This window comes from Phalacrocorax carbo, chromosome Z (assembly GCF_963921805.1).
Source record: "Phalacrocorax carbo chromosome Z, bPhaCar2.1, whole genome shotgun sequence".
Lineage (NCBI taxonomy): Eukaryota > Metazoa > Chordata > Aves > Suliformes > Phalacrocoracidae > Phalacrocorax > Phalacrocorax carbo.
This window is the reverse complement of record NC_087548.1, coordinates 75,376,201-75,437,148: the sequence shown is the minus strand read 5'-3', so window position 1 is coordinate 75,437,148 and position 60,948 is coordinate 75,376,201. Positions and strand designations below refer to the sequence as shown.

The following is a 60,948-nucleotide window of genomic DNA, read 5'->3' as shown; positions in this document are numbered from 1 at the left end:
CATCTACGTATTTGATAGCATATCTATCCTAGAATTCTTTAGAATTTGTTTAGGACTCAAAACTGAACAATGTATTGGGCCAAATTCTACCTTAGTTACACTCAAAGCCAAATTACCATCAGACTCAGTACCAGCTAAGCTTTGCATTCTTTTCCACCTTAAGGGTTTGCAGCAAGAGACATGTAAATACATTTGTCCTATGAATAAATATTGTGTTAAACATATCCCTTTTTTTTGCATTATGCAGGTTTCTATTGCATTAAGTCATGAATCTGCCACCTTGTGGGCACATTCACAGCGGTGGTGGCATAACTTATTCTACCCTGCAAGGAACCCAAGTTCCCATTGCACTGCAACTGATACTGACCATTTTAACACCTACTACGATCCTTTCTGTCAGCAACACGGAACTGAATGCTTTTTAAAGAGTCAGTCTTGTAGGTTTTGTGCATGCACTGAACTGTGCCTCCCCCCCTCCAGAAGACAGAAACAAAACACGGACTTGCCTGTAGCAAATACCTCCTCCAGCTTAGTATTTTAAAAAATAAAGTGTGCGAACCTTTAAAGCCAGTATCTCTTGATTTCTGAACCCACGCTGTAAATCCCAGGAGTTCATTTAGCCAAGGTAGCATAAACCAAATTGTGGGCCATGTGGTATGAACAGACGGGCACTGAGGCAATGCCAGGAGGACCTGCAGGAGCTCAGCATCACTTCAGCTCCCATCCTCAGTATGAAATACAGCTTCCTTCAAGCTAAGAAAGAACCTTCACTGCCAGATCTTAAGTCAGATCAGACCTGTAAACAAAGAATAATCTTAAAAAGAGAGTTTTCTCTAGTAGAGAAAACTGCAAAACTTTGAAGAAAGTGAAACTGGAACCTACTAGTCTTTCACTTTCTCACATTTTCTTTATCATTATTTTTATATTGTTATATTGTTATATGCTCTAAGGAGAAGTTTTTACACACAGAAATGTCGGACTCTTTACACTCAGTGGACTTAAAACGTCTCTGATTTGCTCACACAGAGCCACTCACCCCTCCCCAAGCTTTCCTTGATGAATTACCAACAGTGAAGACTTTTAGCAGGAATAAAAGGATAAGCTAACTGAGACAAAGTTACTTGAGGTCAGTAATATTTGCTCAGTCTCAGGAGTAATTGAAATGGCAAAAAAAGCAATGAGCAACAAAGGAATTAGAATTATAAGGTGCATAGAGCAGATTTCAGCAAGTCAGTACAGGGGCTTACTTGTTTAATGAACTATATAACATCAGATACTACTGAGCAATGGAAATCAGACTAAAGAAACTGTTAGAAGACTCATAAGGCTTCAGTTTTGCTTTCAAGAACTGCTGCATATAGACAATCTCCCATACGCTTATTTGGATAACTTCAACGGTCTCTACTTCTGCTCTCTTTTTCTCCATGTCTCTATACACAACTTCTGAATTGAGAAGTCCTTCAAACACAACAAAGTCCTGATTATAAAAAGGCAGGGTGCTTTTTTAAAGTGTTTATCATCACAATGAAGAATTAAAGTATAGTAATCCAGGATTCTGCTGGAGTGTCATTTCCAAATGTTCATTTGCCTGTCACCAGCAACTGCATTTTTTTCCCTACAATTTCTCTTCATTACCACACAACCATTTTTCAAACTTCACACTGTCAGTACTAATGATTTCTGAATCTAGTGTATTCAGACAGTGCAGAAGTTTTTGCCTGAAGAAGGCAGAAAGCCTGTGAGCTAGTATCAAATGCAGAGGCTGCGTTCCAGAAGTCTCTGCAGCCCTCGCTGCTTTAGAGGCAAAGTGTCACAATCCTACAAAGTATAAAACTTGCCCTCAATTTGTATTATCACTTTTATCCATTGCGTTGTTCACTGAGGCCAAAAGTACAAGTTGATCTTTCTGTGTGAACTGCATTATCGCTGCAGCCTCTGTCCTGCAGACGGACTCAATCCAGACCTGCATTACACAACTGTAAAGTAAGTCAGGTGGCATCTGCAGGTGTTCGATGTTCACACCAATGCACTGAGGGAAGAGGATGTGATATTTTATGAGCAACTGCACCTGTAATGCCAAAAATGGTACAAAGAGATTACACGCTATCTGGGGTAAAGCAGGCCTTTATACACCCTGTAGTACATTAATGAAAGCAACATGAGCTTTCTTTGACCAAGAGCTGCCATCCCAACTTTCACAGCATGCTATAGGAATCTAATAATACAAAGTCATTCCAAGTGTCACTGAGCAAGTTTTGGCTGCCTTTCCCTTGCTTTTTGCTAGGAGTGTGCTAAATCCTGCCTGCTGCATTGCTGGTCCCTGACACTCAAGAGAATATAGCAAAGGCTCCAGCCAATTTCAGATTTCAGGTCAATCTTTAAACAGCAAAAGATTTCCATATATGAGAGATGTTCTTATAGATCTTTAAAACAGAGGCTTTGTCACTCTGGAAGTTTTCAGAATAAAATCCAGCATAGGAGTTATGTATGTTCATGGGAGTAATTTAAATGTTCAATAAGATGAGCTGTTACCCATACGCTCCAAGCATTTAGCCTACAATGAAACTATAAAAAAAAAACAAAACAAAAAAACCCAAACCTGAAACCAACCCAAAGCTTCTTCAAGTCAGTAGTAAGACTTTATTTTGAAAAAGCATTCAATTTATGAGGGAAATGAGAAAAAAAATTCCATAAAGTCTTGTTTCTAAAACGGAAAAAAATCCCCTGAAACAAAGGAAGACCCAAAGCAGAAATAAAGTACATCTCCAGGAAGGTCAACCTGCAGAACTGCTCTGCCTCACCATATGATTAGAAACTTGCAAGGACCATAATGAAAAAGAAGCCACTTCATAATTAGAAAGAAAACAAGAAAGTGGTAGGGTAGATGAAGTGTTTCAGGCAAAGTGTTTCTCTAGGATTTTACAGACTCACAGACCCTTGAGAAACATACCAAATCACAACAGTAATAACTACAATTCTTAATTTTTGAACAACAGTTTCCATTAAGAGATGAGCAGCATGGGGAGTAGCATGGAGAACACGTGGGGCCATGTCTCCCACATCCCAGTCCAGTACTCCACCACTATGCTACCAAGAAAATCAGATAAGAAAAAAATAAAAAAAGCTTATTTCTAAATGTTTTTGCCTTTTTTTGTGTTCTGCTGACATAGCTGAAAATGCAGTACATACGCCTGTAAATTAAGATGTGGATACTTCACAAGTCAGAGCTGTTAAATGCTTTCAGAGCTCCAGACACAGCACTCTCTTAAATTACAACGTTCTGGAAAAGGATTATACCATGAGAAAGAAGTGGGAAGGAGGAAGGGAACAATCTATTTAATGCTCTGATTTAGAAAAGTTTGGGAAGCAGTGCAGTAACTGGTGTACCAACAGAGCTGTGAGGCAGCCAGCTAGACTGAGTGTTATCTGGATGCGTAACAGAAGCATTAAGGTTAGCATATATGACATAAGAATATAAATGTGTGTGCCTGGATAGACAGGAATAAGCAAAAGGAAAACCTGTACTGGCAAGAGTGGACATGAATTCCAGAAGCAAAAGTGGGGAACACATTCCTTCTACCCAGCCCAGAAGGTCACACCCTGGCAAACCACAGCACCAATGACCTCCACATCAGGAAGATGGCAACAGGACTGAGCAATATTGCCTATGTCATTTCTCCAATAATTGAAGAATTTCTTTCCAACACCCTACCACAGAAACCGGCAAATATTCTAAAACAAAAAAGGTAAAACAAACAATGAGCAGCAACCTTCTTTGAGATTAATAAAACCACAGGAAGTAACATCCTAATGCATAGGATATTTCCATAGTAAGCGCAGCCTCCTACAGGCTATGAAAGACCTGTCCCAAACCCACTGTGTTGTCTCCAGTCCAGAAGGATCCCGGGGACATAAAGCAATGTCAGACACTGGCTGCCCTTGTCCTGTGTATTGCACGCAAGTGGTGCTGGACAGACTACTCGGAACGCAGGTCTTGGTGCCTGCAAATAAATGGGTGTGAGAATGTGAGTAAATGAAAACTATGAGAGAATGAATGCAAGTAAAATCAACTTACTCAGAGGTTTTGTAAATAAATACAGCCTTTCTCTTCTGTGAGATCTCCCACACAGTTTTGTCACACTTATTTCCAACAAATATGATATTCACATGTTCATATGTTGAGTTGCCAGCCTGGGGATGGCAACTGGATGAACTCAATGCTGCTCTTTACCTATATCTTTACTTTCAGACTACCAGTTTGTACAGCTCAAGTATTGTCCAGAAAGTTTTCCAAACAAAGAAAAAGGTGGGGAAGAAAATTTCGAACAGGCTTTCATCAAATTTTCCTCAATTTTTCCTCAGAAATTTGAAGGCCTGCCATTTCTTGCTGGTGTGGAAAAAAATATTTATATTTTGGGAAATTTTTACCAAACAATTTTGTGAAAAATGTCTTTCACTTGCTGACTTTTTGTTTAATCTTTTTCACCTTTATTGTGCATTCTTCCTTAAATCACAGCTCTCTAGTAAAGTGAAAAAGGTAACAGTGGAAAAAATACAATAAATACAGTGACTGGAAAAAAAATCCCCAAAGATCACAACGGATTGAATGGCATTCCAACTTTGTTCTTATTTCAGGAAAAATTACAAAAGTTTCAAAAAAAATTTAGATTTTTGGTATACATTCCTGTAAAAATGAACATGCTAGCTGCCATTCCATCCTCTGCGTTCTTATCCCTGAATTGCCTCTGACAGTTTTAACTAAGCAGACGTTAGTAAATAATAAACATTTTGCACATATCTCTTTAGAAAAATGAAGATGGAAGATTTTTCACCCTAAAGACTCACTTATCATCTTAAGTTGCTGTCTGTAAATTCTAAGACTCAGTTTCAAATGTGGTTGGTAGGCAACCAAATGACAATCAGTATCACAAATCTTTCAAATAATAATCTTCATTTATAGCCACATAAGCCTATTGACCTCCCCGACTAAATAGGATATAGAAGGTGTAAAAAGCAAGTTTATATTAGTCAGGTAAAAGGAGAACTTAAGAGTGGAAAACAAAAAAAGAACTTTTGACTTCTGGCAGCTATGCTTGCAGTCAGCTCACCATCTTAAGAACCACTAGACACAGTAATTAGATGCACTGGAGTCTATCTTTATTAAGATTCTCTATAAAAGTCAGAGCAATTGTGTAAGTACATTTGCGTACCTGGTAAATCACTTCTGGATACAGCAACATGCAATCCCCTTTTACTTTTTAAAGCCAATTCATTTTGAAAAGTCGTATCGTTGTTTCCAAGTGGAATTTCTGAACAACAAATCGATTCATTTCTGTTAGTTATGCAATTGCAATTAGAACACAAAGGTTTTTTTCAGGTCTGAAACAGATGCTGACATTTTGAAAAGGATGCCATTGATTGCACAGGTCACCACACAACAGACATTTCCTGAGCCTGCTGAAATCCGTTGGAAAAACAGCTATCACAACAGGACTATATTCAGCACAACAGTGCTGCTTCCTCTGTAGAAAATACCTGTCAGCTGATGAGGCTACACTTGATCAAGGTATCAACCACATCCAGTGAAATCCTAAATACAGTGCTTCCAGAAACAACTGCTTCTGGCAGTGTGGAGCTTCCCAGAAATGCCTCTTGCTAACAATGCAAGAAACTCAGCAGTAAACATGGAAATGCTGTAGTTAACAATTTTAGAACACAAAGAATTAATCTTTCTAGGTATTTATTCTACAGCTAGACCCCATAATTCCCAGCTTCACTACAGGGCTCAAACCTTATGTGTAGAACAGCATTAAAGGCACATTACTCAGAATTAAAAGCAACCCCTTACCACTCCTCATCTGTATAATATGAGACTGAACTCAAAAGATGGGATCCCATATGAAAATGCGAACACCAAGCAAATTTTGCTATTAATTCTTATGAGTCACTGCAGGATTTTCACATCTTTAGAGAGGTTAAGAAGGATGATGTTTTTGAAATTTTAAGCTGCACTGAAAATCTAAGGGCCTGAAAATTTTATCTGACTTAGCATTTTACTTTATACATTAATAATTCAAAAAGCTGTCTTTCTGAGATCTCTACGTGTTTTTTTTTGTTCTGTTTATATTCACTTCTGACTTACTCAAGGAACTTTTTTCACACTGTGGTATTTGCATACAATGTTTGTGTTATAGCATTGCTCCATATTGTGATCTCCCATTCCTTCTGTACTGGAGGATTCTCTATCTCATATCAGATTCCACAGCACAACAAGAGGTAAAACGGCTAGGATTCTCCAATATCCATCAAGAAACAGAACTGCCAAAGGTATCCTGGCAAAACAGTAAACTTGTGTTTTCATTTTGTATTGGAAATTGCACGTCTTCAAGATGCAATTTTCTTAAAATAGCCCATTTTCAGGTCCAGAAGTTCAGCATCATATATTCACTCACAGAGAATTTCTTCTCCCTTGATCCCTAGTCAGAAGAGACCAATTGTAAAGTATATTACAATAAAGCTCATCTGATGCCAAAGTATCTCATTAAATGTTTTGGATTTAAGGGAGCAGGGTTCTTAACAGCTCCACTGGAAGCACTTTGTTTCCACAAGTGGAGAGACAGCATGCCTCACCCTTCTAGAGAGGAGAGACGTCTTCTCCAGAAAGCCAGTGAAAGAAAAGCCAGTGGAATTTGCTAAATACCACAGTGTTCAGATTTGCATGGCCCTTACAATACAAAGAAGTGGCTATTTATTTAGAAAAACAGCTCTACATTTGACAAAGGAAAATGAATAATCCATCAGCTCTGCGTATTTGACCCTTGATGACGAAGCTCTTGAACACATTTATTTACCGATCCCTCTGCTAAGCCTCTGTTTTCCAACTTGTTTGGCATTCCATGGAAACGGTTGGGCTGGCACATTTTCTATAATGCATTTGAATAAAAAACAACCCAGCTGGTGAAAAACACAACCAAGTATCTTCAGGCTCACACCTGTTTAGGCTGCTAATCCAGCAACAGCAGCCTCTGGGAGTTCCTGCCTGCCTTGAATCCTCTTGTCTGTGCAACTGCTGGACACCTGCTGCTGCTGGGGAAGCAAACCAATGCACAAGTCTTTCACCTCTCCAGGTAGAGGTCAATGCTCTCAAAATCAATGCTATGCACTTCTAGAAGGTCTGTTCTTTCCATGCATCTGAGACACAAGACCGGAAAGTCCATATCTGTTCCCACCCCCAGCACTACACAGACAGACCTACTTAATGACATATTATTTTCCATAATTCAGCATTTTTAATTTGAAAGAAACTCATCCAAAGAATTATGCAAGCTAGACACCTCACTGTTATCCCTCAGACAAAAAGAAAAACCGCATTACGACTCTAGGCTACAGCTACTCAACTCCCATAAGGCCGAGTGAAGCACATCCAAGTGGTTGTGTGCGCTTTGGCATACTAAAAAATACCAAACTCTTTTTCTTCACTACAGATCTCTTAAAGGATGGTAAGATGCTTTTTTTCCAAGCTCTTTTATTAGAAAATTCAGAGTAGTCAACAACATCACTGCAGAACAAGGCTTCTTGTGACCCATTACAGGGGCTACATTGCTGCAAAAAAAGGAACAGAGGAAGCAAGTCCTTTGTAGCCCTGCTTATGTGACTGCTGCTATCTCGTCTGACACCAGAGACAACCACCAAAGTTAAAAGGGTAAGTTGTGACAGCATGAAGAGAAGCTCTTGCTCAAGCTGAAAAAAATTCATACCATACTGAGAAGAAACATGGATACGCAGTATATGTTCTGTATTGTACCAGCCTTTAAATTGCAGTCAGATTTAAAAAAAAATAAAATACACAGGCTCCCTTCTTTCCAAAATGCCTCACAAAACCTTGTGGGGTAGGGGGAAAAAACAACCCCAAAGAAAACACCACCTTATACAGCTATTCCCTCTTTCTTTGGTCCAGTTAAGACTACCTCTGTACTTGGATCAGTAACTTGTCTGTCCAGCTCATGGAACAGCACAATTTTCTGATGTTTCTCTTCAGTTATATGACCCAAACTCATCTTGCTCCCTGTTCAGACACTGAATTAAAGGCAAGTGACAGTGCAGGACAGGTTACACTGGCCTCAAGGTGTGAAACGCTAATTTTACTGTATTCCTAAATTATTGTAAATACTCAAGTCTAAGCGGGTAATGGCCAGACTGTGACATCCTGAGTAAAACCGGACTCAGTGGGAATTCTTGATGGAACAACCTACTGAGTAAGGTACTGCCAAAAGTGACTAAGAGACATAATATCAACTCATTCACTTAAGTGACTTGGGATTAATTTTCTCACAGATGCCTTCCCATGTATTTGAACAAAACTCAGTTCCTTCATGCTATGTTAAAGTTATTTTGCTGTATTCTCCATCAAACAAAGGAAAATAAATCTTTGCAAAGCGTGCACTAGATAAAGTGCCTATTCACACTAACAGTCATTTTGCAATCAGACAAAAGAGTTCAGATTAACTGTGACCAAAAATTGCTGTACCAAAACTAGCGAAGGCAGCTTCTCACAAAGTGCATCCAGATCATGCTCCATGCTGTTTCGTTTTCAAGTGTCAGCAACTTTCTACATTCTGAAAAAGTAATTCTGTAATCGGTAAAGAATGTAAAGCCCCATTCTAGTTAAAACAAACCATGTTGTTCCTAAGCTATTGTATTTACTGAGTGAAACTGCTGATTTTAATCAATGTATTCTCCTCATCTGTCCTGTTTCAGATCATGGCCCTATTAAGCCACCTGTTAGTTCACTGGTGTGAGACATGGTTTTTTTCTTTCTACATGGACCCATTAGTAACAACAGACCTCCTTTTTTTCTTTTTTCACTGAGGCATTTCAAAGACAGTGTGCAATGAGCTTATAATCTGCAAACATTTTTGTATAATTTAATACCATGAACTGTAGTATTATATTCAAATACCAACACATATTAAATTTCATTTGGCATGTGGGAAAATAAAATGAAAGGATGAGTTTTGAAGCATAAACAGGATAAATAGATAGGATTCTACTTCATCATATTGAATAATTACATCCTGGCACAGTGCCCAAAGCATATTCATCATGAAGAGACTACAGCATACAGCATACTGCCAAAGTCTAACTTCCTCAGACAAAGGCTAGACAACTCTCACAAACCAGAAGTCATACAGATTTGTTTGCTATTGCTGCATTATAGGCTACTGGAAATTTGTTGAACTGCAGTTCATCATTACAGTTCATTAACAAGGTCCATAAATATCAAAGCTGTTAATTACACCTGCTTTGTGAAAGCATTCACACTGCACTGACTGCATTCCTTACCCTCCCAGCCTGCAATGGGTACCCCTTCAGGGCTGCTCCTCAGCCTGGTTTAAGGACTGAAGAAGGCTGTCATCATTGTTTGCACCCTAAGGAAACACAGTATTGTTCCCATCCTGCTGCTGCTGAGAGGCTGGGCCATCTGTGCAGCTTACAAAGAATTTACACTTTGCAGACCTCTGTCTTCTGCTGGTTTTTTGCTTTGGTAATGTGCTTTACTTCCAGCATTGCCTCAACTGCTTTACCTTGTCTACAAGAACCATTCCCAATACGCTACACTTTACCATATTAATAGAAAATTAAAAAGTACGAGGTACCTACTCGACACATTGTAAAAGAAAGGATTTTGTTCCTGGTTGCGAGAGTCGCATTGTGAGTCTAGCAGCAGATGCCATTGTTGGCTTCATTTGCTTGTCCTGCAGTGGCCAAAGAGGATATGTAGTAAAAATTGTCATTTTCAAAATAAATTTTTTTTTTTGTTTTCTCAGAACAGCCATTCTACTGTATTTTATCTTCCTGCTATAATATAATTTATCCACCCCATCAAAGGTATTTTACCCAACTGTCAGGTAATACCCATGGAAGCACCATTCACAAGATCCAGTGTACTATGCCCAAATGAAACCAAGAATGTATAACCTGCCCAGAAATATTATATAAACTATATAGATTTTTTTCCCTTATTGAAGTGAAATATGAAAGACTAAGTTAACTATACATAAATACACAAAATCCTCTTTTCTCCCCCTTTCTATTTCAACAGCCCTGGCTCAAAATTATATTGCTTAAACCTGAGCATAAGAACCAACCCCAAGTTAAAAATTCCTTCCTCCTACGACACAGAGGCAGGACTGAAGCATATGCATGGTATTACCCCAGTGAGTCACCAAGGTATTGCACTGGCCTGCATGAACCCACACCTGAAGCAACAAGGAGTGGGTATGAGGACAAGGGGATTGCACTACATTTCCTGGGGGACAGGATGAGCACAGAGGAGTGTATTTTGAGATGTACTTTCCCCCTGTGGTACTTGAGGCAAAGCAGTGCCATCAAGCTGCAAGTGACACAACAGGGCAGCTGGGGCTGAAATCAAGAGCTGGAGAAAGCAACGAAATGGAAGAGGTGAGGACAAATCTCCTGCCTATGAATGATTCATTTCTTAGTAGACCTTGGAGAGGTTTCTTGTATGAGGCCTGTCCTTAGAGGGAGCAGGCAGAGATGATTTGTTCCCCAGGTGTTTAATTTCCAAAGGGAAGATGAAAAACCGTATTTCAGTCTAGAACCATAAACACAGCCTGCCTCTTCCTTGATCACAAGCAATTTCTCCTTTAGGGAGGTCGACAAAGCATGTAGCTTTTCCCTTGCTTCTTACTGGTGCTCAAGGACTTTTTACTGTGGTTGCTCTTTCTGAAGTTTAGCAACATATGCATTCCTGAAAATTAGATGATCAGCTTGGACAAAATAAGGGTCTCAAAGTCAATACAGACACAAACACAAAAGCTCAGAATTATTAATTCATATTACAGAAACAGCAAACACAAAAGAGTAAGGCCATTGTCAGACAAAAATCCCACTCTTTTTGGCTAATCTGGTCATTTGCCTGGAAAAATATTTAAACTACAAATGCAACCTTAAGCTAGTTGTACTGCATCTCTTCCATGATACAGAGTAAGATGATTTTCTTTCTAAGAAAACTAGGAAGAGACACAAAAGAGGCATGGCTTTCTGAAGAACTAGAAGACACAGCTGTGGATCCATTTTCCAATAAGAAAGATTTTTAAGTTAAAAAGTTTGTCCCCCTTAACTAATTCTTCATGTGACAAACCTGAACAAGAAGAAAATATTCCTCCTGTTTTAAGGCAAAATGAAGAAAAAGTCAAGATTTCACCTATCCATAACTCAGAAATTAAATGGACATTTGCACTACTTTGCTTTTCTTTTGATGGGACCTGAACTCACAACTGAACCCATCACAGTCAGTTACTGTTCTGACATGAGATGAGATTAGCAGGTCTAGTACTGGGCTTTTTGCAGCAGCCTAAGATCAGGCAGCTGCCTACATCTAGCAATAGCAAGGCTGTAACTCACTCCTTCCAGGTCATGATATACCTTTCAGTTACTGTACAAAACACCCACTAAAATCAATGATAGCGTCACAAAAATAACCGGAGTTATACCTGGATCTCTTAGCACTTTTACCGAAGGCTGACGCTCTGTTTGGTTCAGTTTAGAACAATCTCCAATACGTTTTAGTGTTCACTGAAAGGAAAAAAAAAAAAAAAAAACCAGAATTTATTAAAGGTAAAACAGATTTTCAAAACTCTTTTTGGCAAGGGCAGACTAATCTTAAAACTGTTTTTATATAATGCCTTTTTATGCAGGATTTGAAAGTACTCTGTGGTTTCTTTTCTGTTGAAGTCTGAACAAAAGCAATGCAATGGGAGTACTATGCTTTACATGCTATGTATATGGACTTGCAAATTTCTCAAAGCCAGATATGTCTCTTCTGCATGGAAACAAAGCTAAAAAGAAGAAAGGATTATACTCTAAGAACAAGCTGAATCACTACCAATGATCAGATTAAAAACAGCCAGTTCACTACCGCCTTGAAAACACAATAATGCTTGTTCCTAACCTGGCGTTATGCATTACCCCTTCCCAACAGAAAAAAAAAACAACAATGCAAGATTGAATATAATGACAGTTGACTGTATTTCCTGTTGTCATTCAACAATCATGCCCATTTCAAAAGGCGTCTTATCATACTTTCATAGAACTTCTCAACTCCATTACAGTGTTGTTGAAAGGACTGAAATATGAACACCAAGAGACCTTTTAATGTGCTGTGCTGGCCTTCAAATATAACTAAAAATAAAAAAAAGTCTTGACATCCCAGTCTGATTTCACCTTCTCAGACAGATGCAAAAGCTTCTCCACATGGAGTCTTTTAACAACAGAGGGGTAGGGGCAGGTGCCCAACTTGGCATTTGAAGGCAAGCAAAGTCTGAAGATAAAGTGTGACCCACTTAAAGCATGTTCCACTTTAGATTTGAGAAGGCATTACCCCTGTCTGACAGCAGGGGATCTGTTTTGAAATTTGAAATTGCTTTATCTTTTGCTCAGCAAGGATAATGAAATGAAAAGGATTAGAGACCTGAGCTGTGTTTGAGACCAGAATAAGTTACTATTTTCTAGTAGCTTAAGAAGACAGCAATGTCCTATTGCTATTCCTTTACAACATCACTGCAATTTACAGCCGTTCTGCTCTTTTTTGTCTCTCAGTGAAAAAGTTTCTATTATCATTGTATCTAAAGAGGGGTTGCTGAGATATTTAGCAGTCCCCTTTGAACTCTCTCTTGATTGAAATAGTATATTATCATCATCAACTATCAAGAAACTTTGTACCTCTTCTGGAAATTTGCACTTTGATAGAGGCCGTTAGCGGATTTGTGTGTATGTGTGCAAGCTGAAACCAGGTATTTCAAAGGGTTATGTACTAGCAATATAGAGTACGACAGCAGGCTTGTAGGTGACTATACAGACAGGCACCTGGCAGAAAACCCACATCTCTCACTAGGATTACATACTTCTTCTGCTTCCACGTGCGAGCTCTGAGAGACTGTCTGTAATTGACATTGCAAAAGGACACGCTGCAACATAGCCAAAGGGTAAATGGGAGAGACCGCAGAGCCTGCATTTAGACATGCATCACTGCCTGAATCAAGATCTATTTACAGGCCTCCTCTGGGTGCAGAGTAACACAATAATTACAGTGTCTATATGTTGTTCTCTAGCACAGATGAGAGTACAGAGCTTCTCTTAACCAGGACGTAGCCTGGCAGATGCAGGGGGGAAAAATTAATCGCTCTGAGCAAGTACGCCTTTAAAAAGTTACTGCTTGCTTTGTGTCTAACCCTGCATTATAAAAAGGCACAATCTGTTTTTAAGCCTCTTCTGATTTCAGGGTATTTTTCTTGTGAGTCAGATTCTTACAAGAATACCTAAAAGAAGGGTTCTTTTTCTTTACAAAAAAAAAAAGGGGGGGGGGGGGGGGGAGGGAACCCCAGTGACCCCTATACCAGGAATCAGCAAGGGTCGTTTCTCAGATGTTAGGAAGGTGCTGAAGAAGATTTCTCTTAGGGAGATACATCTGGTCAACATGGCCAGCCTGTTCCCAAGAGTGACCTCATGACCAGAATAATTGGGGAAATGCTACCTGTGACCACAAACTGTTTGGGAAAAGGGGCTGAATTTTACCTCTGTGGTCCCCGTGTTCACAGAATCCTTAAGCACTTTTGACAAAGAGCTTCACATAAATAAGTAATAAGCCTTTTCCCCCTGAAGGCCTGGACAGCCTTTACTACCGTTTTTCAGGGCAGCCACTGGTCAGAAGTTTTGATTTCAAGAGCCAGGGCAGATGATTGAGATCAACTACTCTGGCTTTCCTCACACAGCTGAGGACAGAACCATATCCTCTGGGATTTGCATAGCAGTTCACCATGTTTTTGCGTGGTTAAGATTATTTTTTCCTACTTCTAAAGAAAATTTGAAATAACATTTTTATAGTGTCCTACCAGAGCCCCAAAGAATGAAAGAAATATTTATTTAGAATTAAAGCTGCTTCCTTGGCAGAGTATTGTGGTGGGTTAACCTTGGCCAAGGGCCAAATTCCCATCCAGCCTCTCAATTGCTCCCCCTCTTCAGCAGGATGGGGGAGAAAATAGGATGAGAAACCTCATGGGTCAAGGCAAAGACAAGGAGATTGTTTACCAGTTATTGTGGCTGGCAAAACAGACTTGCCTTGGGGGGAAATTAATTTGATTTATTGCCAGGTAAAATAGACTCAGGTAGTGAGACACAAACACCTTCTCTGCACGCCCCCCACAGGAGCAGCACAGGGTCATCAGAACATGGCGGTTTCTCTCTGCCGCTCCTTCCCACTTACACTTTCCCCCTGCTCTGGGCTCTCCCCTCAGGCTGCAGTACCCGTCAGGAAAACTGCCCCGACGGGGGTCTCCACAGGCGGCCGGGCAGGTCTGCTCCTGCTCCAGGTGCTGCTCAGCACCACCTGCCCCTCCTTGCTCTTCCCCCTCCTGTCTTCACTCTTGTCTCCTCACTTCTCCACTCCTCTAGAATTTTTGCCTTTCTTCCATGTTTTGGCAGCTGCACCAGTGGCTGAAGGGCTGGAGCTGCCTGGAACCGGCCATGACCGGCCCTGAGCATCCCCCAGCAGAGACACTGATATTGATCTCCCTTCAGCAGAGATCCTGAAACTGAGCTGAAACTGACACAGATTTATCTAGATATTACAAAGGATGCAATTGAGGGGGAGAGCAGAAGGAAAAAATCAAGCCGACTGTTGCAAGACTTGTTTGCAAGGGATGTTAGCGCATTTTTGTCAGCTAAACCACACAGCTCTTTGCACCTAGGTCAGATCCCAGTAGGAATGGAGGAATTGACAGCTCCTGACCTACTAACTCCCTGGCCTTAGGTTTTGAGGACATTGATTCATGCCCCTTCTCTCTGCCAGGGCTTGCAGGGAGAGGAGGGCAGGCAACCCGCCCCACTGCCGACCCAGCCCTCTCACCCATCTCCCATTCCCCATCCACTCGTCCCAGGCAAACTTTCTCAAAGCTGGAGATGGGATGGCTCAAAAACCTCATTTCTCTCTCTCAGCTCAGCACGACGGAGGAGATTGCACTACCCTTGAATAAGGAGAAACAGGTGACTTGTCTTCAAGGCAGAGACGATAATTTCCTTTCTGTTGACGCCGAAGACATAATATGCTGAGTTTCAGCTATATTCAACAAGAAGAAAAAAGGCAACTAAAAAGTTATGTCTCTGTTGTTAAGGAAGAGACATTTCCTCAGGTCACTGTGCGGCTGCTGGATTTGACAAAAAAATTGCTGCCATGAGCAAGTAGGTAAACAGGTTTGTATGAGAAGGCAGAACTGGACAAAATAAGGGCTGCAACTGCTGAGGCAGCTGCTCTGCCTGGCCTGTACCCATGGAGGCTTGCGAAGCCTGTACGGCCCTAATGAGGACTGCACAGGAGCCTGGAAGTTTTGCTTTTGACCTCATTCATTGACTTCAAGGCAACTGGCGTCTTCTATTCAGGATTCACATTGCAACAGGCTGCCTTCTTCACCTCCTAACAAGCACTTACTTGAAAAGCCAAGGAATGGATTAACACTGCAGCTTTATGCACAAAAGACTCTTGTGTGGTATTAAAGGCAAGATCATTTGCAATACAAGTGCATGGAGTGCCTGGACTGATCCCAACAGTAAGAGTAAGACTGCATGACGAGTGAGTTTGGGCTGACCTGAAGAACTCTTCATTCAAACCAAATCCAATTTTCAGCCACAGCTAGGGATGACTAATAAAATGTCTCTCAGTGTTAACTCTCAAAGAAAAGGCAGTTAAAACTAACAGAAGACGATAGCACTCTCCTTGGTTTTGCTAGCTCTGCCATTTACAAAGTTTGCAATTCAAGAAACAAACATGGTTTTGATGCACCCATTCAAGTCTGGTGCAACCATCACAAAGTTTAAAGTTATGATGTGTTCAAGTAGTCTGTTAAACTTAACTTATTTTTAGCATCTCAGTATGCCATACTCCAAGCACCACAGTATTTTATGCTATTACTTGACCATGAATACTTTTTGTCAGAGGTCTTTCTTTTGACAATACTGTGCTGGCTATTGCACTTACCCTGCAGGGATTTCAGATTTCTCTCTCTCTCCACTCATTGGTCTGATGTCTGAGTGCTTGGTTGAGTCTTCCCTTATGAATAGTTAAGAATCCAAGAGTCTACTCTGACAGTGGCAATGCCTCGCTGTTGTGGCAATACTTCCCTACATAAGATTTTCTACAGCACTAGGCTTAAACTCTTTATTTACTGGCATCCATACAAATTGTACCATCAGTTGCTATGTGAAGAAGCTTAGGCCAAGGCTGGATGCTTCAGAGAACCTGCGGACAAAGCTCTAGCACATGCGCAAGTGAGAGCGCAGTAAGTAGCAACACAAACCCCAAAGCACTGTTTGCCACTGTTCGCCACTGTTCAGATGAAATAATGCCTCCAAGACTATAGGCAGGCTTCTGCACACTCACATGACTGAGTCTGCAACAAACAGCATTTCTAAACAGATTTCAGTTCCCATTGTTTAATCTGAAAGGCCTGACTTTAAACACACTTTTACAGAGTTTTTCAGACATACTGATATTTGAATAAGAGACAAGAAAATCTTTTTTGTCACCCTGTTACTACTGCAAATGCAAACCAGAAACTGGGTGGAGATAAAAACAGAGTAAACAGTGCTCCAGTCTGGGGATTTGATCTTTGGCTGTAAATCAGGCTGGCCTCAAATCATTTGGGATTTGTTTATGAGGAGGTCACACCAGAGGTGACTACGTACTCCCAGCTGTGGATTGTAAGTACAGGCCTTCTGTGATCTGAAGAACAAGGTGAGGATGGCAATTAGATCTGCATTGTACACAAGCTCCAGTCATAAGCACACAAAACACCAGAAAACAAAACCACTTTCATATGTGCAAACACATTAAACTTGTTTCTCCACAGAGTCCTAGGGATCACTGCACTCAAGAGGAGTTCACACAGGTAGGCAGCCTGAGAACCCTATAAAGGACATTTTGGTCTCCCTGCACTCCCTGCACAGAGCTGACCTCCTTCATCCCTTGCCCAGGACAGGGAAAACAGCATGCCCTCTGACAGAAGACCAAAGATATCCAATTACTGCTAGTCCTGCTGTGCCACCACACAACCGCCACATGAAACCACAGTTCCCTCTTATGGTTGAATTTGCACACAAGGCTGCTCTTCTTAACCTAGATCCTGGCTAAAAGCATAGACAGGTCCTTTGGCTGCATGTCAGGCCATTTACAAGCTGCCTGCTTCTTCTGCCACTGGAAATGTTAGTGGCTGCTGATCTCATGCTTATGGCCCCTTAACAGCAAGATAATATAAACATCTCATGAGCAGGACGTACTTCCTTCATTTCAAGGATTAAAACCATCTGTTGACAGCCTTCTTCCCGTGTTCAGCAAGCAAACCCTCTGAAGAGCGACAAAACATTAAGTCCATATCCTCATTAGCATTTCTTAACATAGAGCGAAGGTCTCCCGCAGAACGTTTTAGTTGTGATTAATGCTGTGAAGACATTGGTAGGCAAAGCTTGCCCATGCAAAAAAAGCACAAAATATTTTTCATGGATGTCACCTCCAATTCAAAGATGAATTTGCTTCAGCTATTTCCCTGTCTCTCCCTAGTGAATTAAAGCCTAGTAAAAATATGCTTGCTTTTCTCCTCTGTACACAGAAATCACATCCAACTTGGGAAGTCCTTGGACATTTCAGTTCAGAGGCGAAAGAATGTTACAAAGAAGTACTGTGTATGTGCTGTTCCAAGGAAGTGCGGTACCCTTTCCTGGATGCCTTACTACGTTATATACATGTAGTCTGGCTAAGAAGTCTGGACCACCACAGAAAATGAGTGCAGCTGCAGATGGAAACTGTTTTTCAGACGGTCAGTTTTTAAAGAGAATGCTTTCTAAAGAAAACAAAACATTTATCTTCTAAAAAGCCATTACACAAAACATCATTTTTACATCAGAAAGGCTGACTTTTTAGTTTTGAACAGTGTAGAACACTTGTCAGCATTCATTAAAAAACCTTGCATATAGCATTCTCACTTCAACAACAGAGGAAGTGAGTTTTGCATATGTGGTTTCTGTGAGCAAGAAGCAGAGGGACAAGAAGGAAGAATATGACAGAGCAGTAGCATCAACTAAAGCAAAGTCATTGTGAGATCAGGCAGCAGAAGCAGTTAGCTTTTATCTGCATCTTGTCAGGGATATGAACATCTATTTGCTAGGACAGAAGAAAATTATCAGGCAGGAAAAAAATCCAGCTTCCAATATAGGCTTTCAGTCTGTGCATGCATCCACGAGTGGCACTCTGGATGATGAGAACAAAGGATGTGGACAGGCTGGAAGGGGTCCAGAGAAGGGCCACCAAGATGATCAAAGGACTGGGAAGCTGCCATACGAGGATAGGCTGGTAGAGCTGGGTTTGTTCAGCCTTGAGAAAAGGAGGCTCAGAGGGGATCTCATCACCATGTACCAGTACTTAAGGGGCAGCTACAAAGAAGCTGGAGACTCCCTTTTTACACGGCGTCACAAGGAGAGGACAAGGGGGAATGGACAGAAATTAGTCTTGGTGAGATTCTGACTGGACACCAGAGGGAAATTTTTCACAGTGAGGACAGTCAACCATTGGAATAATCTCCCCAGGGACGTGGTTGACTCGGCCACGTTGGACACCTTCAAGAGTCGTCTGGAGAGGGTGCTGGGCCACCTTGTCTAGACTCTGCTCTTCCTAGAAAGGTTGGACTAGATGATCCCTGAGGTCCCTTCCAACCTGTGATTCTGCTGCTTGTGTTGCAAATACTTTGCAATTCCACATGCCCTACACTACCTAACAGTCTGGCTTCTTTCTAAAGCTACAGGTGTTGGATTCATCGGTTACCATAAGGAAAGTGAAATTTATCATGCAAGTTCTCTAACTCACAGTTGCAGGGACAATGCTTGATAACAGACGGCCTAGAGAATGTGCAACAGCGAGACAAAGAAAATCCAGCTGAGAAAAAAAGAACTCTGTCCTAACTCTTTAAGTTCTCAGTGCAAAATCTAGCAGCTATAAGCTGCAAAATCTTGCTGCTAACAGGTTTACCAAGATAGAATAAAAAATGACATCTTCCTTATCGTCTGTAGAGCATGAAGATGTTCTCTCTTCTGTGTGTCCTCATGAATGCCTGCAAGCTAAGGTAGTGGTAGCAATTCCTTTTTTCAGCTGCCGAAACCTATGAAGATAGCTTTCAACTACCATCAGAAGACTAGGACACCCACAACTTTGCAAGGTCAGAGGTAGAGTTAGGAGCTGAGCCTGTATTCCTGAAGTTGCAAGGCGTTATTCTGAAATCTATTCTTCCTTCCCCCAGACAGATACAGATTACCATTCCCTGAGAGCTCCTTTCTTCTCAGCTAAGCCAAGTATGAATGAGGGAATGGAGAGGCACAACAAGGTGCAGTTTTCTACTTAACTAGTTTCTGTAGAGTATCACAGGTCTATCTGAGCATAACTAGAACAGGAAACACAGCCTAGGCTACCTCTACACTATGCAAGTCACCAGAGCTTATAGCCTTCTCTTTTCACATCTCATTTTCACATGTCTCTCACAACCTTGGACTTCAAGAGGGCCAACTTTGGCCTCTTCAAACACCTGCTAGGAGGAATCCCATGGGCTAGGGCTCTGGAAGGCAGCAGGGTCCGGCAGAGCTGGACAGTTTTCAAGGACCAATTCCTCCGACCTCAAGATTGGTGCATCCCCTGGAGGAAGAAGTCAGGCAGAGAAGCCAGGAGACCCGCATGGATGAGCAAAGAGCTTCTAGAGAAACTCAAATGGAAGAGAGAGGTTCACAGTATGTGGAAAAAGGCACTGGGCACTTGGGAGGAATAGAGGAATCTCGTCGGGGTATGCAGAAACGAAGAAGGCCAAGGCCCACTTGAATTAAATCTGGCAAGGCACATAACAGATAACAAGAAAGGCTTCTGTAAACACATCAGCAGTAAAAGGAAGACTGGGGACACAGTGGGCCCACTGCTGACCCAGGAAGGGGCCCTGGCGATGCAGGATGCAGAGAAGGCGGAGTTACTGAATGCCTTCTTTGTCTTGGTCTTTGCTGCTGAGGCTGGCCCTCAGGCATCCCAGGCCCCAGAAGAGAGAGAAAAAATCTGGAGAAAGGAAGACTTACCATTGGTTGAGAAGGACTGGGTCAGAGATCACCTAGGCAAACTGGATCCTCACAAATCCATGGGCCCTGATGGGATGCACCTGCAAGTGCTGAGGGAGCTGGCGGATGTTCTTGCTGAGCCACTCTCCATCATCTTTGAAAGGTCGTGGAGGACAGGAGAGGTGACCGAGGACTGGAGGAAAGCAAATGTCACTCCAGTCTTCAAAAAGGGCAAGAAGGAGGACCCAGGAAACTATAGCCCACTAAGCCTCACCTCCATCCCTGGAAAGGTGATGGAGCAGTTCATCCTGGAAGTCATCTCCAGGTATGTAGACAAGAAGGTTATCGGAAATAGTCAACATGGATTCACCAAGGGAAGATCATGCTTCACCAACCTGACAGCCTTCTGTGATGGTGTGACTGTCTAGGTCAATGAAGGGAGAGCAGTGGATATTGTCTATCTTGACTTCAGTAAGGCGTTCTACACTTTCTCCCACAGCATCCTCACAGGCAAACTAAGGAAGTGTGGGTTGGATGAGTGGACACTGAGGTGGACAGAGAACTGGCTCAACAACAGAACTCAGAGGGTCGTGATCAACACAGCAGATGAGGCCTGGATGGAGACCTGTCACTAGCAATGTTCCCCAGGGGTCTGTGCTGGGTCCAGTCCTGTTCAAAATATTCATCAGTCACCTGGATGATGGGATCGAGTGTGAGCTCAGCAAGTTTGCTGATGATACCAAGCTGGGAGGAGCGGCTGATACACCAGAAGGCTGTGCTGCCATCCAGTGAGACCTGGACAGGCTGGAGAGCTGGGCCGAGGGCAACCTCATGAAATTCAACAAGTGCAAGGTCCTGCATGTGGGGAGGAACAACCCCAGGCACCAGGACAGGCTGGGGGCTGAACTGCTGGAAAGTGGCTCTGTTGAGAAGGACCTGGGAGTGCTGGTGGACAACAAGCTGACCATGAGCCAACAATGTGCCCTTGTGGCCAACAAGGCCAACAATATCCTGGTGTGCATTAAAAGGAGTGTGCCCAGCAGATCGAGAGAGGTTATCCTCCCCCTCTCCTCAGCCCTAGTGAGACCACATTTGGAGTACTGTGTCCTGTTTTGGGTCCCCCACTTTAAGAAGGACAGGGAAGTGCCTGAGCAAGTCCAGCGGAGAGCTACGAAGATGATCAGGGGGTTGGAGCATCTCCTTTATGCGGAAAGGCTGAGAGACTTGGGTTTGTTCAGCCTGGAGAAGAGAAGACTATAGGGGGATTTCATCAATACCTATAAATAGCTAAAGGGTGGGTGTCAGGACGATGGGACTAGGCTCTTTTCAGTGGTGCCCAAGGACAGGACAAGGGGCAACAGGCACAGGTTGGAACACAGGAAGTTCCACCGCAGTATGAGAAAAAACCCCTTCCCTGTGTGGGTGCCAGAGCAGTGGCACAGGCTGCCCAGGGACGGTGTGGAGTCTCCTTCCCTGGAGACATTCAAACCCCACCTGGACGCGTTCCTGTGCCCCCTGCTCTGGGTGTGCCTGCTCAAGCAGGGGGTTGGACAAGATGATCTCCAGCGGTCCCTCCCAACCTCTACCATTCTGTGATTCTGTGATCTTCTTTGCAACTAAGAATATAATCTTAGAGACCTGCTTAAATAATGGTTTAGAAAAAAAAAGGCCAAGAAGTTAAAGGAAATAACAGTAGTAAAAAGCAGTCTATTGTTTATATAGATTTTTATGTTTGGTTTTGATAAATCCACGCAGTCAAGACTCAGAGCATACACATGGGAGCCAATGGGAGTTCACCTATGCATTAACATGACACGTTATGTAATGTAATATAGATATTTTTTTAATATATGTAATATAAAATGTAATATATTTCACTACAAGCATAATTCGTATACATAATGGAGATTAAAGTCAGCCCTGCTGGGAACAGGAATCAACTCCAACACAGCAATGTAAAACAAATTTCAGCAACAGATATCTGGAATAGAGACTATAAAACAGCTGACCGAGAGAATAAGGCAGTTCAGTGGATCTAATGAGTCTGATGGATGGTTAGAAGACTAAAGAGAATGACAGGACAGAGAGCAAGATACTGAATCTCAGAAATGGAATTTGTTTTGCAACTGAGAATAGCCTGAGTGCATACCACCACTCTCAGGCATCTACCTGGTGAAGGAACCAGCACATCAAATATCAGGCCCCAGGTGGCATCTTGTCATGCAGTTCCCTCTGCGAGTCAGTGGTCTAATCTCAATTACCTTAAGTCTCACTGGATGAAATCCTCTCCATTTGGTTTTCCTAGCTTATCTTCTTATACAGAAGGCTTCACCTGATGTTAATGCTTGTATTTCACACTGAAACATGTTATTTTCTTTCACCTCTTGCCAACGGGCTCTACAAAAACACCACTCCATCAGCAACAACAACACTGTTGGTTTAAACCAGTTTTTTAACCCTGTGTACTATAGAAGATGACTGAACATGGAGCAGCAGCTTTTAGAATTTATGACAAGTATGCTTCTGAATGATACTAAAAGGTTATGTTCAGAAACAAGGTTTTATTATTATCTATGTACTTACAAGTGCATGCCACACTACCTATCTCTGTCTTGCTCAGACAACACAGAAACCTCCAAAATCATGACCCAAATGAACAACCTCATGCGACAAATAAGATAAAGAACTGATTAAATCAAGCAGTTATGCCTTGGAGATTGCTGAGGAAGTGGATAATAAATAATTTACCCAATGCCATAAACCTTCCCTGCAAACCTTCTCATTCCCTTTCACCAAAATATTACCACATCTGCTTTCTTCTTCTTCACAAACCTGTTATGGCCAGGTACAGCTCTTTGATCCTCAGGGCTGTACTCTCTACTGGTTAAACGGGCAGAGCTTCAATGAAGCCAGGACTTTGTTCCTGATGGAGATTTGCGCCTTTATCAATTAACTGAAAAACTTCAAGTCCTTGCCAAGCAACAAAATTAGCTACCTGTCCTTCCGAAGGTTCTCATCACAGATGCAGCAAACCACCTGCTTTTCTACTTGCTATCTTGTAAAGCTATGCGTGTCATGAAGCTTGGCAAAAGGAGGAAACACTTATTTTAAAGTTAAACAAGCATAAGGAATTAGACTTCAAGGGTCTGATGCAGTCCAAGGTGTGTTGAACTGTAAGCCAAAGGTTGATCTCTTAACACCCAGCAGTGCCATCACTGTCAAACAACAAATTTGGCCAGAAATAGCATTCAGATGACCTTCAAGGGCTGCTGTACCCTGTTGCTGACTGCTTAAATCACGATTGAGCACGTGACAAAATTCACCTCTAGGTGACTGGCACCTGCACTCACCATGCTCTTGGGAAACATCCTCTCTGCAGGCCTCTGGGGTCCAATTCTTGACCCACACTTCAAAACTTGTGCTTAGCTGCGCTGCAGCCTAGTGGGCTCCCATTCCTACAAACACATTTGTTTCACAGGCAGATGCATTTGGAGCAGCTCTAGGGCTGGGGCTGCTTTGAGCAGTGTCCTCAATATACCTGTTCTCCTGCCTAATGAGCAGGACCAGTGGCCTAGGGGCATGTTCACAGCACACTGAAACTGCAAGGGGAGCTGAGAAAGGGTTTTGGAGATATGGCTGCTCTGTTTCCACCTCAAATCACACACTGCATGACGCCTTTCCTTCAGATGGCCTGTATTCAAGCAGTGTCAGGCAGGTGAAGTTTATACTCAGCTCTCCCACCTCCCAGACGAAGGCTCCCACCACTATCCTGTGTGGATACACAACATTACAGCAGTGCCACAAAAAAGGTCACGGGTAGAGTTCATTCATCAGCTTTTTTCTAGTGTCATCACCCATCCAGGGAAATAAACGCAACTACAGCAGCCCTAGCTCCCAAGCTCATGTGACTTTGTGTAGCACTGCACGTCTTGGCACACAACCACCTGCAGGTACCACAGGCCGCTCCAGCAACTTCAGCCCTCACACATATACCTGAACCAGGTTTGAGGCACCTCTTGGGACACTATCAAAACCACCCAAGCAGCAGGGTGAAAACTCTTTCATTCTGAGCCTTCTGCCACTACTGTAAGCAGCTGCTTCTACTGGAGCTAGCTGCTGGACACTGGGGTGAAACAGGAGGCTTTGTCTGGACAGCAGTCACAGAAGAACAGAGCACAGTAATGCCAAGGAGGGGAGGACAGTAAAGACCACCCCTAAATATTAATCCGTCTCTCTGTTGCATGCTGAGCATACCCAGGCACAAAGAAATTAATAGAAACTGTAACTGAGAAACTTGAACTCTCTGAAAAACTGCATTTCTAAAAACAATCTCACCTCTAAGTTTCTGGCTGGCTGCAGGAGTATTTCCTGTGAAATGTTTTTAGGGGTGGTGAAAAGGGTGCAGGAGCACTGCTGCTCTTTACAGAGAGATAGCTGTATATCACCAAAACAGTCATCACTGGTGCCACTGTCACTCTTACGGGTTTAGGGAAACAAAGGGCACCCAGACTTTGCTTCACCTGCCTCCTGTAGACCACCCACTGTGACTGTGGTGAAACAGAATGTTTCACACCGTAAGTGAGGTATGTTGTAGATGTTAGCTTTGCTATCACTCTAAAAGAAGGACAATACCAATAAACATACTGTGAAGTGAGAAGGACAGAAGAGGTTACCTTTGATGCCTTTTCAGAGAGACTCAAAGACGGCAGAAGGTAAGAGCAGTGAGAGGGTTCAGGGTGAGGTTGTAACAGAGACAGAACAAATCCCATGGCACAGGCAAGTGGAATCCATTAGAGAATGCAAAGGGCCAAGTTCTGCTCTTCTTTACAAGCTTTCAAATAGATTATACAGATGCAAGTGTCAGTAGAGCATGGCCCTGCATGTCCAGTCAGGCTTGTGTGCAGTTGTGGTTGTAGATCTTGACTGGCAGCAGAAAACAACATTCACAGGGCTAGCCCTCGTGGGGCTGCCAGAGAAAGGTCAAAGAGCAGGCTTTCAGACAAAAAGGGAAAACACATTCCCACATGGAACAGTAGAGATGATAAAAAAACTTGAGAGTCGAGATATTCTCCCACCTTTTATCCAAAGATCACAGGCCTTCAAGAGGAGAAGCAATTTAACTGCCACTGGTGAATACTTCTACTTCGTGTTCATGTGAAGAGCAGTATGACAATGATGTCCACTAACACAGCAGCCATACGATAGAAAACAAAATCTGCTACTTAGGAACACACCCTTGTGTTAGAGAAAATCTATCATAGAAAACTATATGGCACGTGATCAAATTTCACATAATACCCATTTTTTCCTAAATTTCAAATTCTTACCATTTCTTCCTTTTCATCATGCATGGAAAGGAACTACATTTCAGTTTAATGTATTGGGTTTAAAAATACATGCATTAAAAGAATACTAAAATTGGCTTTTTTTAAATTATTATTATTTTGACCATAGTAATTGTCCTTTCCTTGAAACCTGTTTTTCAAAACCATTCTAAAAATGAGTACAGCTTCTTTAAAAAAAAAGACAAAGCAATTGACCTTAAAACATATTTTCTTTTTCCTACAGTTTTGAGAAAGAAAACAGCTATAATTGGCACATCTCATTAACAAACTCAGCTAGGCTATGATAGTAATAAGTGGGTAGCGAAGTGAAACTAATATCTTAATTAACTCCTTTTCATTTCTAGGCTAATTTTCTTTATATTATGTGAACCTTTCAGGGTCAGGGAAGCCTGTCCTATGGTCAAAGGCATGCTAAAAACACCATTCCTTAGCCAAATGTCTCTCAGTTTCGTGCCCACTGCTTTTGTCGAGAGCTTTTTGACTCTTCTATTCAGTCTCTTCCTTTACGTCCACATCTAGGCAAAACATCACTAGTAGCAACCCATCTCAAGGCCCTGGCTTCTTCAAGCTCGGAAAGGCTACATTGTGACTGATCTTCCCAGGTAGCCTCTTCAGGATGATGCTCATTAGGCAGGGAGTTACCAGAAATGTGAGTAGCTTGGATGCCCGATCTGTATCCACTCAGCAGAGGAGCTGTGCTTCCAACCACAGATATTGTGACTGGTATAAAGGCATTAAAGCAGTCACACACCACACTCAACATCCCACCTGACAGTGGCAGCCTCCAGGTGCTCAGCAGGCAGAGACAGACTGCAGGATAATAAGCTTACCTACTACAGCTTCTTCCTAGTCCCTAGACAGAGTGGTAAAGGCTCATGACCTAAGCGCATCGAAGTACTCATCCCTTCCACTTCTGTCAAGGTAGTTTATGTCCCTACCATTTGCTTTCGGACCAAATCACCAAGAAGTGAAACTTCCTGAAGAAGTCCCTTGGTGTTAGCAGCACTTCAATGTAAGGCTACACATTTGAGAAAGCTCCAGATCTTTTTTTTGTGTCAGAGAAGCTAATTTGATTTGATTGTCTTTCCATTAGGTTGTGAGACTGGGAGACGAGGCTAGCAAAGCAGAGTGGAAGGTGACAGAAAAAAAACAAACGAGCATATACTGAGGGCTGACTCAAAACAGTCAGACAAATATTTGGCTGGAAGAGAAATGCCTCAATAAATTCATGTTTGTTGCATGTCAGCAGACACAGCGTAAGTACTTATAAACACAGGACTGTACTGTGAAAATGTTCCCTGGAAAACAGTTAAAATCAAGGCAAGATAGTCCCTTTATTTAATTATTTATTTTCAGCATAAGTTTTATGTTGCTTAAAAATAGCTAAAGTTCAGGGGTTACAGCACTTGCAAATACTGGCTCAAAACTAGATCCCACCGAATCAGCAGAAGCTTTGCCATTAAGTTCACGAGAATCAAAGTTCTACCAAATTTTATGAAAAACACTGCAACAGTAAGGAGAAAGGTGGTCTGAAAAACCTCTTGCAGCACAGCTTCTCCAAAATGTGAATGACTTGACATAACAAGATCTAGCATTTAACTTGAAATATGGATACCCACAGATTTCAGTTTGCAATTTATTTTTTGTTTCTATTCGCTTTCAGGGCAGTAACAATGAGTAAGATGGGAGTTGAGATGTCATTAGTAGAATGAAGATTTCTAAAAAATGAACATTTTTTCAAGTAATACAGCCATTCAAAGGAGTTTGAGCGCCTGCATTAATCACAGCTTAACCTGAGCAAACTAGAAATGAGAGAAAAACTCCATTACTTTTCCATTTGGCTTAATTTCACCCCACTCAATCCACCTAATGCTGTGTAGTACATAAAACCTAGGCTACCTACACAGGGTTATATTTCACCTTTCACATGACACATGCCATCCTCTGCTATAAACCTGTATAACTCCACTGGCTGCAACAAACTGGGCTATTGTCAACAGATCAGTACCATGAACTGTGCCTTTATGCATAGACAGAAAGAGAGGGGAAAGAATTGTATGCTTCTCTGGAAGATACTTGTAAAGCTTAGATGCTTTTTCAGAGTATGTTCCTGAGACAAGACATACATTACAGTGGTTAAGACTGGTGAATGAATCCCCCTGCCTGTTTGCAGAGGAGGTCAAACCAAGAGCATGTTCCAAGTGCAGAAGCAGAGGAGAGCTAAAAGTGCTGTAGACACACTGGTAAGGAGCTGCATGGCCTTAATCCTGATGTAACAGCTCTGCAGTATAGGACTGGTTTGGAAACACAACGTTCTGTGTTAACATATGCATGAGTACAGATGCCAGACAGACCCCATCTTCTCAGACTGGAAGGTATAAAGAAAACGGGACAGCAACCGAGACCAAGTCTCATTCCCGTAACCCTTGTCAACAACAACTGATGCTCACGGTTCCGCTCACAGAACCACTACCTTTACACCATTTAATTCCCTTCCTTCTCTACGTCCACTTTATATCATACCACTTGCCCTCACACTGGAAGTCCAGCTATATCTGTGGTACCTCATATTCATCATTCACTGATACACTATGCATACATTAAATGTGGAGCTTTGCATGACTTTCAGGATAACAGCTACACTCTCCCAGCACCTCAGCATTTGTTTGCAAGCTGTCACTGCTCGACTGCTCAGCTACTGTTTACAGCAAACTGATAAAACAGGGCTTTAACTGCTTCTGCTACAGTATTGTAGAAGGAGAAAGAAATTCTGAAGATTAGTTTCTAATTCCCATCTGTCACTCACCTGAACTATTTCCATTACCTCCTATGCTCCACAACTCATCAGCAAAATCTGCCAGCAGCATTGTTTGAAGGCTTAAAAGCACATAGTACATGAAATATTGTCGAGGAGGATGAAGGAGGTGAACATGACTGGTTTGAGTCCTGAGGTGAACACCTCACACATCTGGCTTCAGAGACAAGGGGATGGACTGAGGAGAAAAAATGGCTTTTTCTACTGCAAGAGGATGGAGGATCTGACAAGGGACAGAGCACCACACAAAGAAAGCACTGGGCTGAGGTCTAGGAGGACTCCAGTAGCTTGACCTCCTATCATCTCTCTTTCGGCCTGCCCATGGAGCCATTCAGTGCTGATCGAAACACATGCAGGTATTGTCTCTACCTCTTCAGTGAGGCACAGAATGCAAAAATATCAAAATGTGCTTCTCTCTTCTGTGGTTTGACATGAGCTTTACCTGAAACACTCACTGTGCTCTCTGTTCTGATTAACACACTGCCTGACTCATTTCCCTCTCCTCGCAAAACAGTGTAGATTTTATTCCTGCCTTTCTATTTCCCCTGTTGAATGCTTTAAAATAGAGGTAAATACTTTTCCCTTTTTCCTTTATGTTTTTTTAATTACGTGCATCATTGACTGGCTTCTGCTGAAGATCACCAAGCTAAATGAAATTCCAAAAGCGGTAACGCTCAGTATTTTGCTATGGCTATCTATCCCTACCTTGAATAACAAGGAAGAGGAATGGCAGTTTTAAAATGATTGCTTTCTGTTGTTCCACAATACAGTAAGATTTTTTACAATCATTCCACATCACAGCGTTACAAATAGCAAGTGTGCTCGCCATGCACTCCACGGTAAAATTTAGTATGAGACCTGTGTAATGGGATTTAAAGCTGAACAGCTGTTTTGCTAGCTCTCTATACCAAGGCAAACATCTTGGAATCAGGAATCAACATTATCTCACCAGGAATTTAGAAGCCAGACAAATAGGTATCAAAAAAATAAAGAAAAGTAGCCTCTGCTCAACAAGTCTTTCTGTTCTTTCAACAATTACCATTTTTGAAGTCCTCCTTCTTTAGAAGTCATGTCACTCGCACTTACAAGCATATTTTCCTGCCCCATAAAAGGAGTAATGCAACCAAACGCCTGCTCTCTGGTGCATGTATTTCAGATCTGTGAAGCCATTTCACTGAGTTATTCTGCCAAGATCCCCATGAATAACTTGGGATCAGATTAAGTCATCTTTAAGGACTGTGAGATACATCCATCAGACCAAGTCTCTGACAGCAGCAGAAACTGTCTCTGCTGTACAAATGAAGCCAGGGGAGGAATTCTTCTTAAGATAAATGAAGCCCTACCCTTATAAAATCATGGCAACATTAATAATTTAAGAAAGTGCTATGAAGATGTTAGTTCCCCAAGAAGAAATGACTGAGGAAGACAGGGTCGTACATTAGCCGAGGTGAGTTCTGGTAAGCAAATGAAGTTTAATAGAAAAAAAAACCCAACAGTCTGTCCTAAATTAGTAGCCAGTAGCTATTTCTCATATAAAAAAATAACTTGTTAAAATACTTTTAAAAAAAAAGCAAATTTGGTCAGAAATTTCCTGCCTGATAATGCTGAACTGAAGTCTGCAGCGGAAAACTTCAGCCACTGGGTGTGTGTCATCATCACTGCCATATACTCCTAGGGAAAGCGGCACATTCTCCCCTTCCGCTGCCAGTCTCTCTTTGCAATGCTGCATCAGCCGGAGACCAAAGAGACAGTGCTGTCCTAACAGGGCACTGACATCTTGGACTAACATCTTCAGCTACTGCCAGGAGTGTGGCGACAAGCAACACAACCATTTTCAAAGCAACTATCTCCCACAGCCCAGTTCAACAGTGTGAGTTAGGGTAATGATGATCTGTGCATTGGTAGTATCCCAGACATGCATGAGTAATACAAATTTCAAACCCATGTGCTGAAGGAACAACATATTCCAACTTTGTCTTAACTCCAGCTCACCAGGAATGGTACCAGCATCCACTCCTAAGTTGACTTTGTCTAACCTGAGACAGAATACAGTTTATGTCAACTATTAATACTATCAATATTAATTATTTTCAAATAAGATCACTTATCTGACAATAATTAAAATTTTTTTCATCACTGAAAGAATGTTTATAGGGCTGCTGGGCTGAAAGACATTACAGGATGAGCTCCTTCTCAAAATGGATTAGTTGATCTCATAAGAGCTTTGTTTTACCTTTGAGCACCCTAGTGGTGTTGATTCCAAAGACATGAGCATTTGATTGGTTAAGTGACTGCAAATTAATTGCAGATCATTATGTACTGGAAAATACAGACTATCGTGCCAGGAAATGCACAGCTATGAGTATTGAGAAAATGTCAGCAAGTTTATTTACCATTTCCTTGATCTATATATTCTTATTTAGAGGACAAAGCCAGCAGGAGCACAAGAACTGTACTCATTTTTTGCCATTCCAGCTAGGGCTGCTGTTACTCTTTCTGCTACTCTTTGTTTAGCCTGGCATTAATATTTCTTCATGCAAATAGCTTATTCATGACTCTTGTGGTTATCAGAAATGAGGTCTGATGTCATGCTTAGGCAACAAGATTGTTACAGGTTTTAGAAAAAAAGTGTGTTACAGAAGAAGCTGTAAACCATAAAGAGATAGAACAGCGCTACAGAGCAAACAAAGTGTTTCATTTTACCTGAAATGATGCCATGTTTTCTTCCTGTTAGCAAGAAAAACAGCTTTGGTCAACCCAAACCAATTTCCTTCATGGTTCCTTGCTCTCCTACTTCAGCTTATTTCCATCATAGAACCATAAACTCAGGAAAATCTCTGTAAGAATCCAATTAATGAGCACGGTTATGTATATAAAGAGAATTAGCAGACATAGGGGATCTTCACTGGATCCTTCATCTCTTTTTGCTACTTCAAGCTCCACGTCCTTTCTCTTACACTAGACACCAAAGTCAAAAGTAGAATCTTCTCTGCCAAACTCAAGAGACTAACACAACACTGAAAAACAGATAAATCCTCATACTCTCAACTGGAAATAAAGAAAACAAAAAACCTAATGCAATTCAAAATGGTAGATCTTTTTATGTTTGCGATTTTAAGTAAACATAAAACAAACCCTCCAAAAAAGAGCTCAACAGCAAAAAAAAATTTTATGCATAATTTCTGCTCAATGTTTTGGGCCAAAACTCCTCACAGCTGAGTAATTTTTGGCAGAAATATGTATGTTCCAGAATTTTATTTTGCTATGGAAACTGCCTGCATAAGGGAAACAAAGTCATAGACCAGCCAGTTCTAATCAAAATTTCCTCCACTTTCATACAAATCATACAAGTGAATGATTGGCATATACTCCTTGAACAGCTTCTCTTTAAAGATCATTCCTTGTAGCACAGACACCACTTTGCTTGCTGAACACCTGTGAATTAGTTATATTCTGCAACTGCCTTGCATAATCTGTTAGCTGATGCAAGTCATACACAGTCCAGCTCCAATATCCCCCAAGCGAGCGGAGCTCAGTGACAGCCTGTGGGTGGGCCAGGTGCTGTTTTGCTTATGTGAATTACATCTCCTCTAGGATGGGTGGCAGGACAGATTAATCTGGCCTTATGCTATCTCTGCACTGCCATCACAGCTTTTGTATAAAGCTCAAGCTGAGTACCACCAAACCTCCAATTTTCTTTCATTTGCCTCTGTCCTCATCTAACCGAAGATATCTGAAAATTTCCAGGTTGTTTATCAGACACCTGGGTCACTGGCTCCAAGCACAGGGCATGCGAAAGAGCAGAAGCAGATGTACTATATGTGACAACCCCACATAAACAATGGCTCTCTCCATTCACTGCTGCAGCGGTGCCTGAAGTGATTATGTACCAATGATTTTTCTCTTGTGTTTTTGGCAGCCTCACAGTAGCGATGTGGTTGCAGTGCACGACCCATGACCTACCTCTAGTTTTCCCAACACCACAGGCTGCTACAAAGGGCTAACCTCTGTCTGATGCTCATTGGCAGAGAAAACCAACCTGCAACCGCATAGCCAGGACACCACTTTCTGTCTGCATACTGTGGCTGCATTTGGAGTACACAGCCCTGTGCAGCCAGCAAGTAGTCGGGTCTCAATGAAAGCCCGAGGAAGCTGGGTGTTTCTTAAATGGTATTTTATTTTTCTGATATTTTATCTGCCAAAAGACATTACCTGCTCCTAATGGCTTTCATGACTGACAAATTGTGTAACATCTCATGTCTTTCCAAATAACATTCACTGTATTCTCAAGATAACAGAGACTAATTTTTCTGAGTGATGCAAGGATGTGAAACCTTTATAAGTTTGTGGCTTACATTTGCACTGGGGAGACATGGAATTCCCTTGACTCAGCCCAGTGTTAGAAGCATAACGCTGGAGACTGGTGTCTTCTGACTGACCTGGTCCTACTCTTAAACACACCAACTCTCATCACATACTTCCTAAGGTGGACCCCTTTCTACCAGCAACTCAAATCCCCAAATATCCCAGTTGCAAAGATTGATCCACTGACAGTTTTTTACAGCCAGGTCTTTAAATTCTGTTCCACTTTTAACTTGGTAGATTACAGCCTATGGTTCTGGAACCTAGCAAAGACTTTGAGCCTCCTGACATCCCTAAGTCACACCAAAAAGATGTGCAAACACTCCTGTTCAACACACACGTGTATTTTCCCTTTTCTGTAAACAGTGTTACCAGCACGGTCACTGGTAAGACACCTCCCCAGGGTACATCTTCATCAGGAGCACAGGTGTGCTCAGAGCAGCCTGCAGGCACTGTCCTTAGAAGCAAATGGCATTTTGGGGCACTTTGCATTCTACTGGGGCCATCACCCCACAGCCCTGCATCTTGTAGGCTGTCCTTCCTTGCTTGTCCTCAGGTCTGTTTGCTGAATGGCCATGGCATTTTACAAACAGGACTGAGGTAAGAAAGAGTTTTAGCATAAGAGGGCATGGGTTTGTATAGTAGGTTTGCTCTGCAAGAGGGCAAGATTCCTTCACAAGACTGTGTAAACAGTTCTTCTGGCTTCATTTATCCAAATACGGCATTGCCATCAGAACTGTGTTATTCTGACAGGTTACTGAGCATGTTTCATTGGTATTACAAGCTTTGAGCACAAAGGATTGTGCATTTAGGTGCTTTAGGGAAGAAAAACACGCTTCTGGAATGGCTCTTCATTCTTTCAATACCTTTCTTTTCTCCCTTAAATGGTCCTCATGGGATGCTCCAAAAATCCCAGCTGCATTTTATGAAATTATATTTTTCAAGTTTCTTGCTAAATATCTCAGACAATTTTAAAGAACACTAATACAAACGGAGTTTCTCTTCAGTTCATGCGTTATTAAACACTCTCCTCCATGCACAAGGAATGGAAGAAAGGCTAGAATAAGTAGAAAAATAAGTTACTGTGAAAGAGCTACCAGTAATTACTCAGCAAATACAATAAATTATTGTATATGTGGAAATTAAACGTACTTCATTTTGTTGTCAGTGAGTATTTTACAGGCGTGGGTGACAGAAGCATGCAGCAGAATACAAATGTGATACAACTGCCTTTCGCGGTATGTGTGTTTCCATCAAAGTCGGATTTTTTTCTCCTCCTCCTCTCCTTTTGATTGATTTAAACTGATGGAGGGTGAAGCAGGATTCTGAATTCACTGGTGCCTCAGCAAAGCAGTAAAAAGCAGAACAAGAAACATCTATGAAAATTCATGCTGAAATCTCATGCTCCCATCCATTTGAGTTACTGAACAAGGCTGTTCTTCTAAAAGGGTCCAACCCTCAGCTTCTCCAGAAACCCATTAGCTCTGACAAACTCTAAGCAGGCACTCAGGTCCACTCTCAGATAAGACTATGCCAAGAACACCAGGCATGATACTCAGACATGATTCTTTAGTATTATACAACATCCATCCTCAGAGAGGCTTAGGAATGAGGTTCAGTTTTGCAGCTGCGCAGAGTTCAATTTTAAGATCAGTTCCACCTTCTGAGAATGCAATCATGGACTCCGAGCCAGTAATAGAGTCAGTGTCTCACAGACATTTGCCATGAATTCTGCAAACCCTCTTTGTCATCAATAAGAGCCGCTGACACTAAATGTTGCTCCTCCGTAGAATAACTCCTCTGAGCAAAGGATGGGCCCTCCACTTGCTAGAGTACAAAAAAGAGAAAATTAAAATCAAAGGAGGGGTGCATTGGCTATTAAACAAATGGCTTAAAGGAGTAGAGGATGTGTGGCAAGGTAACCACCCTGTATTATCAAGAATAAAAGTGAGACCTTTAAAACAAGAAAAGCAGAAACCCTACTCCAAATGCAAAGGATGTCCAAGCCCATGGGTAACTTTAAACCTCTATCTGGCAGATACAGTTCTGTTAGTTGGCAACAAATGGCATGCCTTTACATTTATGCTGGTCCTCAGATCCCTGGAGGACACGGTAAATCAGTGATTAGCACATTTGTGCACGTGGATCTGCCTTTAAGCTAATTCTCATTCTGGTTAAGATATGAGAATAACACAGCATTAATCCTTCAGAAAAACGCATCAAAACACTGTCTTATACAAATAAGCCCATTCTGTCCCTACTCCCCTGCATGTGGCCACCCCTTCCCAACTAATTATGCCTTCAATCACTCCCACATGATTTTCAGTATAACCGGAAAGAATGGCAGCTGCAGAAGACACACCAGACACTGTCACGGGATGTCCTGCACCCTGCACTAGCAAAGTTTGAACCTATTCAAACAGAACACAGAAACCCACTTGGGTAAGGCAAGTTTCCTTGTATTTCAAAAGGATGGACACTGTGATCCACTTGCTTCTTAGAAAAAAAAGGGAGCACAGCAAAGAGTACCATAGGAATGATGCCACCCTTCACCCCCTACAAATGCAAGGAACTGCTCCCCCCACACTGTTACTGGGGTCTCCGGCAGCTACTGACTGTCAGGCCCGACTGTTGCCAGCACAGGCCGTTCTGCACTGTTTTGACAGTGCATAGGGTACAGGCTACCAATGGAGCAGGTTTTCCAAAAAGGGAGGAAGTGGGTGAATGTTGACCCCATATCTAACAACTCAGCTAATGATTACTCAGAGTAGCTAGTGATTCTGTAGCCTGCCTTTTTCAAACCTTGTTTATGCCATCCAATAGACATTGATGGCAGCATGATTTTAACAAAACCATGAGATTTTCAGAATCAGGACATGCATCGTGAACAACAATGCCACTCACAATGGCTATCTCACCTGCTGCCAAGCAAGCACTTCTGAAAAGCACCACTGAAAAGCAAGTTTCACCCTGAATAGGCAAATCCAGCAAACAATGCCTAAATAGGTAAGAGAGGGTATGTGAGCAAGCTGCAGCACCAGTTTTGCACACTGGTAGCAATAAATATATTTGCCTATTAAAAACCCCAAGAGCTCTGCGTGTTCAGAGGAAAACTGGGTGTACAGATCTATGTTTGCACCCAGTCTTCTCTGCCTGTGATCGATTAAAAAAAAAAAAAGGCGAGAAAGAAAATCCCAAAAAGGAAGAAAACACGGCCTGTGAAGCGTACAGGGCTAAGTCTGCAGAACTCAATGTAACATCAAGCCAGGCTATCTGAAGAGTGTGGATTTCCTCCAGAGTTGGGAAATTCAAAGCACAAAACAATTTAGACCCCCATTCAGAGCCACAACATACACTATGCAGCATGTTCTGAAGAACTATCCTGCTGGCTGCCAACCAAGTTGACAGAACAAAACGGAACCAGTTTAATTCACATTAGAATCTTACCCGGGAAAGAATGGACTAAAAACCAAGAAAAGGCTTCAAGTCTTAAGCTGCCACAAGTAGGGGTGCTCTCACTGCCAAAAAAAAAAACCTGAATCTGATTTCAGTCTCTTAGAACAAGGTGGCTACAGCTGATTTCAGCACCCTTGTGTGGAAAAAAGCAGAGAATTGACCATGTATCCATATTTGCTTGGTATAAACCAAGTAGAGAGAGAAGAGGGCAGCTCACAAAGGCTCTGGCATCAGCGCTACAGATTTTGTCTTTGTTCTGGCTTTATTTACAGGAAACAATGACAGGGAAAAACAGTCTTGAAGATAGATCTTACTCTTGAAGAGTCACCAACTTAAGTGTTAGTCTGTCACCATAAATTCAACCAGTCAAGCAGGCCAGCATTAGTGGATTAAAAAAAAAAAAAGGTTTTTTTAAGCATTGCTGGTATTCAGCTGTCTTCCATTAGAGAAGTTTGCATACCTTTAGAGCCTAGTTCCATGATAAGTGACAATTCCACAATACAATCCCGGTCAAAGTGATATTCACAATAGGTCCTCCTGAACACAACTGGAAAAACAACGCTTCCTCCATGCTGTCATATTATCTGCTGAAACTACTAAGAAGCAAAATCAGAGCACTGGAAGTTAGGCTATTCAGTCCGACATACTATCTAATGAAGTAGTAATTATGGAAGTGTTTTCCAATTTTAAAAAAAACCCCCCAAACAACAAAGTGAATCTAGACTCCTACCATTGAGCAAAGAGGCAGGGAAGAGTGAGCAAAGAAAACAAAAATGGAAAGTTTTTAATGATGATCAAAGCTGTCAAGGAAAATTACGTTACAATATTAAAAAAATAAAGACAGCTATGATGCAACTGCAAATTCAAAAATCTTCTTCTGCTACTGAACTCTCTCAATTCCGTCAAAATATGTCTCCAATTACAAACCCAGCAATACGTTCTGTAACCAACCCGATGTGGCTGCATGGCTCAGGAATGAACGATACGGTTCCCTACCAGCTCTTTCTCTCCTCTGACGTCTCATCAATCAGAAAAAAACAAAAAGCATTGTTTTCATTGTGTATGTTGAAACAGGTTAATAAGCACCAACAGCTAGCACAGTTTTGCCCAGTAAGTCTACATATTCTGAAACATGTTCACACCCACAAAGAAGAAATAGCACTGAATATCATCCTTGCTGATACACATGGGTTTAGCGTGATTTTAAGCATCACTGGTTTTCCACCCAGAGTGAGCATAAACCAACACTGAAATATGCCACGTGAGATCTAGCAACGGGAGGTGAGGAGGAGAGGAAGGAATACAAATAAATAAGGGCAGGTAGTAGGGAGCTGTTGTCATAGCTCCCAGTACTTGACTGATCCTCAGCTGATGTAAATTTTGTCCTTCTTCCTCCTGTGTTGCCTTCAAAGCAGGTTCTCCTCCCGTACAGTACATTAAAACTTACCTATGGACAAATGCAGAAAAGACTTCTCCTAAGGTCTTACCAGTCTTTATTTATAGAAATAGACCCCAGAATATGACACCTGAGAGTAGTGAGATAACTTAAAAAAAAGGGAGGTCCACAGCAATGTCCTAAGTCTAAACTGGACCTTGAAATTCAAAGGTTGAGGGCAGTCACACCCAGCAGCCTCTGCCTCAGGGGTAACCCCTTCTGCAGAAAGCTTTCCCAAGTCAAGCACAAGAGCCCATTGTACAGAACTGAAAGGTTTTAAAAAAACTCATTCCTTGTGCCCAAGTAGAAACACGTAGAAATATGAGCACAGAGCCATGACCTCTGCTCTTCCTCACCATACCCATCTCATTTGCAATAGGGAGGATGTCACCCTAAGTCCCTGCTCTGTCCCAGATGTTCTCATTTCCCCACAAAGACCACATCACGTGCACGACCAGTATTGCTGCCCTTATCCATTTATTTTTTTTACTACTCAACCAGAGAGATCAAGAGAACTATTGTACAACCTCAGATGTCGGCTAGGAAATCTCACCTCACTACCTGCAAGCTTTAAATGACAGCTGCATTTTTTCCCTCTTGGTACCACCTAGGTTTTCTAGAGATGCAGAAAGACTCCGGGCCGTGTCTCTCAAAACGCCCAAACCCGACAGCGACATTGCATACAGTGACATTTTTGCATCTCTGCTCCAAAGCATCTTTTCCCTGCATGCAGTGAATCCATCACGCCCTGCTGCAGCACGCAGCCTTGTCCCCAACTACCAACTCCGCAGCACTGGCAGAGACCGGGAGGGAACAGCTCAGTCGGGAATTGAGTAACAGAAACATGGTGTCCGCCTTCACCGACCCCCGACTCTCTCCGTGGCGCTGGCGGGGATCACCGCCCCGTCCCCACTCGCGGGGCACAGACAGCCCCCGCGGTCTCGCTCCCGACGCGCGGGCGGTGCGGGGCCGCCCCGGCAGCGCCTTGGGGCGAGGGCCGGGGGTTCGCTCCCCCGGGACCCCGGCCCGCGGGCCCGCCGGTGCCCGCTACACAGCCCCGCCGCGGCGGGAGCGACCCCCCTCGCAGGGGGAGGCTCCCGCGGGGAAGGGGCGCGCCCGCAGCACCGCGGCGGGGCCGGGGCCGCCGCCGCCTCCGCCGGGGGGGGGGGGGGGGAAGCGCCGTCCCGACGGGAGCCGCGGCGCCGCCGCCGAGCCGCCCCTCGCCCTCCGCTCGCCACGTGGCGCCCGGCGCGCCCGCCCCGGCCCCCGCCTGGCGCCGGCCCCCCGCGGCGCCGCAGGGGCAGCCCCCGGCCCGACCCCCCGCACCCGCCCGGCGCGGCCCGGCCCGGCTCACCCCGCGGTGCGGCGCGGCGGCCCCGCTACGGGCGGCGGTCTCCATGCGGGCGGGCGGGCAGCGCCCGCCACCCGGGCATCGTGGTCCGCCCGCCCTCCTCGGCGCGGCGGGGAGCGGCGGCGGCCGGGGACGCCCTCCCTTCTCCCGCGCCGCTGCTGCCGGTGCTGCCGGTGCTTCCTCCGCGCCCCCTCCCGGCCCCCGCTCTCCCGCACGCCACCCGGAGGAGACCCGGCACGGCTCCCGCCCCACCGCCCGCCTCCCCGCCTCTGCCGCCCCCTGCGCCGGGCCCGGCTCGCAGCCCCCCGCCCCGGCTGCGGAGCGGAGGGAGGGGACAGGCGCCGGCCGGGGAGGGGCGAGCGGAGGGGAGGGAGGAAGGGAGGGATGAGGGGGAGGGAGGTAGGGAGGGATGAAGGGGAGAGATGGAGGCAGCGGGGTCCCCCCGGGAGCGCCCCGGACCCCTCCGCCCGGCCCGGCGCTGCCGAGCCCACGGCCGCCCGCAAGCCCCACCCCGTGCCGGAGCCGCCGGCCCCGCGGCGGCCCCCGCGGCTTTCCCCGCTCCCGCACGCCGCTGGGCGGGGGGCAGCGCGACCTCCCCATCCCCGGGACGTGCTGCCTGGCACTCGGCCCCCGCCAGGCTGCCACCCGTCCGGGGGCGGGACGCGCTCCGGCAGCCCCCTCCCGCTCTGCCCCGCCGGCCCCCGCTGCCGTGGGCGCGCAGCTCCGGCGGCTTCAGCCGGCACCGCCGCGGTGGGCTGCCCAGCCCCCAGCCAGGGCGGGGGCAGGAGAACGAAGGCGGGGAGCAAAAGCGCGCAGGCCGAGGGGCGCCGGTGCCCCCAGCCCAGGGGCGCTCGGGGTTAGGGGACCCCGCAGCCCGGGGCACAGCGCACGCCGGTGGCAGCGGGCGGGCTCCAGGCCCGGCCCAGGCCCCGGCCTCGCTGGCAGCCTCCCTCCCCCGTGCCTCGCCGTGCCCGCGCAGGCGGCCGGCCGGGCTGCTGGCCGAGGCTGCTGCCCAGGGCTGGGGGCCCGCACCGCAAAACCCGGCGTGGCCCCATCCCACCCGAGCAGCCCTCGCCGTGCAGGAGCTGCCGGGACACCCTGAGCTCTCGGTGCCGACACAACCTTTCCTCAACAAGCTACCCCTTGGGAGCTCCGTGAGGACACCGAGAGTAGCTTGTGCTCACTCTGTGCCGGGCTCCGATTCGCCTCCAAGTCACAGACGTGTCGTTGTTGTGAGTGAGAACGGTACCGCCCCAACTCTCCGCATGCAAGCCAGGTCCCTCGCTGGGAGGGCAAACAAAAGGTGACCCATCAGTTAGTTACTCTACTGCAAATGAGCAAAGAGCCCTGGCTTCCCGCAAGGGTGACAAGTCCTTTTGCCACCATGCCTTAACTGTAAAGTGGGAAAAAATAGCACCCACGAGCTAGAGTGAATCATGAAACCCAAATTTTTATCTGTGGAGCAATGGAGCTTCGATCCTCAGTTGCTAAGGGAGCTGCGGAAGCGTTTCTGGGTACTTCATTACCCCCCACTTCACAGCTGGAGAGCACAGTGCCACACGGCAGTGAGGTGACTTGCCCAAGGTCACCAGGAAGCCCAGACGGTTTGCGTCTCACCAGCGTGTGTCACGGACCACATGGACTGAGGGACAGAAGAAGGCAGGTAGTGCAAAGTTATCAACTTAAGGCTGAGAAGTATTAAGTTTTGTCTGCTGCAATGCAGAGGAAAATGTGTGTCTAGATCCCTTTTCCTTTGTAAGACATCAGGAGCACAGGCACAGCCCACTGAAGACACCTCAGTTGCGGGAGAGAGGTATTCCTGTTCATTTAAGCAACACTGCAGCTTGGGCAGCATTGGTGTACCCAAAGACCAATATTTACCTAAAGGATCAATCAAGTTAAGTTAATTTGAAGAATGACTGCTTGGAAGCTAACATGAAATGTCTTCTTTGCAGCTTCACATCTCTGCAGTTTCATCTTTCCTTTCACATCTCTCCATAAAAGAAGTGGCATCGACTGTCCTTTGTAGATGTGGAGCAGGCAGAGGGAAACCAAAACACCAACACGCCTTTCTGCTGTTTCCTCACTTTGCATCATCAGCAAGCCTAGTAGAAGCAGAGCAGGAAGGCAGGATTTGTTTTTCCTCCTGCTTTTTGGTAATATGGATTTCTGACCTGCTTGTCATTTCAGGGAAGCCTAGCAGGGCATGAGGTTTTATTTCCTAGTGTGGGTGTTGTGTGACTTGCGTGGAGCTACATCAGTAGCAACAAGGGCTATTTTTAGCCTAAAGTAGGCCAGGCAGTTCCAGAAGACATATTAATAGGAGGAACATTTGAAAACAAAACAAGCAAACAAAAGAGAAAACAAGCTAATAAATGTAAACAAGAATCATCTTTTACCAGAAGCACTTGCTAAATAGCAAACATGTAGAAACTGTGTCCAGTATCTCAGGCGATATGATCCCACCCCACAAAAACCAAGCAAATGTCACCTCTCAACAGTATGTGTTGCCTTCAGAACAACCAATGTACCTTGATTTAGTGCCATACATTTGGCCTGGCATTTTTAGAGATGTCCAATTCAGCAGTTTTCAATATGCATTTATTTCCCAGAAAAGGCATACCTCGCCTGGTAAATTACATAGATATTAACTCCTTAGAGTTTGGTACACGTCTATATTTTGAATCAGAGTGTAGCTGGTACCCAAAGTGCATTGAAACTGGTTGCCCAACTTGCTGGGAGAATACCTACCCACATTTGTTAGTGAAATCCTGTGGGCATCGTGCTGCTCTCTATGTGCAGCTGTTTATAGTAGGCATTAAATAAAGGTAAGGATAGGTACTATTTAAGAAAGATTTTTTTTTTTTTTTTTCAGCTAAAAGCAACAACTTCTAGTTTTCAGTCAGTGGTAATTCTATTGGGCACATAAGACACATGTCAGCTCCTTCATCTTGTATTGCTAGTATTGGAGTTGGAAGAATAGATTGCAATAATTTAGCAGCCTGTAAATCTTCACGGAAGAATGAGTGTAAGAACATTCACCACGACGGCATGTGCATGCCCCACATGGACTCACATAGCTGATTTATACTGATTTTTTTAGCTCCTGTTAATAGTTTCTCCTCTTTCCAAAAGCTCGCAATAAACAACTCATGTTTTGACTCTCCTTAAAGCGTGAGTCATTCCATTGAAGCCTATTGCAGGACACATTCAAAGCTGTTTGCTGGCCTGAGTGTTTATGTAGATCCAATCCAGAAATCCAGAACAACCTGTGCCATCATAAGCCTTTAAGAGCTGAGCTTGTGTAGCACAGTATGTGGGTTGGAATCAGCTTCCACTTTGTACAGGGGATCACAATGAAACTTCTTGTCTTTACCAGGAGAGATACGGCTACCAAAGTCCTACAGTCTTACGTCATTCCATCATGTCTTGTAGTAGGATGCTCATAATGACAAAAAAGTGTTTGCTATATTTAGCATGCATTTGCTTGCTGTTAATTTCATAAGGCAATATTCTAAAAAAGAAGAATCGGCACTTTTTGCTTTACTTCTCTAATTCATAAACACCTCTTTGATGTCCCCATCTGACCTTTTCCAGCAACCAGGATGAATACAGACAAGGTTTCAGATGAAGTCACGACAGAGTTTAGTGCATAAGAATTCAACATAAGGCCTCACTGTTACCATGTCAATAGATTTACCCCAATACTTTCTTCACTGTGCAAAAGTATAGACTTTTTGCAGAACTTTTTGAGTCCAGTTAGACTTTTAAGTGTTTCACTGTCTGGAGTGGCTGCATCTAATTCATCACCACACCTATCTGTGCACAGAGCAAGAAGAAGACAACATACATATGCACAGACCAAACTGCATCAGTAGGATTTGTGTATAAGGTGTGGAGATGCAAAGTTTGCAACCAATAGAAGAAAAAATAATTCTAGGGTTTATCTGAGGGTTTTTTTTAGCTGAGAACATTCTGTCTAAGAACAGTGCATTTACTTAATCATCTTTGCTGAGTGCTTGTCAAGCAGCAGTGACAGGTTACCAACCCGAGGCCTGCTTAAACCAATCTAGGCTACAACTCAGCAAAGCACCTAAAGCTAAGCAGGTGCCCACTGATGGCAGGTCAGGCAGAGTTAGATGATTTGTCAGTCAGGTGCTGCCCTGGAAAGCTGGGGCCAATTGCTACAGAGCTGCCAGTGAAATTAAGCGTGGGAGATTCCATTTCACTGTGGTTTATTTTCCCCTGCTGTCTTGAAATGACACACACCCCCCTCATAACTAGCCAGGGACTTACCATACCAATTGTTACGGTGTCAGATGTTTCTGGTTGAAAATTCAGTGCACTTTTTTGTAAGTATGTATGTCTGTCATCATAGTCTCAATAGCAGGGTACACTGCTATAGTACTGGTGTCTCCTAAGATCTAGATTTACCAGCTTCCTTGGATCACAGATTGAAAACTCAGTTTCTCTAAGATCTGAGGGGTCTCCCTAGGCCACCATCACATCGAAGAACTTCCTGAGGGTGAAACTCTACTCCAGGCGCTGGCCAGACTGCAGAGGTGCCATAAGCCTGTCTTCATGGCAAGTCAGCCTGCAAGGCCTCTCATCTCAGCTGTGTGTGCAAAATATGCCTGAGTCAAGCAGCACCCCAAGCGAGCCACGACTAATTACAAGTAAACTGTCAAACTGCCAAAGTCCTGAAATAATTCAGGACCACTTTTTGCTGGACACTGTCCAGCCAACAAGCTCTTGACCACTGTGGTCTGCGGCAGTGTGCTGCACCTGCAGAAGACCTGCGGAGGGAAGAGAAAGTAGCAGAGAGGCATCAAGGATTTCCTCTCACTCTTTGCAGACTAGGCACTGCATAGCTAATTAGTTGCAGGAAAATGCACCATCTGTTTCACCAATGTAAGATAACAGTATTCCACTTCAGCTTCAGGGAAGACCAGTTTCATAAACAGTGCCATACCCAAACCTTTAAGATGGACACTTTTGGCCAGAGGGAGGTGTGATGGGAATGCTATTTCTCATTAAACACTCGGTAGGCTAAATGCAAAGACCAGTTTCTTATTTGAGAACAAAGGATTCCAGCAGAAAGTACAAGTTAAAGGGAGGGAACAGACCAATTTCTAAAGTTACAGGTATGAAAATCTTTTAGCTGCCTGTGACACAGAAGTCTTCACCTTGGAGAAGATTCATAGGGAATGGGAGCAAAGAAACCTGGCAAGAGGGGTGTCAATACAATAAGCAACACACCCTGCAGTGCAGTCATGCAAATTATTCACACTTTAAGGGGTGGGGAGCTAGCTTTCTGCTTTTTAACATCAGATTTATGCTTTCTAGCAAAAAAACTCCATACGCATACATATACACAAAGACACAAGGCTGCTGCTAGGGTGTGACCCACCTAAGTTTGGGAAAATCATCTCAGCTTTATCATAGCAAATTACACTTGCATAATACTGGCAGGCAAACTCAAGCTGAGAGGATGTAGACAGGTAGTACACTTCAGCAGTAACTTAGAGAGCTGTTTCCTTAGCACATGTGAGGAGTTTATATGCCTCAAATGGGTTTTTTTTAGTTTTCTTAAATTTTCTGGCATCTTCCTATTAACAGGAGGGAAGTTACTGTCTCCATATTGATAACAGCAAATTCCTAATATCTGTACAGGAAGAGATAAACCAGAATTTGCACCCAAGTGGAGATGCCCTGTTACCTTCTCTTGTATTGCCTAAAACCAGCACACCAGACAAACAGTCCACAGTGTCTGAGAGCAAAATGCATACCACACCCAGTTGTCTCCATTGCCCTTTACCTGTTGACTTAAGACCTCACACTCTCTATTTGGACAGTGTTTGAACTCAAATTTTACATTGCTTAAACTGATTTTTTTGGCATTGTACACTTCTAGTTTTTTTTTTTTTTTCTTGTCAACTTCTTTTCTGTGGTCAGCATTGTTAACAGTGCTAGGAAAGTCCTACCCTAACATGCAGATCAGTGGGATTCCTCCTGTGTGGGTCACTAGCAGCCACCACATTCAGTAAAAACAGTTATAGCAATGGGAAGAAGTTCCCCATTGTTGTGGTTTAGCCCCAGTCAGCAACCAAGCACCACGCAGCCGCTCGCTCACTCCCCCATCATGGGATGCAGGAGAGAATTGGAAGAGTAAAAGTGAGGCAACTCATGGTTTGAGATAAAGGCAGTTTAATAGGTAAAGCAAAAGCTGCGTGTGGAGGCAAAGGAAAACAAGGAATTCATTTACTGCTTCGCACGGGCAGGCAGGTGCTCAGCCGTCTCCAGGAGAGCAGGGCTCCATCACGTGTAACAGTTACTTAGGAAGACAAACGCCATTACTCCAAATGTCCCCCCTTCCCCCTCCTTCCCCCAGCTTTATATACTGAGCATGACGTCATACGGTATGGAATATCCCGTTGGTCAGTTGGGGTCAGCTGTCCCAGCTGTGTCCCCTCCCAGCTTCTTGTGCACCCGGCAGAGCACGGGGAGCTGAAAAAGTCCTTGACCAGTGTAAGCGCTACTTAGCAACAACTAAAACATCTCCACGTTATCACCGCTGTTTCCAGCAAAAATCCAAAACACGGCCCCATACTAGCTACTACGAAGAAATTTAACTCTATCCCAGGTGAAACCAGGACACCCGTGCATTTGTGTAATATTCAGAGAGGTGCAGATTTACCTCATTAATCCCCCTTCCCCATTATTTTAAGAGCCTTTCTGGCCACTGATCTTCTATGCCAGAACAGCTGTGCAATTACACCCACCAGAGTCCTTCTCCATGTGAGCTAGGACATGCCACACAAGCCCTGGGCAGTTTGCTGTACACCTCAGAAGGCATCCGCCCCTTGTTCACCCAGGAGTGGGTGACAAAGACCAAGCCACCAGAGAAAGTAGAATGAGAGATCCACAAATTCCCATTTTCCATTTCAGGGCTAAAAACAATATAAGGTGTGGCTACTCAGGCATCTTAACAATAAACTCTGCTTTTCCACATATAATTTCAAAGACTCAAAAAAGTTTACAGGCAGTTTCAGAAATATATAGTGCTTCCTTTTTGCAGATGTAGTCCCCAGACTGATGCTGGGTACTTCACTTGCAACCTGCTTGAAGCCTTAGTGAGGTCACTGATGTATAGACAAAATATCATTTGACAAGAATAAGGACAAGGAACTCACCTGTATGACAGCCATAAAGACTAAAACTATTTCAGAAGAGCTGGAAAATCTCACCAATTAATTTCTAAGGCATGAGCTGAAAGTTAGACTTTAGTGAAGATCTAGCTTCCTTGAGATGGCATACATTATTTTCTTCAAGCTTTCTGAACATCATCCATCATACTAAAGAGCAGTGAATTTAACCTTCTAATTGAGACAACTTCTGCTAGACCTAATGCCCTGAACAGTTGGCTGGGCAGGAGAAAAGCCTTACAGGCCCTTCATGTTCTTAGGCATAAGCATTTAGGGAGGTTAAACAAGCGAAAATGTAACATCTCTATGCAAGAGAAGAGGCATTAGCAAAGTAAGCAAATTCATGCTTTCAGAACAACATTATCAAATCTGTGGAGGCTACATCTTCAGCCTAGCTCACAAGTAAGTAAATGAGTCAGTGTAGCATGTAGCAGTGCACTCTCCAGTCTAGTGTTTAGGTTTCTGAAATGTGGGCACTTCCATAAAAGCTTTAGGGTCTGGTCAGGTCGTTTTAAATTTTTTGAGTAAGAGTCAGTCTCAAAGTACAAGCAAGACTCAATGTTCTAAAAAATGAGGCTCCTCCTAATTTTCTGTGAGTAGGTCTGCACTGCAGTGGTTCAGATTTGTCTGAGTTATAGACCTTGGAAATAGGAGGGGTTGTCCTACACAAAGGCGCACCAATTTAGCTAAATTGGTAACCCTCCTATTTGTATATTTTCCAATCAACTGACAGTAATTTAGCTTGCCTTATTTTGCTGAACTGGATTTTAGCTTCTAGTTTCTAACCAAGCTATGCAAGATTTTCCCTGGTGTATCTTCACATTTTCGGTTTACATGACATAGGCTTTTTTGTTCTTGTGCAAACACGTTGAACTGCACTTTCTCTTCGGGTAACATTAATACTCAGTGAGATCCTATTTTAGTAATCAAGGCCAGTCATTCTCTTTCCACTACTTTGCTTGCTTTTGAATACTGTTTTAAAAAGTATATTCCATTTCTGGAAGTTGAGCGGCCCCCGCCAAAGGGTAGCTGACTAATTTTGATGTTATCAATTAAATTGTAAAACAAAGGACCAATCTTATGCGCTACAAAAGCCATAGTTTGATGGTTTTTATGGGATTGTATTTGTTCATGCTGAATTTGAACCTTAAAGTCCAGCAGCACTCACAAGTTCAAGAAGTCTTTCTGATCATTAAATCCATTGATGAATCCCTGGCCCTCTTCATCTTGGAGGGAAAGCACATGTGATAGCTCTTCTAAGTGAATTTTAGTCTGATCTCCAAAGATGAGCATCTGAGCACGCTTACTGTTCTATTTACACTTATGCTACAAGACCTGCACTAAAAATCAGTGTTAGGGCTGCAGGAAATGACAAGAGCACTGACTTGGTGTCACGATTCACTGTTGGGTTGAACAGTTTGGCAGAGGTTAAACCCCGTTGCTTTCCAACCGACCTCAGGTAACTCTGGGAGGTTGGGGGTGGCTGGGCTTAACTTCTGATTAACTCAAAGGTTTTATCGTGACTAGGTTCCTTTTACATTCTTGGAAGCAGAATTAAGACTCAAAACTGAGTCAAGTGTAAGGTCACTTTATTTGGCCAGAAATAGATATGCGAGAGAAAAGCAAAGAGAGAGACCAAAAAAAAAAAGTGAAAAAGGGAATGGGAGGGAGAGAGGGAGAGAGAGAGTGAGGTTGTTGCAATAGCTATCACCACAGATCTGTGGCAGTCCATCCAGTCCAGGCACGGGGGAGGTGCGGGCATCCAATGCATCTTTGGAGCCGGTGGAGGGGGGGATGTTCCAGAACGTGCCCCCCGTTGTCTCTGCTGGTTTCCCCTTTTATAAGGTTACTCTTTTGCATAGTCAGTAACTGTTTTGCCTACCCCTGCCTCCCACTCGGTGGTGGGTCGCAGGCCCAGTACTGTTACTAGAGGGTGCTTGAAAGTTCTAGAGGGTCCCAGCCCCCCCCGATATGTTGCCATTCAGCCTTGGGCCTAGGCATATGCACGGAGGACGAGTACTCCAAGATAACGGGGTGCACATTCCCACATTCCTGCTGGGTCAGCCTTGGTGATTAAACTGTTCCGTTCAGCTGATGTAGTTATCAGGCTTTAGTAGTGAAACTTGCCTGATGACAATGTTGAGACAAGTTTCTAGTCCCTGACACAGGGCACTGGCCTGAGGTTAACCAAACTGAACAGGACATGGAATAATGTTGGAAATGACGTGAGAAAACTGTTGGACATAACAAATAGTAGTGTGAGACGCTGACAGAAGTTACAGATGGTGCCATGAAGGATGTCCACGTCTCACAGGTGGCTTAAGGGGAGTTGCATGAAGCATGGCCAAACTCTACAGATAACTGGGTGGAACACTAAGGAGCTTTTGGGAAGTACAGTCTTGAAAAGCTACCATACCCAACTAACTGTGTCAGGTATACCACGTCAGATGAAGATTACCCAGGTAACAGTATCAGAAATCCCAAATTTGGTGTTTGTGGGGAAAAAGTAATTTGAGGTGAGTTGTTTTGCGAGGAGTCTGAGGTGGACATAGGAAGGTACAAGGGTGGTGAAATGGAGGGTTAAGAAATGGGAAAAGAGATAATCATGTCTGCAGATTATGTGAGTGGCATTGTCTGGGTGTAGCCATCAGGCAGCCCTGCACTTCAGCACAGCAGCTGGAGCAAGGCAGTGAAAAAAACCCCATAGCTACATCTTCACCACACGAGTGGGGCCTGGTCTCAGCCTCAGGAGGATTGGGTGGGAGCAGTCCTCCCCTGCGCCTGAGTGGACCAAATCAAGCATCTTTATAATGCCATGCAGATGTCCATTCCAGGTCTGGGAGCACTGGGGGCTGCACACTGCTCCCCAGTAGAGCCTCCCACATGCCAGTCCTTCCTATGCTCTCTGATGCTGCTCCAGGTAAGGGCCAAGAGATTTAGACCTTTGCCGTCCCACCATCCATATCCTTGCCTCCTAACTCATTTTGAGTGCTGTTTCATGGTTCCAGGTCGAAGCCATCAGTCATCTGCAGCAATGATGAAGCATGAGACTTTTAAGGACTAGGGGCAGCTTTAGAAAGCTTGACGTGCCAAAGTTAGGGTCACAAACAGTTATTAGATATATCAGCCAGCTTCTATTACTCTTTTCTTTTTCTCCAGTGTAGGAGTAATTTTAAAAGCCCTTTAGCAAGGAAATTGCTTGCCGCTAATTTAAAATGAGTTGTGTTTATATCAGCCGAGGACTTGACCTGCCCCTGCCTACTCTATGTCTTTCCTGCACAGGAGCTTCCCCCTCTGTGCTCATCTGCTTACTCATGACTCAACAGCAGAGCTCAAAGGTGAGTGTGATGCCTCCAAGCACTAAGCTTTACATCAGATCAAATGCCAAGGTGAATTCCTTTGTTTCTGTGCTTAGCCTAACAACAAGATTAGCATGCAATAATACAGTGCCTGAAGTTTAAAACTAATTTGAAGTTTGTAGGACAGGTCTCTAGAAAGAGGTCATTAAGAAGGGATGTAATTATTGAGTTCAATGACACTGTCATCTGTCATTTTTTTGTTAAGTCCAACTAAATCCATGTGCAGCAGCTGAGAATCAGGTACAGAAGTCATAATGACCATTTTGGTGGGTCAGGAACCTGGGACCTGAACTGATGTGGCAGTTGGATAATGCTTACATCAAAGAGGTTGCATGGTTTGGTGGAGAAATGTGGTGTCACACGCATAAGAGCATTCAGGGTAACTGCTTTATTTTACAAGGTTTGGTATTAACCTGCTCGCTCTTCTGGCAAGGCAGATTCTCCATCAGGCATGAGGAATGGAGCTCCAGAAAGGCTGCCTGTGAAGTCTGGGGGTTTAACAACTGGAAATGCAGCCTGGAACAATAACTTCTTTAGAAGGTACTATTTGAGAATAACCTCATTCTGTCAGCAAGTGCTCATCATGACAGGAGAGCAGAAAAGCCAGCGTCAGTGCTTCCTTCCCACTTCAATAAATTATCTATGGGTGAGGACTGAACTGGCACTGACATTTTTGTTTTCTTTAAACCATTACAAGTAAGGGAAGGGCCAGAAGAGGAGTACCTACAGACCGTTCCAGGTTTACTGCATTTTGCATTACTATCTGCAGCTGTGATACCTAGATTTAGGTGGGTTGTACTCCAAGTCTTGCACTGTCTCAGTGCAAGTCAGAGCAGTCTTGCTCAGACTGAGGGCCAGGTGCATGGGTATTTCCTGGATGAGCAGAGCAACGTATGGGGAGCTCACAGCACAGGGTTCCTACAGGACTGACCACACCAGTGTCTGAAAATAATCATGATAACTGTGAAAGTGACTTACCAGATATCGATAATTTCTGCTTTCTCCCCTCCTCAAATAAAATTATGCATCTTTGGTGGGAAAAAAAAATATGGTCTCTTTTTTGCAGTATTTAATTTTCTGTAGAAATGAAAGACAACAGAATGCACTGTGTAACAAGAAGGATGGCTGCTTTGGTTAATCACATGCAAGAAATGAGGAAAGTCAGTGACTTTTCCTTCTGACCTGACTCAGAAGCTCTTATTAAATAAGTGATATGCATTGGACTGTCTCCCCTTTTGGGGAAAAAGTGGGCTACTCCAGCTCATCACCATACAGGGATTGCATGCCACCCTGAACAACAGTATGATGATGAATGGAGTCTTGAAAAACCCCTGAAGTACTTATATACTCGTACCATTTGTATGGAGGTAACAAGCCATGGCCAACCACATCAAAGCACAGGCAGAAGAAATGCTACAGCTACAGAGCACTTTGGATGACAGCCAACAACCACCTACTACCTTATGGGGGTGGCTAATGCAGTCTAAGTATCAACAAAAGGGTAAACTGTAAAAGTTTGACAGATAGATTTAGCTAATCAACCAACAAAAAAGAATCTCTTTCATAAGAGACCCAAGGTACAAGCATGAAGCAAGAAAAACTTTTCCCCTCTGAGAACAGCTTCTAATGTAAGGCTTCACTAGGTTTTTTGTGATGCGTTTGGTTGTACTGTGACTTGCCAAGGTGTGCATTTAAGAATAAAGAAAATATACCATTGACTCTGAGATTAGTGTGGTGGGTTAACCCTGGCTGGATGCCAGCTGCCCACAAAAGCTACTCCATCACTCCCCCTCCTCAGCTGGACGGGGGGGAGAAAATATAATGAAAGGCTTTTGGGTCAAGGTAAGGACAGGGAGAGATCACTCAGCAGTTACTGTCACAGACAACAGACTCAACTTGGGGAAATTAATGTAATTTATTACCATTAAAATCAGAGTAAGGAAATGAGAAATATAACCCCCCCCGATCTTAAAACAGCTTCTCCCTACCCCACACTTCTTCCCAGGCTTAATTTCACTCCTGACTTCTTTACCTCCTCCCCACCAGCAGCTCAGGGGGATGGGGTTCAGCCAGCTGCAGCCAGTTCATCACATGTTGTCTCTATCTATCCTTCATTGCCACATTCTTCCCCTGCTCCAGCATGGGGTCCCTCCCACAGGAGACAGTCCTCCATGAACTTCTCCACTGTGAGTCCTTCTCACGGGCTGCAGTTCTTTGTGAACTGCTCCAACGTGGGTCCCTCCCACAGGGTGCAGTCCTTCAGGAACAGACTGCTCCAGCGTGGGTCCCCCATGGGGTCACAAGTCCTGCCAGAAAATCTACTCCAGCGTGGCCTCCTCTCTCCACGGGTCCTCAGGTCCTAACAGGACCCTGCTCCAGCACAGGCTTCCCATGGGCTCACAATCTCCTTTGGAGCACATCCACCTGCTCCAGTGTGGGGTCCTCCATGGGCTGCAGGTGGGTGTCTGCTCCTCTGGTAACCTCCATGGGCTGCAGGGGACAGCCTGCCTCACCATGGCCTTCACCAGGGGCTGCAGGGGAATCTCTGCTCTGGTGCCTGGAGCACCTCCTCCCCCATGCTCCTCTCGCTTTAGAAATGTGAAAGCCACAGCTCTTGCAGAAGGATCCTGCTTCAACTAGGCTGTGACACTGTCTCCCAGAAAGACAAATGGGATGTTTCTACCATCCACCTTCTTTGTAATCATGCCCCAATGTGATACCCACCACCTTCCTCTGACGCCGAAGGGAAACAAGGCAGGCAGGAAAAAAGGTTAATTCCAATAGTTTCCTGCTGGCAAAAAGAAAGTGAGTAGCACTAGCATGGTTGCCCCTTAATTTTACTGGAGAAAATGGATACTGTGATCATCTAATTCATGGCTATTAGAAGAGGGTAACCAGGACTACAGCAGATTCATTTGTTTATTTATTTATTATCTCCAAGAATATCCCGTCCCTTCTTAGAACCATTTTCACCTGGAGGGAATAGGAAAGGTCCTCCTGTCCCCCTGTGCTTAATGGCTCAGCGCAGGGTGAGAAACTGAGCACGATGGAGCAGCCGAGTTAGGCCTGTTATTAGAGCACAGGTACATTTCAGATACATTTCCCCTATTAAAACGCACCATTATGCAACAATGAGACCTGTCAGTCATGCTGTTTTTCTGTAGGTCTCCAGAACAGTTGCGAGGCACCACTGCTTACCAGGTAGTACTTGTCCTGCTTTAACTTTTGAGAGGGAAGTAAAGAATTAATTCCTTCCAGTGGCAGAAGGTGAGGCAGCTGCATGAATCTGGACTAGGAGTGCTTCTGTGTCTGCTTCTCCTCAGACTTCCAGAATCTGCGTTTGTTGACACTCCGTAGGAAATTGAGTTATTTGCAAGGTTCAGATTGAGAATGTGTTACGAATGCAAGGAATTACATTTTCCTCTGCAAAATCAGATGGTGATGGATTGGAATTTCAGTGGTTTTAAAAGACAAAGATGTTAGCCAGGTGGGCGGGATCGATGGGTTTTTTGTGCCTACCAGCAGATGATCTTGGCTAACACCTATCTTAACAGAAATGGAATCTGAATCACAGCAAAGGCTTTCTTTTCTCTGTAAACTCTTAAGCTGGGACTATTTAAAAAGGTGAGGGTTTTGTAATCCCTTGGTGTATGTTTAAGGGTAGGTACCTCAAATACTCATTGAAGTTGCTGAGTACAAAAAGATGCTCTGGGGAAAACGGGATTGTTAATACATCATTTGTTTGCACTGTGCATGTGAGTTGAGCTATCAAAGAAGATGCAGACTGTAAGGTACGCTGTTAAAGGCTGAAGAAAGCCCACAGCATTGTTCTGAAGCCAGTGAAGCCACCCGCCTGTCTTTTGTTCTGCTTTGGCAATTTTGGCCGTCTATTTACTTGCTTGAACTGTGAAGTGAGTGATAAATTCGTAAGATTGCTCTTTCTACAGTAATTACTTGGTTCTTTCTCGAACATTTGCCCTTACCAGGTCTCAGCACTTATTACACTTACCAGTATTATTCCCATCCTTCAAGTACTGGGGAAAGACCCCAAACAGAAAGAGCTGCAGGAACATGCTCAATGTCATCCAGTGCACATAGCAGACACGTTCCCCTGCCTCAGGCAACTCTTAGACCTGTGGGCACACAGGAGTCACTACTGAACATTTAATTTGCTGTCCATGAAATACACAGATTCAGGAAAGATGATTTGTCTTTGATAATTTATTTCTGTTAAAAGTTCTGGAGTTGAAGGGACCCAGAAACAGTTATTAAGCTACTTTGGTGAAGTGACTTGGGGATTCAAATGATGCTGAACATGGTACTCTGTTGCGGTTCAGCCCCAGTCGGCAACTAAACACCACGCAGCCGCTCACTCACTCCCCTACCCCTGTGGGATGCGGAGAGAATCGGAAGAGCAAAAGCACAAAAAAACTTGTGGTTTGAGATAAGAACAGGCAAGGTAGACAGCTGTTTAATTCTCTCCGTCTCCAAGGCAGCTACACCAAAAGCCCACTTGTACCCTTTTGGGTCCTTGAAATACCCTCTCCTGAGGCAGTCTGTGCCAAGGATGCACGGCGCCTCGGGGCCAGTCACAATGGGGTGCTTCTGCCACTCATTGCCAGTGAGGCTCACTTCGGCCTCCAATGCAGTTAGCTCTTGGGATCCCCCTGTCACTCCAGCAATGCTGATGGGTTCTGCTCCTGTATAGTTTGATGGCATTAAGGTGCACTGTGCGCCGGTGTCCACTAAAGCTCTATATTCCTGTGGGTCGGACGAGCCAGGCCATCGGATCCACACAGTCCAGTAAGCCCGGTTATCCCTTTCCTCCACCTGGCTGGAGGCAGGGCCCCTCTAGTCCTGACCATAGGATTCATCACTCACTTCCTGTAAATACGAATCACAAGTGTCTCTGTTAAGATCAGAAAGAAAATTAGGGCTTCTGCTCCTCAGTCTGGGGAATTGCTTACTGGAACCCCCCTGAGCGACTGTTTTTCTTTGCAGCTCACATACCCGTGCCTCTAGGGCCAAGGTAGGTTTTCCATCCCACTTCCTCATGTCCTCTCTGTGGTCACACAGGTAAAACCACAGGGTGCCCCATCATGTGTATCCTTTCTCTTGAGCAAAGGGACACTTACTCCTAATGGCTGAGATACCGGTCCATGCTGGTGGGGAGTAGGACATATCTTCTTTGAGTTGCTGGACCTCTCGGGATAGCTTCTCCACAGCAGAGACGAGCGGGAAAGAGAGATTTGCTTCTTACTCCCAGAGTTTATCAGTCAACTTCGCCACCGTTGGTGCCTCGTCATCTTTCCAGGACATCACTGCCCATGAGGTTGCATACCGAGGATGGTGCGCTCCGTAGAAACTTCTGCCATATGGGTCGTGTGCACTGGGCTTCAGCTGGATCTTTGGATGACTGTTGGTTGTCTAGTTCACTATAAATCACCTCAAGCATGGCTAGTTCTCTCAGGTACTGGATAACCTTCTCCATGGTCATCCATTTTCCTAGGCGAAATACAATACCTTCTTTGAAGGGGTTCCTTTCTCTCACACCGGACAGCAGTCACCTCCAGAGGCTGAGGGCTTGTGTTCCTTTTCCAGTTGCTTTGTCAATGTCCCCTTCCCTAGAACCGGAATCCCAGTGGTTTGGCTTCCTTTCTCTCTAATTCCAGGCTACAACCCCGTTATCCCAGCACTGGAGTAGCCAGGTGACAATGTGCTCACCTGAACGACGGCCGAAATCTTTTCGCATATCTCGCAGCTCACTCAAGGATAGGGATCGGGTAGTTTCTGTTTCTTGTACAAGTTCTTCCTCTTCCTCCTCCTCTCCTCATGATGCCCCTGCTTTTCCATCATCTGTTTCTAAACGAGTTGACTTTCTCTTCCAAGATTTCTTCTTGTGTATAGGGCCGACTGATACTGACACAGGTTGGTCCTCTCATTCAGCTGCAGCGCTTGTCACTGGGGTTGGAGTAGCCGCAGTGTCTGTCGTGGGGGTTTGAGTGTCCACAGTGCTTGTCGCTTCCCTTGTCCTTTTCTTTTTAGATCCAGAGGCCTTCTCTTCCCCTTGTGTTAAACAGGGCTCGGTAGGCATGGGCCAGGCCCCAGCACATTGCAGTGATCTGTATCTCTCTGGAATTGTCAGGGTGACAACACACTTCCTCCAAATATTCTACCAATTTTTCAGGATTCTGCATCTGTTCAGGGGTGAAGTCCCACAACACTGGGGTGCCCACTCTCTTAGGCATTTGCCCATGCTATCCCACATACCCTGCCACCCATAGCTATCCAGCCTTGGGGCAGATCTCTGGATGGTATTCTTAAATTGCTTATTAACCTTAGACAGAACTGAAACCGTCTGCCAAAGCAATACCAGCAGGTGTATCTTAACTACCCAAGGGTGTTCAAGATACTGAAAAGTTGTTGTAATGAAGGAGGAGGCATCATATAAGATGGTAGCTAAGGTGCCATTCTGTGTTTCCTCCGTCAAAAAGCACTCAGAGGAGGAGCTATAATTGCTAACTGTCTCCATGAGGTGGTGCCTGAAGTACAGCAACAGCTTCCATGCAAGACCCAAATAACCGATAACACTCAAGGCCAGTGTTTTAGTAACAAGTCTCCCAGGCAAAACACCTCTCATCACTGCAGAGCACAGCAAACTACAAAGACCAATAGCAATTTTTAACGTGTACTTTACAATCAGCATGGTCTAGACTGGACAAGCTAATACTGAGAACAGATGAATCAATGCTGTGACCAGCAACTCTTATTATCTCAAACCCTTCCTGCCCCACGTTGGGCATCAAAAAGGACTGTTGTGGTTCAGCCTCAGTGGGCAACTAACACCACGCAGCCGCTCACTCACTCCCCCATCCCTGTGGGATGCGGAGAGAATCGGAAGAGCAAAAGCACAACAAACCTTGTGGGTTGAGGTAAGAACAGTTTAATAATTACAATAAAAATAATAAGTATAATAATAATGATTATTATAATAATAACAATAATGATAATATAATAAAATAGAAATGAAAAAAAAAGGGAAAAAAACACAAACAGAAACAGAAACAATACAACCGCTCACCACCCGCCGACCAATGCTGTCGGTCCCCAGCCGCTGTTGCTTCCCCCCTCCCCCAGCCAGCCCCTCCCAGTTAACCCACTGGGCATGACATTACATGATACGGAATATCCCTTTGGCCAGTTTGGATCAGCTCTCTCAGCTGTGCCCCCTCCCCTCCCAGCTTCTTGTGCACCTGGCAGAGCGTGGGAAGCTAGAAAAGTCCTTGACTCTAGTAGAAGCACTACCCAGCAACAACTAAAACATCGGTGTGTTATCAACATTGTTTTCATACTAAGTCCAAAGCACGGCACTGTGCCAGCTGCAGTGAAGAAAATAACTCTATCCCAGACATCATTTGAACATGGTATGCAAACCAGGACCCACCTATTAAAGGAAAATCAAATGTCAGGAAGAGCTCAGACAAAGCCCATGTCTTAACTCTTATTGCTTATGGATATGCAAATACATTTGTGTAGGCAAGAAAGATTTACCATAAACGTGCACTGCAAAGGCACTCACAGAGGACTGTTTTCTGTCTCGTCCTGTTCTTCCTTGCCCTGCACCCCAACAGGGATTCAACCTAAATGGGTCATGAATTGACTAACTTTGATGTGAATGGTAAACACTTCATCTCCTGCTCTGCAAAGTCTGTTGGTTAATATTTATAGGGATGGAGGAATATTAAGATATTGGAGAAAGAGCATATATATTCCCACAAACAGAGGGCAGGAATGGAGGGGAAGAGGTTGTCAAAGTTTACAAAGACGTCAGATCGTGAAGAGTCTTGTGAAGACATTAGATGGTGAAGGAGCTCATTATTTACAAAAGAAACTTGCTCATTTTAATGAACACATTTCATGAAAGTTTAATACTGTCTCATGTTGCGCATATTAAATCTCAAGCTCCTGAAACAAGGTGATTACATGTGCATCTCTGCTTTTCTTATTCATCCACCTTTGCTGTTAAAACCATTAACCCTAACATGTCAAAGGGAAAGCAGAGAGCTTTCAGGTGTAGAGTGTCAACACTTCTGATTTATGCAAGCTCCTTGATTGTAGAAAGTTTCCCTTCATCTTTGGAAGTGCTGACACCGGGCTTCTGTTGAAGCCCTGACTGACACAAGAAATCATAAAGCTTACCAGAGTTCTGGGCTGGTTTTCTTCTAAAAACTGATGAGTGAAGCATGCAGACAAACAGTGTGATTGCTGTGGTGCCTTAGCCTGGCACAGAGTAGAAATCAGGCAACTGGAGCCAGACAAGGCTTCCACCAGACAAGGAAAGCTCTCAGTCTTCGTCTCACCCTCAGCCCTTTTCCATGCCACAGCCCCATGGATATCCCCCCATTCCTTATATTTCTTGTCTGCTGTGTGTTGGCGTTTTTGGTATTACTTCTCACCTTTCCATTTTACCACTCTCTTCATGCGCAGGGGTTGTCTTCCTCTGCTGTCTGCCATTTGAAGAGGACATGTTATTCGGCCTAATGCTCTGCCCGCCGCATCTTACCGCTTAACGCCCCATCGTAGCCTAGCTGGAGTAATTTGTGCTGCAGCATCTTGGAGGATTTCCGTACGCTTTCCCCTGCCAAATTACTGTTTTCCCTTTCTCGTCACCTTTGGTCTCAGCCAGCCTCAGTTGTGCAAGTGGAGATGGGGAAGAGCTGTATAGTTAAACACTGATGTTGACAGCATACACATCTGTCAGTTGGTGAGGTGCGCCATGGACATGGGCCTTAACACACAGGCGGTTCTCAACAGCAGCTGCTGAGTACAAGTCTTAGATTATCAGTACTGCAGACTGCTTTGAAAGATATCAGTAAACGCTGAGATGATAGTAAAAGCAATTTGAGGTGTGGGAAGGTGAAAGTAATTCAACTGATACCTTTAGCTCAGTTCCCCGCTTTGCCACCAGCTTCATGTGCCTTCATCTAAATACTTTGTGGCTGTAGCCCAGTGTGCCTTTAGCCTATCTGCCCTCTAGGGCACCTGGGCTCATGAATTGCAAGGTGGAAGACAAGCTCAAGATCCCTTAAGGGAAAAAGGAGTCTGACCCTGGGTTTCTTCACATCTTGGGGTACCCCTAACGTACAAGGTAGAGTATAAAGTGGGGGCACAGGTACTACGTTGTGCTTTGTTTTGAGAGACGGATGGTCATACCAGCCCTCTCTCTAAAAGGGTGCTCCACGTAGGCTCTCTTGGTTAGAGGTGGGAACATCCTGGCAGCGCCTAAATCCTCATGTGAATCTGGCCCTCCCTCAGAGCTGGTAGCTAAGAGCTACGAGAGCTGGTAGCTCAGGATGGTAGCGAAGAGCTGGAAGGTCCTCACATAGCGTAGCCACAATAACCAGCTACAGAACCTCCATCACCAGCAGGCCCTAATCCTTTGGGGTGAGCTAAGGGGACTTGTGATAGCAAATCTGTAGCCTGTAGTAGTCTGTAATGCCTGGCAGGACTGGGAGAGATTTAACCCACATGGGTGACTTTCTGTTTTGATCTCTAGGGACTGGAAACAGGATACATGATGCAGTTTGCAATAACTCTACAAGGACCTGGCACAAGTACCAATTTCTTCTGTAGAGAGCCCTCGTTTAGTGAACATATCTATCTTGTCACAATTTCCACCCGAGAAATTTGCAGTTTTCGAACGCTCTTGGCCTGCAGAGCTGCCCAAAACAGAACAGTCCCGTTTTAGTTACTAACAAATGCACAGGCACGCAGATGGGTACGTGGTGCAGGCTGGATGGCTCCCCTGTTATAGGGCAGCTTTAAATGAGAAGAGCAAAATGAGGCTATCTGTATTGCCTCAGGAGGAAAGAAATCTTTCCCTTTAGCTCTGTGATGCATGTAACGCTGGAAGTCTGCAGAGAGAGGTTGCTTTCCCTCATGCATAAAAGTGCCCCCAAGACCTCAGAACAGCTCTGCTACCTGTAAATTGCCAGTATCCATTCTTCATCAGCTGTTCAGGCAAACCAGAAATAATTTTAAAAAAAGTTATGTCCTTTGCTCAGAAAGACCTGTGACCTCCCCAACTAAACCAGAATTTTTGCCGCTTCTCAGCATGGACCATTTGAAATGTTTTCCTTCCTTACTCTTTGAGAACATAATATGCTTTGGCATGAAGCTGCTCTTGCCCTCCGGGATAAGCTTCTTTCTCTTGGTTACTCAATCAGTGAGCGCTTCCTGGCATGTTTTGAAATGTAGGTCTTGCTTCTGAGCCAGTAGTTTTGCCTTAACTGCTTATGGTACTGCAAACCAAAATTCCCAGAATCAGGCTTTATACTGTAGTAAAGATACACAGAAGAGAAGCTACGAAGTAAATGAGGAAGCTCGAGCTATGAAACATTTCCCAGGTGGCTACTTACCTACTAAGGTCAGATCTGAGAGGAAGACAGTTCTTTTCTTCAAAAGAAGTACCAGGCAGAAGTAACAGACAGTGCTGTGTGTTCAAAGGCGCTCTCCAGCTCAGCCCAGACTCTTCCCTTTGTACATTCAGCATCATTTCTCCAAGGAAAAGGAAGACACCGTATCAAATCCCTTTCCTCAGCCCACTCAGTGGACAGCTGCCTCCTCAACCATATCCTGCTCCACTCTTTGTTTTTCACAACTCTCTCCCCAAAAAAGCCTCCTCACACTCACCTTCCCCTCCAGAGGGCCCCCGGGAGGACAGGATGATCTTCCCCGCCATCGTTTAGTTGTTCACTCCAGCTGGAAGACAAGCAATTATCCCCGACTGGGCCAAGCCCAGTGGTTCTTCCTGAGCCTCTGGTTTTGTGATGGGTCTTGTCTGCAGACACCACACAGCTTCCCGGCTGTAAGATAATCTCTGCTCAGAAAGGGGAATGGCACGTACATTGAAGAACAGACATGAGGCTACAACACGCGATCCCCAAGCAGCCATGGAAAAATCTGAAAGTCTCATTAATACATCTGATCTGTAACGGTAGCGTCTTGGGATTGAAAGGCAGGCAAGGAAAAGCGCAGATGTATTTTCATGTAGGATTTGTTGTTTTCCAACTACAGGTAGAAAATCACTTGTCTCGGCCTTTTCATACATGTCATCACCCTTACAGCAGAACTGCCTTTCTGCTGTCGATTGGATGTTTCTGATTTGCTTAATGGACATTTTCTTGAACCTTTTGTACCTGCCTTTGGCAGCCTTCATAATTAATTTGCTGCCACAGGCTGGATTGAATAGGGACAGGTTCTGACTGTTTGGCACTTAGCTTTGACCGAGCAAGCCACCTGAACATATGCACCGTAGGGAATGCCTGAGCAGGCCCTCTGAATTAAAGTCAAAATGGCTGTAGCGGAACAAAACTTTCATGCCCTTATTGATACAAAGCATATACTTCTTCCAGTCAATGTTGGTTAGTCTACTCAGGAAACAAGGTGATGGCACTAATAGGAATGTTT

General features: G+C 44.2%; 1 long non-coding RNA gene across 1 annotated transcript; it reads right to left on the bottom strand.

Moving 5' to 3' along the window:
* Nucleotides 1–9,659: 9,659 nt before the first annotated feature.
* LOC135310449 (uncharacterized) lies at nucleotides 9,660–39,351 on the bottom strand. The gene is made up of 3 exons (XR_010370512.1): nucleotides 38,919–39,351; nucleotides 11,517–11,598; nucleotides 9,660–9,755 (listed from the first exon to the last, which is right to left on the bottom strand). It is a non-coding gene; the product is annotated as an uncharacterized LOC135310449 (long non-coding RNA).
* Between the last annotated feature and the right edge of the window lie 21,597 nt (nucleotides 39,352–60,948).